General features: G+C 49.5%; 1 pseudogene across 1 annotated transcript; it reads left to right on the forward strand.

The window, feature by feature from the left end:
* Window positions 1-227: 227 nt before the first annotated feature.
* On the forward strand, window positions 228-35,346 carry LOC311530257 (annotated as a pseudogene). The gene is made up of 4 exons: window positions 228-1,179; window positions 10,011-10,192; window positions 33,225-34,066; window positions 35,278-35,346. The product of its transcript is annotated as an uncharacterized misc_RNA (transcript).
* The last annotated feature ends 36,238 nt before the right edge of the window (window positions 35,347-71,584 follow it).

Genomic DNA, 71,584 nt, shown 5'->3' on the forward strand with positions numbered 1-71,584 from the left:
TCCGTGTCGAACACCCTCTTCCCCATCAGAGCAATGTTCTGTCCTCGGACTCAGTTTCCTGGCACTTGGCTCTGAAATCTAAACTTAGCCTTAAAATTTCAGCCTGTAACCAGGAGAGGGAGGGATTTTCTGAATATTTATGGAATTAATTCACGAGATTTGATTAACTTTTAACTCTGTGTCCTTCCAATTCAGTCGCATAGATTTTTTGTTCCTAGACTCAACCAATGGCAGACTGCAGAAACCAAACAGCCGTCACTGAATTCTTCCTCCTGGGATTCGGGGATCTCCCTGACCTACAAATTCTTCTCTTCCTGATGTTCCTAGTGATCTACATGGCAACCGTGGTTGGGAACACCCTCATTGTGGTGCTCATTGTGGCTGACCAGCATCTTCACAGCCCCATGTACTTCTTCCTGGGGAATTTGTCCTGCGTAGAGACCTGCTACACCTCAGCCATCCTGCCCCGGATGCTGGCCAGTCTCCTGACTGGGGACAAAACCATCTCAGTCAGTGGCTGCATCACACAACTGTATTTCTTTGGGTCTCTGGCAGGTACAGAATGCTATCTCCTAGCAGCGATGTCCTATGATCGGTATTTAGCGATATGTAAACCCCTCCACTATTCAACTCTTATGAATATCAGGTTTTCCTTCCAGTTGGCTGCTGGCTCCTGGTTAAATGGTCTTTGGGCTATTACCGTCTTGGTCTTATTCCTATCACAATTAATATTCTGTGGCCCAAATGAAATTGACCATTTCTATTGTGATGCCATTCCACTGATAGAGCTCTCCTGCAGTGACACCCACCAGGTCATATTGATAGATTTCATACTAGCCTGTGTATTCACCCTGCCTCCATTCCTACTAACCCTGATATCCTACATGTGCATCATCGCTACCATCCTGAGAATCCCTTCCACCACCGGGAGGCAAAAGGCCTTTTCCACGTGCTCCTCTCACCTCATTGTGGTGACAATTTTCTTTGGAACCCTAATGATTGTCTACATGCTACCGAAACGTGATACACTGAGAGACCTAATCAAAGTGGTCTCTCTTTGCTACACGGTCCTGACTCCCCTGGTAAACCCCCTCATCTACAGCCTGAGAAACAGAGAGGTCAAGGAAGCTTTGAGGAAAGCAGTCAGCAAATGTGGCTTTCGCAAAAACGTGCAGAGACTCTGAGATAATAACTTAGCTTTGAAAACCTCAGGCTGTCTGGATGATTTCAGCAATCATCCCCCATTAAAATTAAGTTGAAAAGTCCTAGTGAAAATCTCAGCACTCAGTGTTGTCCTTCTCAGTGGAAGGACCAGGGAGGGAGGTGGCCATAACCGTGTTTCCATCATGGAGTTATGGGCACTATGCAAAATGGAGACAAAATTGTAACCCATTGTTTAGATCTTTAGAAAAGCCATTCTTGATCAAAATAAATGTTTGGACAATAAAAATAGTAACTCCTTGTGCAGCAGAATTGGGAACGTAAGGCTGGGAAATCTGCCACCCCTGAAATTGTGCATATTACCGTCATAACCCTCTGCAAACCAACCATCTTCACTGAACTCACAGAGGCCGGAGGCAAACAACCAGGCCCCAGCAGTAACCTCTGGACACTTCACCAGGAACAGTGTTATAGGTCTTATCTGGGCTACACCCGGCTGTGACCAGCTCTGGGAAAGCAACAGCTCCAGGCTCACTGGGCCCTTGGAGGCAGGGAGGTTGGGCAAACAAAGATGTAGACTCACACGTCAGGTCCACTGGGACTGTCCAGGCCCAGCTGGGGGTTTGCCAGGGCACCCGTAGAACTGAGGCCGTTCCGGGGGTCGGGTCTGTCAAACAGTCACTGACCAGGGACTCTGCTCATGGCCCTGCAGGGCACCAGCTGCTCTGCTTCCACCAGCTGCACAGAGCAGTTCAAAGGGAGGGGACCTGTTACAATGAGCATCCCCAAAACTAACTGCAACAAGCCCAATGTCCGAGAGGGCTAGTTCTGAGGGCACAGTGTCTAGTCAGCCCCAGGTACCCCAGGCAGCTCTGCTCCGCACAGGGCCCTTTCCTCAGGGGGTGAGGCAACTTATGGTGAGAGGAGGCAGCGACCACCTACCAACGGGCAGAACTCCTGTGATGCCAAACACGGCAGTGCTGGCTCAGTCACTGGGAGCACGTCGGGGCTTGGCCAGAGGCCGGGGAGCTGGGCACCAGTGAGAATTGTAGGGCTCCGACTCTGTGGAAGGGATTTCCCAAGGGACATAACAGAGTTAGTCACCCAAATCCCTTTGAAATGGGAGATGGATGCACATCACCTTACACGCCTCTGAGAATCTCAGCCTGGAGAGCCACTGGGAATCTGTCATGGTAGCTTCAGTCTGTGCATTTCCATTGGACTCAGAGCCCACATCAACAGAAAGGCGCTGGATGGATGGGAAACCCCTGCTAAGCCTTTGAGAGCTGCTGCCACAGTATGCGCTCTTGTAGCCACGAATGTTGCAATCATTTTTTGAACGATTTTGTTCCCAGTGGCTATAGTTTGAAACAGCACCCACCTAGCAGTAGGTAAGAAATGAGGAGAGATGCAGTTATGCTGTCTAGGGCCACAAGAGGGCAGAGAGGACAGGTGCAGCTGTGCTGCCCAGTGAACAGCAGCCAAAGTGGAGGGGCAAGAAAGGAGAAATTATGTTGCCAAAGGACCAATGGAAAGGGAGGTGAAGCTGTATAAGAGTGTGTAAGTGCTGAGTAGAGAGCACTGAAGAGAAGAGGACCTCTGTGCTGCATAGTGAAAGGTGGATAGTAGCAGATGTTATGGAGTGGGTTATGGGCTGTTATATTAAACAAAGGGCCACCAGGTGACATGAGAGTCAAGAACAGGAAAGAGGCAGCTATAGAGAGAAGAATCCACTAGAGGAGAGAAGAGCAACAGGCTGTCATGCTGGGAAATCGACACTAGATGGCAGCAGAGTAGAGGAAATGGGGCTGGTGGGAGTGTCAGAAATACTGACTAGTGACCAACAGAGTTCAGTAGCCAATACAATAATGGGGAAAAGAACAGGAGGACTTATAGAATCATAGAAGGTTAGGGTTGGAAGGGACCTCAGGAGGTCATCTAGTCCAACCCCCTGCTCAAAGCAGGACCAATCCCCAGTTTTTGCCCCAGACCCCTAAATGGTCCCCTCAAGGATTGAACTCACAACCCTGGGTTTAGCAGGCCAATGCTTAAACCACTGAGCTATCCCTCCCCCCTAACTTGTGGCACCTTAGAGACTAATGCATTTATTAGAGCATAAGCTTTTGTGGGCTACAGCTCACTTCATCAGATGCATAGAATGGAACATATAGTAAGAGATGTATATACATACAGATACATTGGAAGTTACCATACAAACTGTGAGAGGCTAATTAGTTAAGATGAGCTATTTCCAGCAGGAGAAAAAAAAACTTTTTTGGTGATAATCAAGATGGCTCATTTAGACAGTTGACAAGAAGGTGTGAGGATCCATAACTTAAAGAAATAGATTCAATATGTGTAATGACCCAGCCACTCCCAGTCTCTTTTCAAACCCAAGTGAATGGTATCTAGTTTGCATATGAATTCAAGCTCAGCAGTCTCTCCTTGGAGTCTGTTTTTGAAGCTTTTCTGTTGCAAAATTGCCACCCTTAGATCTTTTACTGAGTGGCCACAGAGGTTGAAGCGTTCTCCTACTGGTTTCTGAATAGGAGTACTTGTGGCACCTTAGAGATGAAGTGAGCGGTAGCTCACGAAAGCTCATGCTCAAATAAATTGGTTAGTCTCTAAGGTGCCACAAGTACTCCTTTTCTTTTTGCGAATACAGACTAACACGGCTGCTACTCTGAAACCTGGTTTCTGAATGTTATGATTCCTGATGTCAGGTTTGTGTCCATTTATTCTTTGGCGTAGAGACTGTCCGGTTTGACCAATGTATATGGCAAAGGGGCACTGCTGGAACATGATGGCATATATCACATTGGCAGATGTGCAGGTGAACGAGCCCCTGATGGCGTGGCTGATGGGATTAGGTCCTATGATGGTGTCACTTAAATAAGTATGTGGACAGAGTTGGCATTGGGCTTTGTTGCAAAGACACACACAGTTTGATTCACATCATCTCATATCTCTTCTCATGACAAAGTTTGTCCAAATGTGGGATACCATTACGGAGAAAGTCTTCAGCCAAATCAATCAATCAATAAATCTGATATGATGGCATATATCACATTGGTAGATGTGCAGGTGAACAAGACCTTGATGGCTCACCACACGATCCATTGTCTACAGCCAAGCTCTAAGATACAACTGCATTTGCTCCAATCCCTCAGACAGAGACAAACACCTACAAGATCTCCATCAAGCATTCTTAAAACTACAATACCCACCTGCTGAATTGAAAAAACAGATTGACAGAGCCAGAAGAGTACCCAGAAGTCCCCTACTACAGGACAGGCCCAAAAAGAAAATAACAGAACGCCACTAGCCATCACCTTCAGCCCCCAACTAAAACCTCTCCAGCGCATCATCAAAGATTTACAACCTGTCCTGAAAAATGATCCCTCACTCTCACAGATTTTGGGAGACAGACCAGTCCTCGCTTACAGACAGCCCCGCAACCTGAAGCCAACAACCACACACCAAAAACACTAACCCAGGAACCTATCTTTGCAACAAAGCCCGATGCCAACTCTGTCCACATATTTATTCAAGTGACACCATCATAGGACCTAATCCCATTAGCCACACCATCAGGGGCTCGTTCACCTGCACATCTACCAATGTGATGTATGTCATCATGTGCCAGCAGCTGAAGCAGAAAATGGGGCTCGGAGTCCAGAATAAGTGTTTCCACATGGGGAGTTTTGCCAGTATTGTGACAGTGGTGTATTTGTACTGGCATTATCCCCTGTGTAGGCGAGCCTGTAGGGTCCCCAGCTGAAGCTGGCTTATGGTGGAAGATCCTTGCTCCGTGCACCTCGTCTTGTCCCAGTAAATCGCTGGTGGACTAGATGACTGGGCTGCCCTGGGAGTGAATGCACCGGGAGGCCCAGGCTGCGATTACCGTTTGGGCTAGAAGACTCTCCCCGGGAGGAGAGAACTTTGGGCCAAGCAGGCTGATTTCATCAGCCCTGGTGTTTGTGCCGTCTGTATCACAAACCCAGCGGCAGCTCCCTGCACCCAGTGGCCGGGAAATGCCGCTCAAAAGTAGCATCAGGGGAGACACAACCTTCTCCCTTAGAGGGTTCAAATCTGAGGAGGCAAGTGCGGTCTGTCAATGGAGAGAGGAGAACATTCTCCAAGGGAGATCTCATCAACTGCTTGTCTCTTCAGGGCCACATGGGTCTCTTTACTGAGAGAACCCAATTTCTGGAGAGAAGTGAGAGAGAAGAACCTGACTCCTGGTCATCAGCACAGAGAGATCCAAGCTCATCTATTGGAGGCTGAACATCCTGGGGTCTCAGGTGAGCGCTATCCCTCATTCTGCTGCTGCTGCCAGGCACCGAGACTGAACCTGTCTGTCAGGGGATACCACTAAAGAGTTAATAGGGATACTGCCTGCCTGCTCAGCTGGGACTGATCAGTGGCCTCCCAACAGCTGCAGAGAGCTGCTCAGCCACTAGGTAAGTTAGCTGCTAGAGAGACTGAAGGACTGCTGAGAGGAGTCCCCTTTGCTTCAGCAACAGATTGGCAAGAAGCTACCTAGGCAATCAGGTTGCTCTTTCTCTCTCTCTGCTAAATGATCACTAGTATTGATTGGAAAATGGAAAACCAGTTTCATTAAAAATGTTGACATTTGAAAGTTACTTCCATTAATCAGGAAGAAGTCATCATTTTTTTTTAAACTTCTGGTGATTTTGTTTTTAAACTGTGGTGTGCTAGAAAATAAATAGTGTCACTTCCCCTTGCTCTTTTCCATCTTTTATTCCTTTTTTTCTTTTCGTCACTTGGTAACTTTCTGTCAAGGTTCCTCCCCCACTCTGAACTCTAGGGTACAGATGTGGGGACCTGCATGAAAGCCTCCTAAGCTTACTTTTACCAGCTTAGGTTAAAACTTCCCCAAGGTACAAACTATTTTACCCTTTGCCCTTGGACTTCCACGGCCACCACCAAACGTTTATCTGGGTTTATTTTACTAGGAAAGCATTGTTTGGAAACATCTTTCTCCCCAAAAGCCTCCCAACCTTTGCACCCCACTTCCTGGGGAAGGTTTGCTAAAAATCCTCACCAATTTGCATAGGTGACCACAGACCCAAACCCTTGGATCTTAGAACAATGAAAAAAAAAGCATTCAGTTTTTGAAAAGAAGAATTTTAATAGAAGTAACAATAAAAAGAATCACCTCTGTAAAATCAGGATGGTAGATACCTTACAGGGTAATTAGATTCAAAACATAGAGAATCCCTCTAGGCAAAACCTTAAGTTACAAAAAGACACACAGACAGGAATAGCCATTCTATTCAGCACAGCTATTTTCTCAGCCATTTAAAGAAATCATAATCTAACACATCCCTAGCTAGATTACTTACAAATTCTAAGACTCCATTCCTGTTCTGTCCCCAGCAAAAACATCATACAGACAGACACAGACCCTTTGTGTTTCTCCCTCCTCCCAGCTTTTGAAAGTATCTTGTCTCCTCATTGGTCATTTTGGTCAGGTGCCAGCGAGGTTACCTTTAGCTTCTTAACCCTTTACAGGTGAAAGGATTTTTCCTCTGGCTGGGAGGGATTTTAAAGGTGTTTACCCTTCCCTTTATATTTATGACACTTTCCGAAACTTCCTCAAACTTTGAAAAATTATCATGGGGCAAAGTAACAGGCTTTCATTTTTCCTTTTCTCTCTGTAAATCTTTCAAAATTATGGGAGGAAGAACAAGGAATTGTGAACAAACTTTAGACATGATAGTTAGCATGTTTTCTAAATCCTGTAAGCTTCTATCCCTTGTAAATGTATAAGTTTGCTAGTGGAGATTTTAATGGATATTTTTATCATGCCATTTCAGAATCTCACTAAGCAGTTTGAATCAACAATATCTATTGGTAGAGAATTTGAAAAGTTAATCCCTGATTGTGGCAACCAGGGTTCAGACACCTCAAGGGGAGAATAGAAAGTTTCAAACAAGCAGTTAAACCAACTGATTGTATATTGTGGTGTTGTACATAAAAATATGTTGAGTAAGGTTGTTGATAAAATCTTGTAATGCTCTAAACTTAATCACTGAGATATGTATACAGACTGTGGTTATGAGTATGCATATAGGTTCTGAGCACAGGTTATTACAATTTCAGCTCCACCTCTCAGTGGCCATTCTGGTAGAGAGGGGCTGCCCGCCCCTCCCCAGATGTGACTAGCTCAAAGCACCTGGCATTGTACAACCCAGAAAAAGACAAATGGTGGACCCTTACACTTAAGGGGAAAACACTGAGACATCCTGGTGATCAAGTACAGGGCATTTCCCCTGCTCTGACTAACCATGAGCCACCCTAGTCTGAGACCAAGCTATGGGGGGAACAATCTGAAAATCTTGTTGAAGGGGTTTCATGTGAAATCTCTCCAGTAACTGAGGGACAGCCACTTGGTGGGTGCTGTCTGTGACATGCTGAATCCCCCTACAGTTAGGGAATATGCTGGGAAAGGCTTTTATTAGAAAAGGGATTTTTATCTAATTTGAAATTTTAAAGGTTGATGTTGCATCTCTGTTTTTTCTGCATGGCTTGTATGGGTTTGTTTCCCTTGCTATTTCATCTATGTGTAATCAGAGTCAGGATGAGCTCCACCCTGACATCTGGTGGTGAGATGTGGCAAGTTGTGGAGAAGAACTTGAGAGACTGATCTCCTTTGCATAGGGACACCCACCCCTCCTAGAATGAGGCCATAGCTGCCCAAATGGTCACTTTGGTTGCTGTGGGATCCCCAGTTTCTCTGTTATTGGGGCAGGAAAAAAAATTGTTGTTACCCTGATTATGGGAATCAAGGACAGTGGAACTGTACGTGGCCTTTTGTTATGATGGGGGGACTCACCATCCACTAAGCAGCACTCGCTAGGCAAGGGTCATGGGTTCCAAAACCCAGTGAATAACAAGAGGTTGGGGACAGGTATTAATACTTAGTAGTGTGGTTCCCCTGGTGAAGGCCTTACATGCTAATTGTACTTCCTCCTCTCTCCACTGTGGAATATCAGAGCTAATTTTGATTCTATTAGGAGTCTAGTTACAAGCTGATGAGCTGAATTCACTTTGGGCTGACAGTGCACCAGCCCTGAGGCTCCCCTACTACAAGCTGAAATCACAAAAGAGCTGAACTGACTAAGAGCTGAAATCACTGAGCGTTGTGTTAAGTAGGGGGGGAGCCTGAAGATACATTGTGGAGCAGTTTGTGGGATGGCTGGAGCGGCTTGTGGACCGGCTGGTGGAGCAGTTCATGGGACGGCAGGAGCCGCTTGTGGGACGCGGAGCGGAGCAGTTCGTGGGGCGGCTGGTGGAGCGGAGGGGAGCAGCTCGTGGAGCGGAGCAGAGTTAAGCCATATGGAGCTGCAGGGCAGTCAGCTGCAGATCACGTAAGGTGCCCCCTACCTCTTCCCCACCCGCAACTCCACCCAGGTTGGGAGGTAAAATTCTGCAGATAAACTTTCGAACTCTGGGGCTGCCCTGACCAGGGACAGAGACTTCTGGGTCGTTGGACTTTTGGGACTTTGGGTGATTTGGGGTTGCTGGACTCAAGAACCAAAGGGAAAAGGACATGCCCCAATTTGCTTGGGGTGGGTTTTTTGCTCATGGGTTGTGTTATGAATCCTGTTGGTGGTGTTTCCCCAACATAATGCCACATTGTTTCTCTCTGTTATTAAAAGGCTTTTTGCTACACTCAGACTCTGTGCTTGCAAGAAGGGAAGTATTGCCTCTTGGAGGCGCCCAGCGGGGGTGGTATATATTTGTCCCAGGTCACTGGGTGGGGGCTAGAGCCGGTTTTGCATTGTGTTATTGGAATGGAACCCCTAGATACTGAACCCGGCCCTTGTTCCTGCCAACTCTGGCAGGCAGAAGGGTTACATATGAATCCACACTTTTTCTATGAAATAAATCTCCTGTTTATTTTTACCCCAGCAGGGGTCTCTGTTGTGCGAATTGAGGAAAGCTTAGCTGTTAAGAAGGGGGAAAGTTTCCCCTTAATCTCTGGGTTTGCGGGTGTCATTTGAGGGGGCTCACCCCACAAGGCTGATGGTAGCCAGGGCAAGAGCTTTATTCTTATGGGCTGGCTACTGGGGTCAGGGCTCTGCCAGAGCTGGCAAAGCATTAAGGCACCCAAGGTTGCAGGGCAGGCAGGGACAGAACCCCTGACTGGTCTGCATGATCCCCAAAGTGTCACCACGATGCTCACATTACAACATAAAAACTGATCTGCATGGTACAGCGCAAATGAAATCGAACAAATGCCTGCCTAAAAAGGCTTTGGCGTTCCAGTTTTGGACTGGAAAAAACAGTCAAAGAGGCTGGTTTCTGCTGGGGACGAGTCCAAAACAAACCAATATTCAGCTGTTTGTCCCTTCTGGCCTTGGAGTCTGACTTTAACTTGGCTCTCCCACATCCTAGGGAGGCTATAGAGTCACGTTCATACTCCATTCCTGGCCCAATGACTATCTGTTGCCATTCATAATGGCGATTCATAGTCAGTCATGATGACAATGAATACTCATCGGGCTAGGAAAACTGGGTGAGAATAACTCTACAGCCTCCTACTTCATCATTAGCCTACATTATAAGAATCCCACCACCTCAGCCTGGGTCCTCAATGCAGCATTTGGGCTGTGACCTCAAGGAGAGGAAGCATTTGAATCAATAGATTAAAGTTTAACAAACGTCATTCTCATTGTACTGTAGAGTTTATTGCTTCCCCCAGATACATCCTATGGCAGACACGGAACAGGGAAATCAAACGTCCATCACAGAATTCATCCTCATGGGATTTGGGAATATCCCCAAACTGCGGGTTTTTCTCTTCCTGCTGTTTCTAGCAATCTACTTTGTGATCATGGCCGGGAACATCCTCCTCATTGTGCTGGTTGTGGCTGACCAGCACCTTCACACCCCCATGTACTTCTTCCTGGGGAATCTGTCCTGCTTGGAGACCTGCTACAACTCCACCATCCTGCCCCGGATGCTGGCCCGTTTCCTGACTGGGGACAGAACCATTTCTGTCAGTGGTTGCCTCACAATATTATTTGTTTGGTTTCTTTGGAGCGACAGAATGTTCTCTCTTATGATCGGTATTTAGTAATATGCAAACCACTGCATTATGCAGCCCTTATGAATGGCAGTTTATGTCTCTAGCTAGCAGCTGGTTCTTGGATGTGTGGATTTTTGACTATTCCCATAATGGTATTTCTTGTGTTAGAATTTGCTTTCTGTGGTCCCAATGAAATTGATAACTTTTTCTGTGAATCTACACAAATAATAAATCCCTGCTGCAATGACACCTAGCAGAGGGAGCTTGTTGTTACCATCCTGGCAGCTTTATTCACTCTGCCCCCCTTTTGCATTAACCCTGACATCCTACATGTGCATCATCTCCACCACCCTACGAATCCCTTCCACCACCGGGAGGCAAAAGGCATTTTCTACCTGCTCCTCTCACCTCATCATGGTGACCATTTTCTATGGGACCCTAATCACTGTGTATCTGCTACCAAAAACCAACACACTGAGAGACCTGAACAAAGTGTTCTTTGTCTGCTACACAATTCTGACTCCTATGGCCAATCCCTTCATATACAGCCTGAGAAACCACGAGGTCAAGGAAGCCCTGAAAAAAACTGTCAGTAAGTGTCTAGATTTTATGAGAATTCAGAAACTTTAATCCCTTAAGGCAAGATGGTGTAATACTCATGCTATGTGGACCTTATTTCTCACTCCATTTTTGGTGATATGCGCTTATAACATTTTGAGGATGTGCAAAGTTTTGAAAGTATAAGAGGAATCAATACCAGGACTGTTGGAATAAAACTGAGCTGTATTTTACTTGCTGAATGTGGGTAGATATCTCGATTAATTCCATACACTAGAATGACTTAGGGCTAGATCTACGAAGGGACTTTGGTGTTGCAATGAGCAAGTTTTAGTGCCATGCCAGCCAGTGGGAACCTATACGGTGCATGGGGAGCCAGGCTCCCTATACGGTGCATGGGGAGAAGTAGGCAGCTAAGAAAGGGATCCCCAGAGATCAGCATGCGGAGCAAGGAGCTGCCTCACCTAGCCAAGAGGAAAAATCAGTTAGAGTGTTGCCTAAGCCCCATCTCTCCCATGGAGTTCGACACTGCCTCTGCTTGGGATTTTCAGCTGGGAACCCCAAGGGGGAGGGGTGAACTCACCAGGCTATGACTGTGGGTTCCCCCACCCCAGGCGAGTGTCCTAGCCACTGGACGGCAGAGTCCTCCTCTGGCCCAGTGCATGTTTAATTAGTTTTACACAGTGGAACAATGTCCTCAGGAGACCCTGAGGGAGCCCCAGACCTGATTGCCCTCCATGCCAGTGCACGGGGAACTCACCCGAGAAGAGGGAAACCCAAGTTTAAATGGCTCCTCTTCGGGGGGGGGAGGAGGGAATTGGACCTGTCTCCCCCACATCCTGGCTGAATGCCCTAGCCACTGGGATCAGGGTTATAATGGAGGCTTCATGCCCCTCAGCCACTTTGGCTGGGGATAGGCATGCTGGGAGCATGCCTACCAGATGGAGCCCTGCAGGTGAGACAGGCAGGGCCACGTCTAGCTTGAGGCTCCTGTGGGGGTGAGGTCTGAGATGAGTGCCTAGACTGAGGGGGCTGTGCATATGTTCACTGGCAGAGACTGGCTCCTACAGGCCTTTAGTGGCAGAGATTTAGCCACCTATGACATCAGGTGTCATCTGAGCTGGTGTTTTGAGGCTCTCAGTGGTGCCTAAATGCTGGCCCTAGGCACCTGAGTCCCTTTGTGGATCTAGCTCTGAAAACCCAACTTCCGAAGTGATGGATGCTCTTCGGCCCCTGGCCTCTTAATGAGATTTGTGTTCCTGTGTCACCAAGGTCGCTTGAGGCCAGATGTACTTAAAGGTATTGAGGTGCCTAGTGGGATTTTCAAAAGCATCCAGGTGCAGAACATGCCAAAATGGGTTTAAGCCCCAAGATGCTGCTGAAAGTCCTATTGGCGTCTAAATACATTTTAAAATGTATCAGTGAAATCCTTGCTGATCTTAAGCACAAAAAAGAAGCTTACAAGAAGTGGAAGATTGGACAAATGACCAGGAAAGATTATAAAAATATTGCTCGGGCATGTAGGAGTGAAATCAGGAAGGCGAAATGACACCTGGAGTTGCAGCTAGCAAGAAATGTTAAGAGTAACAAGAAGGGTTTCTTCAGGTATGTTAGCAAGAAGAAGAAAGTCAAGGAAAGTGTGGGCCCCTTACTGAATGAGGGAGGCAACCTAGTGACAGAGGATGTGGAAAAAGCTAATGTACTCAATGCTTTTTTTGCCTCTGTCTTCACGAACAAGGTCAGCTCCCAGACTACTGCACTAGGCAGCACAGTATGGGGAGGAGGTGACCAGCTCTCTGTGGAGAAAGAAGTGGTTTGGGACTATTTAGAAAAGCTGTACGTGCACAAGTCCATGGGGCAGGATGCGTTGCATTCGAGAGTGCCAAAGGAGTTGGCGGCTGTGATTGTAGAGCCATTGGCCATTATCTTTGAAATCTCATGGCGATTGGGGGAAGTCCCGGACGACTGGAAAAAGGCTAATGTAGTGCCCATCTTTAAAAGAGGGAAGAAGGAGGATCCTGGGAACTACAGGCCGGTCAGCCTCATCTCAGTCCCCGGAAAAATCATGGAGCAGGTCCTCAAGGAATCAATTGTGAAGCACTTTAGGGAGAGGAAAGTGATCAGGAACAGTCAGCATGGATTCACCAAGGGCAAGTCATGCCTGACAAATCTAATTGCCTTCTATGACGAGATAACTGGCTCTGTGGATGAAGGGAAAGCAGTGGACGTGTTGTTCCTTGACTTTAGCAAAGCTTTTGACACGGTCTCCCACAGTATTCTTGCCAGCAAGTTCAAGAAGTATGGGCTGGATGAATGGACTATAAGGTGGGTAGAAAGTTGGCTAGATTGTCAGGCTCAATGGGCAGTGATCAAAGGCTCCATGTCTAGTTGGCAGCCGGTATCAAGTGGAGTGCCCCAAGGGTTGGTCCTGGGGCCTTTTTTGTTCAATATCTTCATAAATGATCTGGAGGATGTGTGGATTGCACCCTCAGCAAGTTTGCAGATGACACTAAACTGGGAGGAGTGGTAGATACGCTGGAGGGTAGGGATAGGATACAGAGGGACCTAGACAAATTGGAGGATTGGGCCAAAAGAAATCTGATGAGGTTCAACAAGGACAAGTGCAGAGTCCTGCACTTAGGACGGAAGAATCCCATGCACCGCTACAGACTAGGGACCGAATGGCTCGGCAGCAGTTCTGCAGAAAAGGAGTTAGGGTTTACAGTGGACGAGAAGCTGGATATGAGTCAACAGTGTGCTCTTGTTGCCAAGAAGGCCAATGGCATTTTGGGATGTATAAGTAGGGGCATAGCGAGCAGATCGAGGGACGTGATCGTTCGCCTCTATTTGACATTGGTGAGGCCTCATCTGGAGTACTGTGTCCAGATTTGGGCCCCACACTACAAGAAGGATGTGGAAAAATTGGAAAGAGTCCAGCGGAGGGCAACAAAAATGATTAGGGGACTGGAACACATGAGTTATGAGGAGAGGCTGAGGGAACTGGGATTGTTTAGTCTATGGAAGAGAAGAATGAGGGGGGATTTGATAGCTGCTTTCAACTACCTGAAAGGGGGTTCCAAGGAGGATGGACCTAGACTGTTCTCAGTGGTAGCAGATGACAGAACAAGGAGTAATGGTCTCAAGTTGCAGTGGGGGAGGTTTAGGTTGGATATTAGGAAAAACTTTTTCACTAGGAGAGTGGTGAAACACTGGAATGCGTTACCTAGGGAGGTGGTGGAATCTCCTTCATTAGAAGTTTTTAAGGTCAGGCTTGACAAAGCCCTGATTGGGATGATTTGATTGGGGATTGGTCCTGCTTTGAGCAGGGGGTTGGACTAGATGACCTCCTAAAGTCCCTTCCAACCCTGATATTCTATGATTCTATGAAAATCTGGCTCTTGGGCACTTCTGAAAATTTTACTCCTGGTCTTTAACCTCTCCGATGAGAGCGGAGGGAATCATTACGTTTACAGCTTGGTGGCCCATATGAGACCGGGACCTCTGCCAACTGGCCAAGGGCACAGAGTGTGCATAGCATCCCCTGGGTTGGATATCTGCACAAGAGCTCACCAGAGGGTGGCATGTGAGCTCTGTACTGAGAGCCAATATCACACGGATTGTCATAACTCCTTAAGAATTATCGAGCCAAACATTTCACAAGGATTATGTATCTATACTGAAAATACCATCTTGGGGTTGAGCCAGGTCACCAGGAGGTGACACGCCTCCAGAAATACTTCCTAACTGTAAGAACAGTGGGACAACGGAACAGACGCCTAAGGAGGTTGTGGAAGCTCCTTTCCTGGAGGTTTTCAAAAGGAGGCTGGAGAGCCAGCTGTCTTGAATGGTTTAGACAAAACAAATCCTGCATCTTGGCAGGGGGTTAGACTAGATGACCCTTGTGGTCCCTTCTAACCCTATAGTTTTATACCTCCTGAGATAACAGGATGCTTTTCTCCCTGTCTGGCCATTTGTATATTGTAGGCCTCACCATGGAGGCCTCTTTACAGAATGAGCCTGGTTCAAGTTAAGAGATTGCAAAATCGGAGAGAAACAAAACAGCAGGGGGTGTTGAGAGTCCTTCACCTAGGAGACAAGTTAACCGTGTTTGTCTTATGAAAGGAGGGTCACCACTAGCCTGGCTATAAAGCACAGCAAGGATTTTGCGGGAGCAATACTCTACAAGACACATGTATCTTGTTAACTAAGTTTGGGCTCTAGAATACATGTTATGATTTTATTTTGTTATAGGTAACCATTTGTTTCCAGTACTTGCTACTACTGGAATCTCTAAGCTTTGCTAAATAAACTTCTATTTGTTTTCACTAGAAACATATGTAAGAGCTGTGTGTTAAGCAGAGCGGTGATCCGAGATGGAATGGTTAAGCTAAGGTTTTCTGGTTCTTTGGAAGCAGCAGATCTGTGAATATGGCAAGTGTCCAGTGGACCAGGGGCTGGTCACTCCAGGGGGATGCTCTGAGGCCTTGAGCATTGGTATATGCCCAACGTGAACTGTAAAGTAACAGCAGGGCCTGCAGAGGCCTGGAGAGGAGTGCTTGTTGCCCAGGGCTTGTGGAGTTGGGGAGCTGACCCCCTGGTAGGTACAAACAAGTCTTCCTCACACTGAGGGCAGGCGGTGGCAAGGTCCTTCACAGCACTGGGTATTACAGGCAGTGTTACAGCAAAACTGATCAAATTAGTAAGTTTTTTTTTTTGTTTTTAACCAAAATGAGTCTCTCACTGAAATGAACGGCTGAAAAAATTCTATTCAAGTTGAATGAAATTTTTTCAGTGCGAATTTAAAACATTTCAAGACATTCCCAATTTTTTCTCCCGAAAACTCTTCACCAAATTCAACCTGAATTCCTGAATAGTTTCACTGCCGTGAAAAATGCATTTTTTTTTTTTTTGGCAAATTTATCATTCACTGAAGAAATGTCTCCATGCTCTCCCTGTGGTCCATGAGTGACTCTATCTGGGTGATTGTCTACCTGAGCTCTCTGGGAGAGGGGATGCACAGAACATTTGCCCCCCACTCTCGTAGATTGTGTTGGATACAGGCTGAGTGTAATGCTGCACACTGGGATATTTGTGGGAACTCCCAGATTGTGAACTTGGGAACCACTTGTGAGATGAGGATCCTGGGTGGAGGAATGCGCAGAGGGGTAAGGATGCTGTGTGCTCCTTGTCCCAGGTGCTTTATAGCTCAGGCCCCAGGTTTCAATGGCATGGCACAGGCTGATGGGTGTTGGGAAAGCAGTGAAAATGTTGATATGTTGAATAATGACTCCCTGAGAGGGCTCCGGATTGACATCCCTTCGCTAAGTAGCTGCATTGTGTAACAGTCACTAGGTAGCAACATTGCAACTTTTATACTATTTATGCTGCTACAGCGTCTAATGGACCTAAGATGGCAAAGCAGTGTCCCAAAGGAGTGGGGCATCTCTGCTACTGGGACAAGGTGAGAGCTGAGAGTAATGCAAGAGAAAAGGGCACCTATCGCTAGGCTTGGCAGAAGTCGGTTTTTATTTGTTTCAATGGATAATATTGATTTAATCCATAAAAATAAAAAATACTTAAATACATTTTCAGTTGCAGAAAATTATGGGGGATCAGACCGTGGGTGGGTCAGTCAATAGTTATTTAATTACAGTACTTGTTGAGATTCAAAAAGTTAAAGCTTTAAACTGTTAAAATACAAATTTTTAACATCCCGTGTCAAAATATACCAAGTAAATATCCTTAAATCAAACTAAGTTCTCAAGCAGCATCTTTCGTTCTTTGCCGATCTGTAAATTTCAATGGTCATCAATGGAAATTTTTTTCATCAGTTTGTGTTGGGTGAAATCAACATTTACCAAGAAAAATCTAATTCTTCAAAGCTGAAGTATAGTTCATCTTTTCCTCCTGTTTATCCTCTACAGAATCCTCCTGGCTCTCAATAGACCCCCCCCCCCATGTGTATCCCTTACCCAGTGCCGCCACCTAGTGCACAGTATATTGTCTTTATCGTTGGTGCTGCCTGGCTATCTAGCAGCCACAGCACCTTGGCTGAGAACGCTTTTCTGTCGGTGTCCTTTTCTCTTGGCTCTCAGTGGGTGCCAGTAACACAACACGGCGGGGTCCTTATTCTCTGCTGCCACCCAGTGGTAGCAAATGTAGAGTGCAGCTGCCCCTTTCCATTGTCCTTATCTTCCACTCTCCTCTAGCAGTCATTACACAGTGTAACAGCCTGTTCCCTCTTCCTTATCTCCGGTCATCTAGGGGTATTCCCAGAGTAAAATGGTCCTTTCTCCTTTCATTATCCTCTGCTGCTACCCAGTAGCCCCACTGTATAATACAGTTGTGTCTCTGGCCAGGTCTAAACAGAAACGTTTCCAAGTACAGTAATGTTGGTTAGGTTTTTTAATGACACTTCTTCCCCAGAAAAATCCCTAGCGTAGACCTGGGTATAACAACCAAAAAATGTGCTCTTACTAATATAGCTTATTTCTTTCAGGGAACCCATCTGTGTAAGCTCTACAAGCAAAATCACTTTCTTGCTGGTAAAAGCCATGTCTGAGGTAGGAAGACTTTCAGGGAGAGCTCTGCCCACCAACCTTCTTCTAGTTTGTGCTAGATTTCATACCAGAATAACTTTGTCTATTAGGGGTGTGATTTTTTTTTAACCAATATAATTACACTGGCACAAGCCCTTATACCTGGCAGTTACAGCAATGCAAAGATTCCTTATACCAGGAGAGCTCTGGCTACAATTCACCAAAATATCATTATCCAATTTCAGCAGGTAAACTACAGTTCAAGTTGATTCTGACTGTAATGATCCCAGTATGGACTCCTCGTACCTGTTTAAATCTTTGCACATCCGCAAATGTTATAAGCGCACGTGACCAAAGACTGAGCGAGAAGAAAGGGCCACACAGCATCTGAGTATCAAAGAGCAAAGCAGCTGCGCTCGTCACCATTTCGTCTTTATTTTTTAAGGTGAGATTTCTGAATTCTCAGACAATCTGGACCAGGGTTTCTCAGCCTGTGGGCCGAGACCAGAAATTGTCACCAGAATGTTTCAAAGGTGGCATGGCAGCTCCTGTCCCACAGGGCTGGCTGGGCTCGTCCCCCTGCTCCAGGCACTGCAAGCTCTGGAGCAGAGGTGGTACCAGCCCATTGGGGGCCCTAAGCAGGAATATTTGGGGGACCCCCCACAGCACACATACTAGTAACTAATAGGGGGCCCCCTTGAGCTGCTCAGGGCCCTAAGCGATTGCTTAGTCTGCTAACGCCTAGTATCAGCTCTGCTCTGGGGTCCCAGCACCACTCAGGTTTGGCCCAGCCATCATGATGGCGGGAGTCCGGGTAGGCCAAATCCGAGTGAGTGGCACTGCACCCCCATGAGCCAGGTCACACCTCCACACACACAAATTTGGTCCAGTCGGGGGGGCAAACCTGAGCGGCGCTGCAACCCCGGAGGTGGCAATGCCGAGAGCGGAGAGCCCAGCCCAGCCCAGCCAGCCCTGCAGCGCAGGAGCTGCCAGTTTGGGCCCTGCCCAGTTCTCGCCCCAACTCCCCTGGGGGGCAGGACCCAGCCAAAACCACCCCAGGGCCTCCCCCGCAGCCTGTTTACTGGGTTGCGACAGGCCATAAACATTTACAAATGGGTCCGGAGCCCAAAGAGGTTGAGAACCACTGATCGGCACGCTTACTGACCATTTTTCTCAGGGTTTCCTTCATCTTCGTTTCTCAGGCTGTACATGAAGGGATTGGCCGTGGGAGTCTGAACTGTGTAGCAGACAGAGAATACTTTGCTCCGCTCTCTCAGCGTGTTGGGTTTTGGTAGCAGACACGGTGATTATGGTCTCACGCTGAGGTGAGCGGTGCAGGTTGGGCAGCCTTTTGCCTCCCGGTGGTGGAAGGGGTTCTCAGGATGGTGGAGATGATTCCCACGGAGGATGCCAGGGCGAATGCAAATGGGGGCAGAGTGAGTAAAGCAGCCAGGATGGTGGTTACAAGCTCTAGCTGGTAGGTGTCACTGCAGCAGAGATTTATTATTTTTGTAGATTCACAGGAAAAAATGTTTTTTATTGGGGCCACAAAGATAATTGTGATGTGAAGGACATTGGTGTGGTGCCAGCCAGAAGCCCACTTATCCAAGACCCACTTGCTAGCTGTTGGCATAAACTGCCATTCTTACGGGCTGCATAGTGCACTGGTTTGCATATTGCTAAATACCGATCGTAAGACATAGCAGCTAAGAGAACATTCTGTAGCCCCAAAGAAACTAACAAAATAAAATGGTCATACAGCCTCTGACAGAAATGGTTCTGTCCCCAGTCAGGAGACTGGCCAGCATCCTCGGCAGGAGGACAGAGGTGTAGCAGGTCTCCAAGCAGGACAAGTTCCCCAGGAAGAAGTACATGGGGGTGTGTGAAGATGCTGATCAGCCACAGCTAGCACAACAATGAGGATGTTCCCAGCCAGAGTCACTATGTAGATTGCTAGAAATAGCAGGAAGAGAAGGATCTGCAGCTCTGGGAGATTCCTGAGTCCCAGGAGGATGAATCCTGTGGTGGATGTTTGATTTCCCCCTTCTGTGTCTGCCATGGTCTGTATCTGGGGGAGATAAAACAAACTCTCCAAGATAATGAGAATACAGCATTTGTTAAACTTTAATAACAACTATGAATTTAAAAAGAAAAGGAGTACTTGTGGCACCTTAGAGACTAACCAATTTATTTGAGCATGAGCTGGAAATGGCCCAACTTGATGATCACTTTAGATAAGCTATTACCAGCAGGACAGTGGGGTGGGAGGAGGTATTGGTTCATGATCTCTGTGTGTATATAATGTCTGCTGCACTTTCCACAGTATGCATCCAATGAAGTGAGCTGTAGCTCACGAAAGCTCATGCTCAAATAAATTGGTTAGTCTCTAAGGTGCCACAAGTACTCCTTTTCTTTTTGCGAAGACAGACTAACGCGGCTGTTACTCTGAAACCTATGAATTTAAAAGAATTTATATTCAAATGCCCCCATCGCCTTCTGGCTACCAGCCCAGACACTGGCTCGAGAACACAAACTGGGGCAGTGGCTTTCATCCAGTGGAGGTTGATGCTGAACTACCAGGCTGCAGAATCATTCTAAGGCCACGTCTACACTGGAATTGCTCCGCTGTAGCTGTGCTGCTGTTGTGTAGACACTTACTACAGCGATGGAAGGGGTTCTTCTGTCCCCCGCCCCCACCACTGTTACTCACACCTTCTTGACAACTGTTCGAAATTGGTCACCCTGATTACCCTTACAAAAGTGATTTTTCCTCCTGCTGATAATAGCCCACTTAATTGAATTGTCCCATTAGAATTTGTAAGGCAACCCCCATCTTTTTATGTACTCTCTATATATTTCTTCCTACTGTATTTTCCACTCCATGCATCTGATGAAGTGGGTTTTAGCCCACAAAAGTTTATGTCCAAATAAATGTGTTAGTCTCTAAGGTGCCACAAGAACTCCTCACTGATTTTTCTCTTCCTCCTGCTTCTCATCATCTACATTGTGACCATGGCTGGGAACGTCCTCATCGTTCCGCTAGTTGTGGCTGATCAGCAACTTCACGTCCCCATGTACTTCTTCCTGGCAAATTGTCCTGCTTGGAGACGGCTACACCCTGGGCAGGAGGGTTGAGATGCTGGCCAGTCTCCTGACTGGGGACAGGACCATTTCTGTTAGCGGCTGCCTCACACAATATTATTTCTTTGGTTTCCTGGCAGTTGCAAAGTGTTCTCTTCTAGCAGTGATGTCCTATGATTGGCATTTAGCGATATGCAAACCACGGCATTATGAAGCCCTTATGAATGGCAGGTCCTGCCTCCAGCTAGCAGTTGGCACTTGGATAAGTCATTCTCTGGCTGCTGACATTAACTTTATGCGGCCCTAATGAAATTGACCATTTCTTCTGTGACTTCATCCCCGTAATAAAACTCTCCTGCAGTGACACACGTATGATGGAGCTTGTCACTACCATGCTGGCTGCTATATGCACTCTCTCGCCATTTCTATGAAGGCTGGCAACACACATCTGTATCCTCACCACCATTCTGTGAATGCCTTCCACCACTGGGTGGCAAAAGGCCTTTTCCACCTGCTCCTCTCATCTTATCGTGGTGTCAATTTTCTATGGGACCATAATGATTGTCTACATGCTACCAAAAACTGATACACTGAGAGACCTGAACAAAGTGTTCTCCTTTTCTACACAGTCCTGACTCCCATGGTCAACCCCCTCATATAGAGCCTGAGGAACAGAGAGGTCAAAGAGATCCTGGGAAAAGTTGTCACTAAATTCTCTTCTGTCAAAAGGGTTCAGATTGTCCTACCGTAGTTTGTTCAGTGCCCGTGAAAGGGAAATAAGCTGGTTTGCTGTAATGAGTCTGAGTCACTTCTCTCACTGGCCATCTGGCTTTTTAGGTGAGGTCAGCGGCTGCTATAGCTTGCACTCAATATTGGGACAGATACTTCTGCTGTTTTGGCTTAGGGATGCAGGTCTTTGTGGTTTGATTAGTCTGATATTTATCACCGCTGTTGTGGGTTGCTCTAAAACACCTCATCAATGAGACACCAAGGTAGAGAGATGCCATTCTCTGTGTCTCCATTACGATAGTCTGTAATTACGTGAGCACACGCTGTGTTTTGTACCAGGCCCCTTTATCGTGGATTGTACCAGATACTCAATATTTCTTTTCGTCTAACTCCTTCAATGTGCAATGGTAATGTAAGATGTGAATCAGGTCTCAGGGCCCCATAACTCTGTAAGAACGGGAGCCCTGAGGTGGGACAGTGAAGAAAGGTCAGTACTGTGATAGCGGCACAGAGACACCGGACTTCTATTCCCTGTTTTGTTTCTGGCCGACTTCACCTCTCTGGATCTGTTTCCTCATTTGTACAATGGCGTTTCTTGGGACCCCTGTGTGAATGGCTGCTTTGATCCCTTATTGCTTGGGGTACCCTTGTTTTGCAGATTTCCAAATACCAGCACTCTGAAGTCTGATTTCTCAATTATAGAAAGCAGAGAAAGCATATAGTGTCCACTCCTACAGGGTGCTGGGCGTTTCCTGTGAAATGCTGAGTGCCCAGTGGAACAGGTGCTGGACTCTCCATGGAGATGCTCGGAGGGCTCAAGGGTTGGAGTGTGCCTATTGCTAACCAGTAGATTGACAGCAGGGCCTGCATAGGCCTAGAAGGAGTGCTTATATTAACCATGGCCGGCGGAGTTGGGAAGCTGACTCCCAGTAGACAGACGAGACTTCCTCTCAAGGCAGGTGGTGACAGGGGTGCTGCACTGTCCTGGGTACCCCCGGGAAGCATCACTGCTATTGAGGGTTAAGTTAGGAACTCCAGGTCAGTGCAGCAGTAAAGCAGGCCCAAGAGAGTGAAATACGCATGGGCAGCAAGACGAAGGGTCTGTTGACAGCCAGACGTTTGTGGGCAGTCTGCTGTCCCAGGAAGTCGATGGCTGAAGGTGACACATGACGATCGTTGAATCGAAGTTACAGCCACACACTGAGTTTGAGAACTGCCAAGGACAACAGGGCTCAGAGAATGGGCACCTGCATTCTGAAGGGTTCCTTCAGGAAGTTCTGCCCTGAAACCAAAATTTCTGGTTTTACAGCATTATTTCAAAGAGCTCTAGAATCCACATGCAGCCTCTGATTTTACTTTAGCAGCACTGTCAAGTATGTTAGCCTTAATTTAAACAGATGGAAATTGAATAACTTTATTAACCAGTTAGTAATTCAACCATGCTGAGCAATGGAACCGAGTGTAAACTGACAAACCAGTTGCAGGGTCATTTGGTGAAGGGGTTTCTGACGTACCCTGCCTCTAAGGTGAGCTGCTCTTTGCATTTCAAGGTCCTTATTTTGGGTGCAGAGCTAGGAAATATGGGAGGGCGAAGAATGAGGGTGAATATGTGGTGGGAGGGGGAATAGGAGATGGGTTTGGGGCTGCGGCAAGGGAAGGGGGAATGAGGGAGATAATGTTGTGCCAATAGTCGAAAAAGGCAAGCAGGGTGATTGAATAACTATAGGCCGGTTGTCCTGACATCAATCCCGGGCAAAACACTAGAAAAGTTGTTACGGGGTTCAACTGCTAAAGAATGAAAGGATAGGAACATAATTAATGCCAGTCAACCTGGTTTTATGGAAAACAGATCCTGTCAAACTGAGCTGATTTCATTCCTTGAGATTACAAGTTTGGTTGGTAAAGGTAACTGCATAGACGTGATCTACTTAGACTTGTGCAAGGCGTTTGATTTTAGTACCGAGTGACATTCTGATTAAACCAAAAAGAACGCTATCGGTGAAGGCTGCTGAGAATGGCAGAACAAGAACCAATGGCTGGAAGTTGAAGCCAGAGAAATTCAAAGTAGAAATAAGGCCCACATGTTTTTAACAGTGGGGGGTAATTCACCATTAGAACAAAATCCCCAGGACAATGTGGGATTCTCCATCTCTTGGAGTCTTCAGACCCAGCCTGGCTGCCATTCTGGAAGCTGTATTAGCCAGACATGAGTGATTGGGTTCAAAACACAGGTAACCGGGTGAAATGTAAGGGCTATGCAGGAGTCAGACTGGAGGACCTGATGGTCTCCTCTGTCCTTAAACTCTATGAATTGCTGATAAATGGGGATGCGTGGTAGGGGAGAGGATTGAGGGTGGGGAGTGTCAGGCCACGGGGAGGGGAGAAACACTGAAAGGGGATCATGGGTATGGATGGAAGGGGGAGTGGGGGCTAAGGAGGCGGGGATTGTCAGCTCCACATTCCCCTATCTCGTTTGAAGCCACTACCCCTTTCCCCCCCTCCCCACTACCACGCAGGCTAGACAGGAGTACGGGAGGGGAAGGGAAAGAAAGATGCCTCTTATTCACAGCCCCATTGCTCAGGGCAATGGCTGGGAGACAGAGAGGGACACACCTCAGACAAAGGCGGGAAGGGGGTGTCAGCAGCCCCAGGCTCAGTCAGGATCTCAGGGACCCTGCTCCTCTGGGGGCTTTTCTGCCCCCCCCCGCCATGCATGAGCCTGGTCCGCACACTTCCACTGATACCACAGACAGGACTCGGTGCTGAAATGCGGTGTCCTTGATCTCTTAAAGTGCGGCTGCACCTATCCTTCTATCACAGCGACAGCTCTGATCAAACTGTTCCAGCTAATCACCTACCATAAACAGAGGTGGATCAGATTGCGAGTTTAGTAGTTTAAAAAAAAAAATCTGTAGGGTTATTATTTAAATTAGAAATGTAGAGAAAGCTGGCAGGGAGAGAAGTCAATCAATGACACGTTAGAAAGGGTGAAGATAGCTGATAAGTGGCTGAGCTGCTAACAAAATATATAGTCTATATTGCACTATATGACTGGAGAGGAGCAAACAGACAGCTGCTTGGGAATTTTCCATCAAAATGTTTTTTGACAGAAAATGCAGTTTTGTCAGAATCAAAATTTTTCACAGGTTTTCAGCCAAACATTTTAAATTTTTTTCCTGATGGAAAATTGGAATGAAATATTTTGTCCTGGATCAGGATGATTTGAAATGAAAATATCAGTTTGTCAAATCCAGTCAAAACATTCAATTTCAGGGCAGTTGGATGCAGCCATGATCCTTCGTGGGAGCTGTGGGCTGGACTACATCTCCCTTGATGCACTGAGGACTCCCTTCTATGAATTTTTGAATGGTTCAAGCAGATTTGAAGGCCAGAAGGGACCACTAATCCTCTAGTTTGACCTCCTGTATAACACAGGCCATAAAACTTCCCTGAAATAATTCCTCTTTGAATTAGAGGAGACTATTTATTTTTCATAAAAATACCAATCTTGATTTAAAAGTGTCAGTGATGGAGAATCCATCACGACGCTTGATTACTTGTTCCAATGGTTAATTACCCACACTGTTAAAAATGTATGCCTTATTTCCAGTCTGAATTTGTTCAGCTTCAGTTTTCAGCCATTGGATCTTGTTATACCTTTCTCTGCTAGATTGGGAACAAATATTTGATAATGGACTTGTCAATGTAGGTACTCAGACTGTAATCAAGTCACCCATTAACCTTCGTTGTTAAGCTAAATAGATTGAGCTCTTTGAGTCTATCATTATAAGGCGTGTTTTCTAATCCTTTGGGCATTCTTGTGTCTCTTCTCTGAGCCCTCTCCAATTTATCAACATTCTTCATGAATTGTTGTCACCAGAACTGGACACAGGATTCCGGCAGCGGATGCACCAGTTCCAAATATAGAGGTAAAATAAACTCTCTACGCCTAGTCGATATTCCCCTGTTTATGCCTCCATTGCAGTCCATCAGATGAGATGTAATCCAGCCAGGGAGTCCAGCTCAGAGAGGAAAACAGGACCATGAAGCACCCACACTGCAATGCCCATGGATCGCTGAAGCAGCTCAGGGGGAGAGAGTTTAATGTCTAACCTACCCCAAATGAAATGTTTCAGTTTGGTTAAAAGCAAAAAACAAAATGTATCAATCTGAGAATGTTTATCATTAGGGGAAAACAGGTAGGCACATGCCTGTGGAAGAGAACCTAGATCTTCTGTCTCCCACTCCTTTGCCTTAACACTAAGACCATCCATCATTCCCATGCATAGAATTTCACATAATGAAATTGCTTTTATTTAACCTCATGCAGAAGAGCTCCTCTTCAAGCAGAGAAATGGACAATGGAATGATGGTGATTGAATTCATCCTTACAGGACTTTCCAATTGCCCAGCCATTCGCTTATCCCTTTTTGTTGCCTTTCTGTTGGTCTACTTGATAACCCTCGCTGCCAATGGCCTCATCTTCACAGCCACAGGGACTGAGGCTAAGATGCACAACCCCATGTACTTCTCCCTCAGCAACCTCTCCTTGTTAGATATCTGCTGCCCCACTGCTACAATGCCCAAGATGCTGGAAAACCTCTTGTCAGAGAGCAACACAATTTCCTTCACTGGCTGCATGTTGCAGCTCTACTTCCTGGTGGCTCTAGCAGGGACAGAGGTTTTCCTCTTGGCAATGATGGGCTAGATGGTCATGGCCTAGATGGCCTGGAGGATGGTGTGGATTGCACCCTCAGCAAATTTTCAGATGACACTAAACTGAGAGGAGTGGTAGATACTCTGGAGGGTAGGGATAGGATACAGCAGGACCTAGACAAATTAGAGGGTTGAACCTCCTAAAGTTCAGGTTGGATATTGGGAAAAACTTTTTCACTGGAGGGTGGTGAAGCACTAGACTGGGTTACCTAGGGAGGTGGTGGAATCTCCATCCTCCGGGGTTTTTAAGGCCCGGCTTGACAAAGCTCTGGCTGGGATGACTTAGTGGGTGTTGGTGGTTGGGATGACTTAGTGGGTGTTGGTCCTGCTTTGAGCAGGGGATTGGACTAGAAGACCTCTTGAGGTCTCTTCCAACCCTAATATTCTATGGATCTGGTCAGAAAATGAGGGTGGGAAATCACTAAAATGTTCATGATTTCCACCCCACCCTGTTTTTAATCCAAACCTCATTTGACCAATATTGTCCAACCATCTCTGTTACACCTTAGTGTAATACAAAGATGTGACTATGAAGAACATTCTAGACATGGCTGAGTCAGACAAACCAGATTATTAGGGCTGGTCAAAAAATTGTCAACTTTTTCAGAGAATTGGGAGTGTGATTAAATGATTTTTTTTTTAATGGAAAGTATATGCTTCCCTTGCAAATTATTGATTTTTCATCAGAAAACTGAACCTGCTGCCAAAACCCCCGAAACTTTTGGAGGGTGGCAGTTTCGTCTGAAAATGTTTGTTTTTAGCAGTCTGGGGCCAAAAATTGTTCAGTTTGCAGCTGACATTTTTCAAAATTTGGTTGTTTGAAAACAAAATAATGGGTTTGGGAGGGGTATGTATTTTGTCCAAAAAGTCAAAATTTTCCCTGCGGGAAAAAACAAACATGTTCTGACCAGATGGATAGATGATTTGTTTGTCAAAACCCGTTGTGACATGGTGAGGAATGCAAGGTTGATAGTGGGTGATTGTTCTGTATTTCCAAAGTTTCATATATGATATTCCAAAAAAAATGTCTATTATCTGATCCTTTGTACCCAGAAGGCTGAGATTTTTCAGAGGTCCCTAGAAAATGTGGATGCCTCAATTCCCATCAGTTTTCAGAACTGGGCTTCCAAATTCCTTGGCAGCTTCAAGAATTTCCGTCATTGGCTTCTCCACATTTATCCCGGTATAACTGAGTCCACAGTTAAAGTGGTACATCTTCACGCATTGCGCTCAGGCTTAGGCATCCAGACACCTAGAATGAAGCAGCAGGGCGACCCTCAGAGACAAAAACATCGGTACACACGGAACGGTCACTTCCCAAATTTAGGTGCCAACTCCGAGTGACACCTACAGGGTTTGGCGGCAGCTGAGTGGGGGGAGGATTGTGAATTGCAGTGGGGCCTAGAACTGGTTCATGTTACCTCTTCTCTGGGGCAAGGGAAGAGCCAGGGACTCTCGGGGTCAAAATCCATCTCCTGGTCTGCTCCTGGGGCAGTGTTTGCACTACCCCTTATGCAGGGATCAGGATAAAGTCCTTCTTGTGAGTTCACTCCCATTTGTGTTTCTTTTTTGAGTGGCCCAGCAAATGGGCTTGCCACTAGCCATGTCTGGAAAACGGTGAACTTGAAGCAACTCGCACAGAGTTTCATGGAAAGAGACTCTGAATTCAGAGCATTGGGCATGCCCAGAAGACGTAGGACCTCACTGCCAGAAGAAATGGGGGTAGGGTGAATGTAAAGGCTAGGGTGAAAGTTATAAGGTCCAGTGTGTGGGTGTCACTGCAGGAAAGGTTTGTCATGATCACCAAGCGTAATTTAAATTGTCTACAGAAAACCAATTGTAACATCATACCCATTAATATGGAAGTAATCAGAAATCTGCTCATCCAAGACCAGCTGCTAGCTGGAGGCAGAATCTGCCATTCGTAAGGGCTGCATAATGCAAGGGATTACATATCACTAAATACCGATCATGAGACATTGTAGCTAGGAGATAGAATTCAGCACCTGCCAGAGAATCAAAAGTATAAATTGCATGATGCAGCTGCTAACAGAAATGGGTCTGTCCCCAGTCAGGAGACTGGCCAGCATTCTGGTCAAGATGGGCAAAGAGAAGCAGATCTCCAAGCAGAAAGAATGGAGGTGTGAAGGGGGGTGTGAAGGTTCTGATCACCCCCAAGTAGCGCAACAACGAGGATGTTCCTAGCCATGCTCACAGTGTAGATCACTAGAAGCTGCAAGAAGAGAAGAACCTTCAGTTTTTGGGTATTCCTGGATCCCAGGAGGATGAATTCTCTGACGGACCTTTGATATCCCTATTTTGCGTCTGCCATGGCTTGTATCGAATGGAACCAAACAAACTCTGCCGTGTAATGAGGAGAACGCAGAATTAAATGTTAATACATTGGCACCACTTAATTCTAGACTTGTTAAACCTGCCTCCTCCTTTTGGCCAGCAGTGTAAGGACTAGCTGGAGAATCCAGACCAGGGCTTCAAACTGGATTTGATATTTTGGAAAGTGGATTAGATTCTACTTCAGGTAAAATGATAATCATAGAACCATGCACTCCAGCCTAAACTCTAAGAAATATTGAAATCCTAGGCATGAAATAAAACCAGTATAAACCTCTCTTCTCCGCCATCTTTTCATGCACAGTTTGGGACATTACAATCCTAATCCGCATCCCCATCCTCCGCCACCCTAGATTGCCCTGCAAGTTAAGCATGTGCTCAAGTATTGTGGGGAATTGGGGTCTAAATTGCTAGCAGTCTCCTGGGGGCAGCTACCATTTTGTGCTCGCTTCTAAAACAAAATTACTGAGGCGATACACACACTGTGCTCTCTGTCATGGATACTTTATTTTTATTCCTTCTGTTGCTGTTTGCTTTTAATATAAAATAAAAAAAGTCATTGAGGCTGAGATTTTCAAAGCTGTCTAAGGAATTCAGTCATCCAATTCACAATAAAACTAGTGGGAACTGTGTGTTCAAATCCCCTAGACAGCTTTAAAAGGCTCAGCTGGAAAGTATATGCTTACTCTCTGTGTATGGGAAACAGAAAAGAAGTCAAAGTCCTAGATAGAACTTCAAGATCACAGGTCAAGGCAGGGGAATTAGGGGCAGGATTGCTGCTGCGGTTGGTGAGCTTTGGGAAATGTTTTTAATTATGATTTTAGTTTTGTCTTTTATATTTCTTTACAACAGACAGTAGCTTCATCGAGCAGTGGAACATGTTATGCTTTGTGGACAAGTAGTTGATAAATTGAAGAGGTTCAGAGAAGAGCCACAAGAATGATTAAAGGATTAGAAAACCTGCCTTATAGTGATAGACTCAAGGAGCTCAATCGATTTATCTTAACAAAGAGAAGGTGAAGGGGTGGCTTCCATACAGTCTGAGTACCTGTATGGGGAACCAATATTTAATAATGGGCTCTTCAATCTGGCAGAGAAAGGTACAACATGGTCCAATGGCTGGAAGTTGAAGCTAGACAAATTCAGACTGGAAATAAGGCATAAATTTGTAACAGTGAGGGTGATTACCCATAGAACAATTTACCAAGGGTCATGGTGGATTCTCCCTCACTGACAATTTATAAATCAAGATTCAATATTTTTCTAAAAGTTCTGCTCTAGGAATTATTTTGGGGGAAGTTCTCTGGCTTGTGTTATACAGGAGGTCAGACTAGATGATCACCATGGTCCCTTCCGACCTTGGAATCTATGAAACCTGAGAGGTGGCAGATCTCTGTTCAAATCCTTTCTCCCCCTGAGCCAGAAGGGGGACTTGAACCAGTGTTATCCTACACCCCAACTACATAGCCTAACCACTGGGTTAAAAGTTATGAGGGAGGTCCTCCTCTTGCCCCAACTCCAGCCATCATTGCTTTGCATAAGATTGCCTAAAAGGGCCCAATCTGGTAGGTGAGCTCTGACCATGTTTACCAAATTGGGCCCCACAGACAAATGAGGCAGAGGACTGGTTATCTCCTCCCAGCTCGTACATCGCTCTGGGGCTCAGGTGTCTGTGTGGTTGGCGTTGGGCTGCGGAGCACATGCCCAGAGGCACCTTGGGAACTTTTACTGCAAAAAGCCGGAGCCCAGGGAGTTTAGGGACCGACAGCGTTTGATGGCAGCTCAGCAACAGTTTTGTGAATCCCAGAGGGGGCCTGACTCTGGGATCTTCAGGGGCCTAAAGTGGTAGTTAGGTACCCAAGTTCCTTTGTGAATCTGGGCCTTTTGGATTTTGGCCCTTCCCTGTTTAGGCGATTTTGAAAATCCCACATGGGACCTCTCTGCATCTTTAGCCTGTGAAATACCTTTGAAAAGCTGCCCCCTGTCTCTGGGTGTGTCTGCTCCCTGTTTGCAATATGGGGATCACAGCGCTGCCTACACCACAGGGGAGTTGTGAGGCTAAAGAAATTGTGTGAGGCGCTTACTCCAATGTAGGCCATAGAAGTACCTCAGAGAAAGCGAAATAATGAGGTTCCTCATGGGTAATAAGTTCAAAATCAGCGATTTAAGGACTTTAGTCCCATTTTCAAAAAGTTTTGGGGATTCCTGTCTTCCAAAGCAGACACTTCTGTCTTCCATTGGAAACCCAGTTTTTTGGTGAAAAAAGTTTTGATGGAAAATTTTCCACCATCCCTTGTTCAAAACAGCTGTCCCTGGAAACTTTGACCCTGACTATCAAGCTGTATATTCTCCACCCCAAAGAGAGAAGAAAAAGTCTTTGTCTTATCTATGAGTCCCTTACGTTGCAAGGATTCAATGCATCAGGGAACCTGTCTCAATGGAGGCATAAATCCAGTGTCTCTGTTCAGTCCATGATTTTTAGTATCTAGTAAAGTTATGAATTTAAGCTCCCAGGATTGTCTTTTGAAAGTGTTGTGCAGGTTTCCTTTGAGGATGAGGACTGATAGCTTAGACACAGAGTGATCACTTTGTGAAAAGTGTTCTCCCACAGGGGATGGGGTGGTTTTGTCTTTGATCATTTTTGTCTTGACTTCATTAAATCACTAAATGCTCCATAGCGATCACTGTGCTCTCAAATGAACTCTCACAGGAAAATGATAGCAGGTGAGGCTGGAGCTCAGGATATGAAGTCTAGTGAGGCGGATGGGCTAAGTCTGCTGACCCGGGCTGGGAGACTCGCTCCTGCTTGCTCCAAAATGCTGTGTAGACACATCCAATGTGGTCTGGCTGGTATCGGAGCAAGGGATATCAACCTCTGTAACCTGATCTGGGGAACAGGAAATAAAGCCTGGTCTACTTGGTGAGACAGAGCAATCCTCTCCTCGTTTTACAGAGCAGGGAGATTCAGGCTGACGTTCTCAAAACGGGCCACTTGCTTTAGATGCCTCCTGTTTTGGATGTCCAAGTTGTGACACATTGAGCCTGGCTTTCCAACTGAAGTCAGTGGGAGCTGTGGGATCTTAGTGCCACTGTACATAAAGTGCCAGATGTCCTACACTGGGCATCCACAAATGAAAACACCACTCAAAAATTTGTTGTATCAGAGATTATGTATATAAATTTCTTATACGATTCACCAGTGTCACGGTGCGGGACTCACCCCTGCGTCGTTTCCTGCTGGTCGTCCTTGGGAATTAGCTCTTCCAGCCTTGGAGCGCCCTCTGCAGGCCGGTGTCCCGCTTGCCGCTGGCCCCCGTGTCCCTCCCAGACCACGGTGCCCCTTTACCCGGGCTGCTGCCCCCTGCAGTACCCCACAGATTTGGGTCTCCCCTCCCCAGGGAACCCCCACCCTCTATCCCCACCTCACCTCCCCAGCTCCTCTGGCCTTCCCCCAGCCCTGCTCCGCCTCAGGTACTATGGTATGCTCCCCAGAAGCCAGGCTTGTCTCCCTCTACAGCTAGAGGAGACTCTCTGCTCCTGGCCTACTGCCCTCTTATAAGGGCCAGCTGAGCCCTGATTGGGGTGTGGCCACAGCTGAGCCTGTTTCCCCCAATGAGCCTGGGAACTGCTTGCTCCCAGCCACAGTCCTGGGCTGTTTTAAGTCCTTTAAGGCTGGAGCAGGTGACCATCCTGCTACAACCCAACTTAACCAGTTAATGAACCAACCTGATAGCTTTCTTTGACAGGGTAACAAGCCTTGTGGATAGGGGGGAAGCGGTAGCTGTGGTATATCTTGGATTTTGTAAGGCTTTTGACACTGTCTCACGTGATCTTCTCATAAACAAACTAGGGAAATACCATCTAGATGGAGCTACTGTAAGGTGGGTGCATAACTGGTTGGAAAACCATTCCCAGAGAGCAATTATCCATGGTTCACAGTCATGCTGGAGGTGCATAATGAGTGGGGTCCCACAGGGATTGGTTCTGGGTTGGGTTCTGTTCAATATCTTCATCAGTGATTTAGATAACGGTATAAAGAGTACTCTTATAAAGTTTGCGGACCACACCAAGATGAGAATGGTTGCAAGTGCTTTGGAGGATAGGATTAAAATTCAAAATGATCTGGACAAACTGGAGAAATGATCTGAAGTAAATAGAATGAAATTCAATAATGACAAATGCAAAGTACTTCACTTAGGAAGGAACAATCAGTTGCACACGTACAAGATGGGAAATGACTGCCTAGGAAGGAGCACTACGGAAAGGGATCTGGGGGCTCATAGTGGATCACAAACTAGATATGAGTCAACAGTGTAACACTGTTCCAAAAAAGCCAAACCTCATTCTAGGATGTCTTAGCAGAAGTGTTGTAAGCAAGACATGAGAAGTAATTCTTCCACTCTACGCCTGGCTGATTAGACCTCAACTGGAGTATTCTGTTCAGTTCTGGGCGCCACATTTCAAGAAAGAAGTGGACAAATTGGAGAAAGTCCAGAGAAGAGCAAGAAAAATGATCAACGGCCTAGAAAATATGACCTATGAGGGAAGATTAAAAAAAATTGGGTTTGTTTAGTCTGGAGAAGAGAAGACTGAGAGGGGACATAAAAGGTTGTTACAAGGAGGAGGGAGGAAAACTGTTCTCCTTAACCTCTGAGGATAGGACAAGAAGCAATGAGCTTAAATTGCAGCAAGGGTGGTTTAGGCTGGACATTAGGAAAAACTTCCTAACTGTCACGGTGGTTAAGCATGGAATAAATTGCCTAGGGAGTTATGGAATCTCCATCATTGGAGATTTTTAAGAGCAGGTTAGACAAACACCTGTCAGGGATGGTCTAGATAATATTTAGTCCTGCCATGAGTGCAGGGGACTGGACTAGATGACCTCTCAAGGTCCCTTCCAGTCCTATGCCTCTGTGATTTTATTATCTCCACAGATAGAAAACAACTGTAGGACATGGCTAGCAGGAACCACACAGTTGTGATACAGTTCTTCTTGGTGGCTTTTTCCAACATCCTGGAGCTCCAAGTTTCACTTTTTCTTTCTGGTGCTGCTGTTGTACCTCATCACCATGGTGGGCAACATCCTCCTCATCACGATCACGGTGGTGGACCCTGCCCTTCAGTCCCCCATGTATTTCTTCCTTTGGAATTTGTCCTTTCTGGAAATGGGTTATACTTCGTCCACTACCCCCAAGATGCTGGTGAACTTATTCTCTGAGGACAAGAGTATTTCCTTCCTGGGCTGTGTCACACAGATGTATTTCTTCTCCTTCCTGGGGATCACTGAGTGTTGCCTGCTGGCTGTCATGGCATATGACTGTTACATGGCCATATGTCACCCACTGTGTTACACGACCATGATGATCAGAGGTGTGTGTCTCCAGCTCTCAAGTGTGTCCTAGCTCATCAGGGTGCTGGTGGGAGTCGGGCAGACAACTTTCATATTCCCTCTGCCCTACTGTGCGCCTATTAGCATCAACCACTTCTTCTGCAACCTGCCCCCGCTGCTGAAGTTGGCCTGCACAGATACCTACAGGAATGAAAAAGCTGTTTACACCATCTCTGTCACCTTCATCATGGTCCCCTTCCTGCTCATCCTTGTATCCTACATCCGTATCCTCCATGCTATCCTCAGTATTCCATCAGCCGCGGGCAGGAGCAAAACTTTCTCCACCTGCTCCTCCCACCTCATCATGGTGACCTTGTTTTTCGGGTCTGGCATCGTGAATATCTGAAGCCCAAATCCAGCTACTCACTCGGCAGCGACAAACTGCTTTCCCTGTTCTACTCAGTGGTGTCTCCAATGCTGAACCCTTTGATCTACAGCCTGAGGAACAAGGAGGTAAAGGAAGCCCTGAGAAGGGTGATGGTCAGAAAAATATTTATTTGAAAAGTGGGGGTAAAAATGTTATTTTAATAGTCTTGTGATGGATTTGGAGTTGCCTGTTGTAGCCTGATCTATGAATCGTATATTAATTATATTGATTACTTAAGAATTCCCAGTTATCACTCTGAGGTATTGAAAGTTCTTGTCCCAGTATCAGGTCCAGTGTTATTAAAGTTACTGTTCAGTTGGGAACCTTGATGTCCACGGTTGCAACACTCACACTTTAGGAACCCTTCTGTCTTTGTAATCGTTTATTAATACATTCAGCAAAGTCACCAACACTCTAACCCAGCAAGGTAGACTGAAATAATACATACTGTACATCCGAACATCCATATACTCCCACCATCCCTTGCAGAACAACCAGAAATGTTAGCCATTATCTTCCTCATCACCATCACTTTCTCATTAGCATCAGTGGCCATCATCCTGGCACCTCCCAAGGGCTACATCTCTCTCTCCCCCTGCACACAGGCTGGGATACAACTTTTATAATATGTTATGTCAGGGGTAGTCAATAGGTGGACTGCGGGCCAAATCCGGACTGCCAGATGTTTTTGAATGGACTTCAAAATCTTTTAAATTACTTGTTGTTGTTATTATTATTGATACTGTGGTGTGAAAAATGTTTCTCTGAAGTCTGGACCTTGACTAAGAAATTTGAACCTTGACAAAAAATAATTAACAACCCCAGTCTTACAGGATACAGGCCTGTAGGTTCCTTGCATTACTGCTGAATAAAATAAATGCTAAAGCGAGCTCTATGGGCTACCCTGTAGCAGTCTGTGAATACTGTATGATGCTTGTCTGAATATTGTACAGATGTTTTTGTATGCACCTATTGGGTTAATTCAACAGCCGGGTGTTCAGGAAAGGACCTAGGAAGATGGACAATAGCTCAGAGAAGAGCTCCTCTGCAAACACCAAGGACAATTAATGGTGACATGCTACCTCTGCCCACCCATGGTGGGCCTGCTAGCCCAGCTTTCCCAGGACTGCATCCCTCCTGAATAGAGGAGAGCCTGGTTTGTTGAGATGGTTTAGAGGGTGCAATTGCCTCCTGACCTCCAGAGGCTGGGAGGTTCTTCGAGGAAGCATAGCCTGCCTTGTCTCTTGCTGTGCTGTTTTCCTACGGTTAAGATTAAACAACACTGTTTTAAGAAGGCTGTTTTGGGTCACTGTTATCACCGCAGGTCACGGGTCCCCAAGTGGACATGCACTTGTACCGAGTCCAGTCAGACCTGCTGAGTAATGCTGGATGATTTTAAATTTGGTTTAGAAAGAGCTCAGCAGACCCTGGCTTGCCAGACCTCTCCCACTGATTGTCAAATTTCTCAGATTTACTGTAAAAGAAAAATAATAATGCAGCCAGCTCTTGGGGGGGGGGGCGCGGAGGGGGGGGGGAGAGCAGCTTTGGGGGATGCCACAAAATGAGAGAATGATTTTGCAAGGTTTTGAGAAAGACGTGGCTGAACAGAGATCAGCTTTCAGAAGAGCAAGGGAACCTGCCAAGCAGCAAGGGCTCAAATATTTGATAAAGTTTCCAGCTCAGTTTCATGTCAGGGCTTGTGAGGAAGTGCATCAGTTCCAAAAGCCACAAGGCTCGGAACATTTTATAACTAGCCTAAAATGAATCAAGTCCCTGTTCTGTTCTAAACCACGTTTACTTGGCCTCCGTTGATGATATTGCAATCTTCAGAAATGCATGGGCAGGGCACAAGGCTCACAGAGAAATTGTGCTGAAGAGACTCAAAGGGTTTGTCCCCTGCAAAGAAAAACCCACGGCTGGCCCATGCCAGCTGACTCAGGCTCGCAGGGCTCGGCTTGTGGGGCTGTTTCATTGCAGTGTAGACTTCTGGGCTCGGGCTGGAGTCCAAGCTCTGGGACCCTCCAATCTTGCCGGGTCCTAGAGCCTGTGTTCTAGCCTGAGCCTGGAAGTCTACACTGCAATGAAACAGCCTCACAAGCCCGAGTCGGCTGGCATGGGCCAGCTGCGGGTGTCTAATTGCTGTATAGACATACCCAAAGGTGCCGGTCTCACAGTAAAAGTGTCAAAATGCAAGATGGGGTGAAAGTCCCTTATCCAGGCCATTGGCAGGACAGGGCCAGATTTGCCAGAAACCCTTACAAGTGGACTCCATTGTTAACTGGCCAGTACCCTGAACCAAAAAGCAAATTCAGTCTTTTAGAGGCTTGCCGAATTATTACCAAAGACTCGTGGAAGGTTTCAGCAACATTGCGACTGTGATGACAGACGTCTGCAAAAAGACACAGCCTGCCAAGGTGGTTTTGACTACAGCCTGTCAGGAGGGCTTTGCTCAAGTGAAAAGACTTCTGTCAGCGACACTGGCTCTAGCCGGTCTAAATTTCGATAAAATGTTTGAACTCTGCACAGATTCATCAAGTACAGGCCTGGGAGCCGCACTGATGCAAGCAGGCAAGGGCGATAAGAAGCGTCCTATTGCTTTCTTTAAGTAAACAACTGACCCATCACTGAACAAAATTACTCAGTCATCAAAAGGAAATATGCAGTTGTGGGGCAACTAAGGCTATAGCTACTGCCCAGGAAGTTCAGAGTCCTAACAGACCATTCTCCACTGGCAGGGCTTCACGGAAGAGAAGGTACCAGCTCCAGACTGCAACGCTGGAGTCCAGACATTCATGAGTACGGTATGGAAACTGCACACGTGAAGGGCAAGGAAAATGTGTGACAGAAGCACTGTCCAGGCACGAGGGTTCTGAGGCAACGCATGTGGATTAGCCAGTGGCTAACCCTACTGCCTCAGTGAGAGTGGGGGAGGTGTGAGCCAGGAATCCCGTGGTGCCAAGCGGCAGAGGGGTTGCCTAGAGTTTTAAGGGAAGCCCCTGAGTTGGATATCTGCATAACTCTTCACTCAATGGTGGCATGTGAGGTCTCTACCAAGAGCCGGCAGCCCACTAGGCATCCTAATCGGTGTGAAATGTGGGTGTGGATAATATTGAAGGAGTCGTGTGTCCATACTCAAAACAATGTCTTTAAGGTCTTGGCCTTAAGGCAGGTCATGTGGGTTGGAGGTGTTCCTACCAGGCAGGGGGTAACTGTGACCTTAAGAGCCCCTGAGTCAGCAAAGGGCCCTCTAGACTGTAACTCGCAACAGGCCTGACACACTCACTACACCCAACACACTGTTGACGTCATGTGTATCTAAGCGGTGTCACGTTAGGTATCGTATGCAAAACGGTGACGCTGCTCCCGAAAATCCTTGTGTTCTGTGTGTATGGGTTGTGTATAGCAAGTTATGTATATGTGCGGGAAATATGTTCTTAAAATGGCATTTGGAGGCCGTACATAATCCAGGTCTGCCCTAGACAAAGGAATATGGATTTACCTGTCTGATCAGCTTAATTACAGGGAGAGGACAATAAAAGGACATTTCCATATAAGGTAAACAAAGCAATCAAGCTAATAAGTGATGGAGGAAACAATGTAGTGAGCACACTGGGGGTCCGAATCTGCACCTCAAGGAAATCTTTCTAACTCGTGAGACAGACAATGGACTTTGGAAAATACAAGCAGGAGCAAAAAGCCATTCTAGTTATCCCTCAATTTGGGGACAAAGATAACAGCACCCTCTGATTCTGTGGAAGTTGGATCCCTGGCCTGGAGGGCTAAAGATGCTGGTAACTTGATGTGAGTGAGAAAACTGCTTAGGCAAAGATTGTAACTTATTAAGATTTAAGTTTTAGTCACTAGAAAGCATGGTTTGGTTTGGTTTGTTTGTAACCAGACCTGTATCTTTTTTCTCTTGCTTAGTATCATTTACATTTCTGTTCTTTGTTAATAAACTTATCCTTAGTTTTACTATAAACCATTTCAGTGCTGTGATCTTGAAGTGAAGTGTGAGTCTTCAGCTAAACTAACAGTCTGGTGTGTGCGCTGCCTCTTTGGAATGAGTGAACTCCATAATTTCTGAGTGTGCAGTGACAGGGACTAGACACTGCAGGGATATGTCTTTGGGGAACTCAGGAACTGGAGGTCAGTGATGGCTACCTGCAAGGCAAGGTTAAGATTGGCAGAATCTCGAGGAGTTTACTATGAAGCAGTCAGATGGGTGTGGGAGGGAGCAACACACAGTCTAACCTCCAGCAAAGCTCACTCTTGCTAAAGCGGAGGGGTGACACAGTGGTTTATGGTTCTGAGTTCCCTGAGCAGACCCTTATCTCCCTGTCTGGACAGGCAGGGATTGTGTATTGTAAGCCTCTTGGTGTAGGCCTATTGGCGTACTGAGCCAGATGCAAATTGAGAGAGTGCAAAATCTACAAAGTAAAGCTGCAGGGTGAAACAAAGAGTGGAGGGGGTGTCCTGTTTGTGAATAGGATCAAAGGATTGGGCTGGTGTATCAGGGAGTGCAAAGAAACTCACTGAGTCCTTCCCCTGGGAGAAAAAGTGACCACGCATTTATTTCATGAAAGCAGGGTCCCAGCCAGCCTGACTGTAAGCGCTGCAAGGATCCAGGGTGAGAAATACTCTACAAGACACAAGAGTATCTTGGGAATTAAGTCTAGGCTCTAGAATGTATGTTATGTATATAACCCTTTGTTTCCATTACTTCTACTTTCTGCTATTTGGATCTCTGTGCTTTGTTCAATTAACATCTACTTGTTTAAACTATAAACGTATCTAAGTGCTGTGTGTTAAGCGGAGCGGTGCTCTGAGGTAGAACTGATAACCTGGGCTGCACTGATCCTTTAGGAGCAGCCAATCTGTGACTACCGCAAGTGTCCAGTGGACAAGGGGCTGGATGCTCCAGGGAGATGCTCGGGGGTTGGAGAGTGTCTATCACTAACCTGCAGAGTGACCGTGGGGCCTGCATAGGCCTAGGGGGAGTGCATGTGTTGCCCTTGGTCGGTGGAGATGGGGCGTTGACCCCCGGCAGGCACAGTCAGGGTCAAGAGGTTGTGTCAGTTTTATTACGGTAGCACCTTGAAACTCTATTCACCCAAAATGACTTGCCCAAATTGTGGGAGTTGTGAAAAGAACTCAGTGCTCTACAGTGCAAGGTACCATCAGCAAGGATACTGGACGGTAGCACACTTTTTTTCTCCCCAACATTCTTCTCAAGGCCGCCAGCACCCCTTTGTTCCTCAGGCTGTAGATAACGGGGTTCAGCCTGGGCGTGAGGACAATGTACACCAGGCCGAATGGCCTGTCTCTGCCCCCTCCGTAACTTGACTTGGGTCAGAAATTGATAACACTCACGGATCCATAGAATACAGTCACCACCACGAGGTGTGAGGAGCAGGTGGAGAAGGCTTTGCGCCTTCCCTCAGCAGAAGACATCTTGAGGATGATGTGGGCATAAGACACAAGGATCAGCAGGCCAGGGGCCATGACCGCCAACACGACCACCACAAATATCTCCACCTTGTTCAGGTAGATGTCAGTGCAGGCCAGCTTCAGAAGAGGGGGGATGCACCACAAGAAGTGGTGAATCTCAAATCACTAACATCTGGGTCAGAGGAGCAATGGGTCAGAGGAGACTTAAGTGTATAAAATAATGAATGGTGTAGAGGCGGTAGATTAGGCTCTTCTCTTCTCCCTGTCTCATAACACAAGAACAAGGGGACTGTGACCCAGGAACCCCTTTGGTGCCAAGTGGCAGAGGGCATAGGTTTTTACAGCGATCCATTGGGTTGGATATCTGCATAATACCAAAGGGTGACATGTGAGATTACGAAGAGCCAGCTGCCCACTGGTCATCATAATCACTGCAAAATGTATGTACGGATAATATTTAAGGAGTTATGGTATCTATACTAGGCAAAGAAAAACACTAAATCCTTCACTTGGGAGGCAACTGACAGTGTATTTGCTTCAGGAAACCTGGGTCATGGCCAAGGCTAGTTGTAATGCTCTGCAAGCATTTTGGGGTGAGCAATATTCTGCAAGACGTGAGAGTCTCCTGTTAATCAAGTCTGGGCTCCAGAACGCAGGGTATGATTTTGTTTTATATGTAACCATTTGTTCCCAATACTTTTACTTGCTGCTACTTGACTCTCTGTGGTTCGGTAAATAACGTCAGACTTCTTTTGACTGTAACCATTTCTTAGTGCTGTGTGTCAAGCAGAGCCATGATCTGAGGTGGACCTGGCTCGGGTGTTGGAGCGAGCCTGTCACTAACCTGTACAGTAACAGCGGGGCCTGCATAGGCCTAGAAGGGAGTGCTTGTGTCACCCATGACCAGTGGATTTGGGGAGCTGACCCCCGGCAGGCACAGACTTGGCTTCCCCACGCTAAGGGCAGGTGGCAGTGGGTACCGCACAACCCCAGGCACCCACAAGAAACATCACAGGGACATACAATAAAATTAAAAGATGGCAAATTCTGAGCCAATAAATACCTTTTCTTACGATGTGTGATTAGACTGTAATCATGAAAGCGGGACTGGACATTTGTATGGCTAACAAGAATAGCCAGAGTTATCATATGTAATGATGATAATACCTATTACTCTAAGCAGCAGGTTGTTTTTCTCTAGGGACCAGACAGAGACTCTCAGTTCTTCTGCTGCAAAAACAAGACAACCCTGAGTAGAGGCTGAGGACATTAGGTTTGAAACCGCCCCACACACAATGTGTATCCCCATGTCGGGTAAAGACTGTGTATCATTACCCCTTTTTGACCAGAGTGGCAAGGCAAAGTTTGGAGCCATGGGGATGTCCCCATTGGAAGTAGAAATTGATGGAGTCTGGTATTTTCTTTGATCTCATTTATTCACAAGGAATGTACAAAGTCCAACTTCTCTGAATGCATGAGGAACCAAGAATAAAAGGAGCAGCTTCTTTGCTTACTGCCCCAAGTCTCGTTAGCCACCTTATTAGATCCAAACACTCACTTTTTCCAGGCTCGCACTGGGCTACTGCTTGGCTTTTTTCCCCTCTAGCGCGCTCTCTCTCTCTCAGCAAAGCCCTTCTGCTCACTCAGTCCAAATTCCTGGGCAAGTTCACACACCTCTTTATCTTAGGCGGGGGAAGGGGCTTCTGCTTAACTCATCCTGACAGGTATGTGACTAGAAGGGTGTGTTCACACATCAGTTAGAATACGTGTTTTAACTCAACCATAACAAGGTTTCGTCCAGCTCATTACAACATCCCCCACCTCAGCGGAGGCTCGGGCTAGTCACCCAGGCTTGGCCCCACCCTACAATGTTCACCCAGCTATTTTTAGCACGCTAGCACAAGCCCTGCTAGGAGGAGTCTGCCTGCCTAGGCTGGGAGGCTCACCTTCAGCTGCCGTGTAGACGTACCCTCAATGGTTCAACTACTGTCATGCCTTCAATTAGTTCCTGTGTATTAATTTGAATCGGAGTCCTAAGAATTCAAGTACTACTCAATGGGTAGAATTTTCAAAAGCGCCCAAGTGACCTCAGAGCCTGCGTTCCCCTTTCAGAAGGCCCTAAGGACTGGGGAATCTCTGTCACATTGAAAGTCAATGTGATTATGCTTCTAAGTCAGCGAGGCACTTTTGGAAATTTTACCCCATGTGCTTCAGGATGAAAGATGCTGGCACTTGTCAAATATGTCATGACTAGCATTTCCTCCATGCCTAACTGCTGTTTTTTTTTACTTGACATTGGTTTTGTTGTTTGTTGCTGCTGCTGTAGCAAAGAGGTTGTGTCAACAAAAATCATTCACATCATTTATTTTACTTTGTTAGCCATTAATCTGTTTAGGGTCTGATGCACTGGGTCTTAGGGAATGTCTACACTGCAAAGTAAGCCCAAACTCCGACTCAGGCTCGAGGATTTCAGTCTGACAAACGCACATTCAACCGCCATTCTACACCTACTGAGAATGTAATTAAACCTCCTTTTGCCAAGGCCTCTGTGATCAGGATCCTGTTTCATAAGCCCAGGAAAAAGGGGGTACATGGGATCCCCTAGAATAACCGTGGGAACAATGACTCCATTTATGACATTGTCATTTGGAATAGTGTTTCGGCCTGTCCATTAAGGTAGACGCCTGGCTGGCGGAAAACCCTGGCATCATGAACTTTTCCCGTGCAGCCCACGTTGGCGTCCATAAATTGCCCTCTGTGGTCCCCAAGGGCCTGCATGCCCATGGAGTAGTACCCTTTGCAGTGTAGGTACTCCTGCTCCTTGAGGAGGGCAAGCAATGGGCTCATGAGTCCCATCAGTGGCCCCAGTGCAGTGGGGAAACCCCATTCTCTCCAAGCCAGCAGTTACTTCGGGGATATTGTTTATGCCCCCACCTTTGGATAAACCACACACCTGATCGCCTCAGAAACCTCGGCCACCACTTTACCGTCCAGTCAACTTTCCAACCCCAAACTGGTTAGCAACGGACCTGTAGGACTCTGGGGTGTAGAAACCCACTTTTGAACAGGAATGGCTTCCTTCGCGTATATGTCATGGTGCTGAAGGGTCTGGGCAAGCTGCTCACAAGGCTCCAGAAATCTAGCTTTCTTCATGAGCAAGTTCTAGTCATCCCAGATCTGCATGACTATGGGGTCCCACTGGTCTGTGCTCGTGGCCCTGCTCCAGAAGCGCCGGTCTACACAGGGGGCATCAGCAGCTCTCCCGAGAGCCGTGAGAACCATCAGCCAGTTTGAGTCTGACAGGTCTGTTTCACCCCCCGCCCCCCGCCAGGTGCCTTCTTCAGCAGGTCAGAAAATGCCCCCGAAACGTCCACCAGCACTTCATGGACTCTCTGCCCATTGCCTGAAACAGGAGCGAAAGCACAAGCAAGACAAGTGCTTCAAACGCTGACTCCTCCCTGTTGCTGGCTCCAGCCGTCGGGCACGTGTAGACTCAAAAGACAGCTCGGCCGGATGCCTTGGCAGGATGCAACAGCTTCCGGTAAAGTGCCACGGGATGGACAGTCAAGTTTTCCCACAGGGCATCACAAAGGGCTAGAACGGCTACCGCTGGGGAGGGTGCTAGGAAACCTGGCACAGGCTGGTTTGACTTAGGTTTGCGTAGTGCAGCACAGATGCCTGAGCACTGGTGTGAGGCCCGGGTCCAGAAATTCTAAATCTTAGCTTAATATGCAGTGTGACAAAGTGGGACTGTTCTTAATGTTTCCTCTGAATAGTGTGGGGGTGCCTCAGTTTCCCCTATGCAGTTCTTAAGTATCTAGATGGTGGGATAAGGGTGTATGATCATTGCAGAGCCCTAGAGGGCAGGTGTGTGCAGGGGTCTGGACACAGAGAATGGCCGACACCCTGTTTCCTGGTAACTGATGGCTGGGCCCTTCCCCCCTGTAAAGGGAGAGCTAAAGGGGTTGGAGAACAAAGGAATCAGGTGACCTCCTGGCCCAGGAAAGGAACAAAGCCCAGAGGAGGAGGGGCTGGAGGGAGTTTCAGTTTGGGGCTGCTGGGGAGTGGAGTGAAGTACAGAGGTGGTTGTCTGGCTCACTGCCTCCCAGAATGGACCCAGCTGAGGGGTCCTGGTCTCTGCACCTACAAGCTCTGTTTTAGACCATGTTCCTGTCGTCTAATAAACCTCTGTTTTCCTGGCTGGCTGAGCGTCACGTCTGACTGTGAAGTTGGGGTACAGGACCCTCTGGCTTCCCCAGGACCCCGCCTGGGCAGACTCGCTGTGGGAAGCGCACGGAGGGGCAGAGGATGCTGAATGCTCCGAGGTCAGACCCAGGAAGGTGGAAGCTGTGTGAGCTGCGTGTCCTGCAGACATTCTGCTCCCAGAGAGGAGACTGCCCCAGAGTCCTGACTGGCTTCGTAGGGAGCAGTTCCAGAGCATAGCCCGGGGACTCCGTGAAGACTGGCGGCAGCGGTGGGATGTACTGCACCCCGTGGATGGCGCTTCCTGCAGTAAGTGACTGGGGAGCAGTAAAACAAAGGGGGATTGACGAGGACCAGGCCTGCTGAAGGCTCAGAGAGGAGCGGTTTCAGGGGGCGGTTAACCCCTGGGAGTGTGACCAGAGAGAAGGACTGTGCAGTAATGGGGTCCCCCTGGGGACTGCGGTGAGCAGTCTCAGGGGCGGAGGAGCCTGCGGCTTGGCCCTTGGAGAAAGAAGGACTTTTACAGTAACAGGGTTCCCCTGGGGATTGCAGCGAGCAGTCCAAGGGGCGGAGGAGTCTGCAGCTCGACCCTGGCAAAGAGGTGGTGACCTGGAGAAGGGCTGGCACACTAGGGGTTCTCCCTGGAAACCATGGGGAGCTGAGAGCACACAGGCCTGTGAGTCCGCAACAACTTGGGAAGAGCGGAGTGATGGCCTGTCACTATCTCCTTAAGAAGGACATAGTAACCCTGTGCAGAAAGAGAAGATTGAGCATTGGAAAGTTCACCAAAGCACAAAGAAAAGGAGGACTTGTGGCACCTTAGAGACTCACCAATTTATTTGATCATGAGCTTTCGTGAGCTACAGCTCACTTCATCGGATGTATACAGTATGCGTCCGATGAAGTGAGCTGTAGCTCACGAAAGCTTATGCTCAAATAAATTGGTGAGTCTCTAAGGTGCCACAAGTCCTCCTTTTCTTTTTGCGAATACAGACTAACACGGCTGTTGCTCTGAAACCCACCAAAGCACAGTTAATCGTGCAGCTGGAGGAGGAGGATCACTCTAAGGGACAGATTCCTGACCCCAACTGGGGCTATAGCAGGATCTGGGAGCAGCTGGAGTAGTAGCCAGGCATCCTCAAGACTCCAGTCCCCAACCAGATGAGGGTCTTCACGATCGGGTTCCCCATCCGGGGATCGGAGACGGACGGGATTGGAGCTGAGTCCGAGAGAGCAAGAGGACTGTGAGAGACAGCGAGAGTCCAAGAAAGAGCTGCAGAAGCAGCAGCAGCATGAACTGGCGATGGTGGAGCAGAGAGGCAGAAGGGACCTCCCAGGGGTGGGTGGGGATAGACCCCGGGGTGCCAGTTCCACAGGGAACCTTGAGAATCATTTGCTGCCCCTGGTTAAGGAGGGGGGGGATGTGGATGCCCACCTCACTGCCTTTGAGCAGGCTGGTGATTTGAACCAGGGGAACCCTGTGGAAAAGCCCCGGTGTCTAGCTCCCTTGCTGGGCCCCAAGGCCATAGGCTCCGTCAGCCAGATGAGTGGGGTGGTGGACAGGCTCCCACTTCTCACCCCAACCTATATGTCTGTGTGGAGTTTCCTGGGGCCAGGCCCCTCGGACCTCCAGTGGGAACGGAAGGTGATGGTCAGTGGGGAGACATTCCTGGGGTGGAGAGATCCTGGGGCAGAGAGAACTGTTGTCAGGCCCGTGGTGGTGCAGCCTCAGATGCTGAGGGGCTGTGTGAGGGTCCCAGGGATGAAGCCCCTCTCCCTCCCTATGGCCCAGATTCCTGTGCAGACCTAGGAGGGGTGGGGCTGGCTGGTCGTTGGGGTTCCCCAGGATACCAGCTGCGAGACCCTGTTGTGGGGTGACTGTGTCTCTTTGAGACAGGATCCAGGCCCTGCTCCTGTAACTGCCAAGGGTTTGAATTTGAATCCAGGGAACCAATTGGTGGAGAGGGAAATGGTCAGTGAAAATGCAGATGACCTGGCTGGCAGCAGGGAGGAGCTGCTAGGCTCAGGCTACCTGCATGCCTGTAACCAGCCACTGGGGCTGGGTGGGACCGAGAGATGCTCCCCGCCCCCTTGCACACCAGAGAGGGGGCTCACGCTGGCTCTGATGCAGTGAGGAAAGCAGCGAGCTTGCTGCCTACTCCACTGGGACGGCAAGGGCAGAGCTGAGCACAGTGGGAGCTGAGACCCCAGCTGAGTGGGGGGAGACACAGGCAGGGCAGGGTATCTGTTGGGAGTGGCAAGGTGCTTGGTAAGAAAAGTCTGGATGAGCCAAGGCAGCCTTGTGAGCTGATGGCTTTGTCTAGTCAGAAGTGTGGAAGCCGAGGAGAGTGGAAGATGAGTGTCCCTGGACCTTACCTGTTAGCTGGGTGGAGAAGTGTGACAGTGAAGGAAACGTGCCTGTGTCTGTCAGGGGTATTGACTTGCCTATGGAGGGAGCTATCCTGATCTCCAAGCAGTTGTCTGTGACCAGCCTTGTGTGCTGGGACCAGGGGAATGAGATCCCAAGCTGTGTGTCTGGTAAAGGAGAAAGTGTGTCCGGCTCTTCTTTGTCTGTGGAGCAGACAGAAGGGGCCTTTCGGCCTGTGATGGTTGAGAATACTGCAGTTGTCTCAGAGTTGGTTCTGGATTCAGCTAATGCCCAGGAAGGGAATGGTCCTAAGTTTCTGTCTGCTAGGGAGAATGGCCCTGTAACTAGGTCGCATCCAGTCCGTGTCTACGTAAAATGCCAGAACCCAGACAATTCTGATGCTTGTATTTTGCCTGTTGCTAGTGGGTGGCAAAGGGAAGGAGAATGCTTCTCACCTTTCATCTAGGAAGTCTGTAAGTTTGCCTGAAAGGGGATTGTGTTGGAATCCGCCTGATGGGCCAGGGGTAATTCTGGATGTAAGTGAGACCCAGAAAGAGTCTGTTGTTGCTCAGGAAAGTGTTCCTCTAGAGCAAGCCCTAGGTAAAGAGGGTAAGAGCAAAAAGAAAAGGAGTACTTGTGGCACCTTAGAGACTAACCAATTTATTTGAGCATGAGCTTTCGTGAGCTACAGCTCACTTCATCGGAATTTCTGTGAAGGGTGAATTGTTGCATAGAAAAGCCCCTAGGGAAAGGAGTCCTTATGGAGTCTTTGCAAGCAGTTTACTGCAGCTGAAGAGTGTGAAAGTGATTTAATCAAGAAAGTTTCAGTTCCTAACAGCCAGAAGTTTTCTGTTGTGAATGAAGCCCCTGACTTTCCTGTTGAAAGATCCAGTGTGGATAGCTTTGAGAAGGTCTCAGATGAAGTGAAAGCCGTTAAGAAAGTTAAACAGTCCTATCACCAAGTGGCTGTGTTTGGCCAGATTGTTGGGGGAGACAAGGTTGTTGAGAAAGGAATGTCTCCATGCTAGTTCTGTAAGTGAACAATATGTGGCCCAGGTCAATATGGGGGCTCTTAACCAAGAGAGCCTGAATGGCAGTCCTCCAGACTGGAGCGCTGGGAGAAGACCCGATCCCAGTTTGACCCCCAGGGGTTTTGGGGTGGCCAAAGGGCACAGGCCGCATAAACTTTCCCACATGCGGCCTGCGAGTGCTATCGTCCACCCCCGACCTAAGGGAGGGCGTGAAACTGGAAGGGCCTGGTGTAACTCCCACCAAGGAATGGGAGAGATGCTGGGGCATCTATGGGAATGTTGGTGGCTTCGAACTTCCCCAGGTCACCGGCTAAAGTGACCCCGCTCAGTTCGATCTCGAAGGGGGGAGAGATGTGACGAAGTGGGACTGTTCTTAATGGTTCCTCTTGAATAGTGTGGGGGTGCCTCAGTTTCCCCTATGCAGTTCTTAAGTATCTAGGTGGTGGGATAAGGGTGTATGATCAGTGCAGAGCCCTAGAGGGCAGGTGTGTGCAGGGGTCTGGACACAGAGAATGTCTGACACCCTGTTTCCTGGCAACTGTTGGCCTGGGCCTTTCCCCCCTGCAAGGTGAGAACTAAAGGGTTGGAGAACAAAGGAATCAGGTGACCTCCTGGCCCGGGAAAGGAACAAAGCCCGGAGGAGGAGGGTCTGGAGGGAGTTTTCAGTTTTGATGCTGGCTGGGGACTTGGAGTGAAGTGCAGACGTGGTTGTCTGGCTCACTGACCCCCAAAATGGACCCAGCTGAGGGGTCCTGGTCTCTGCACCTACAAGCTCTGTTTTGGACCATGTTCCTGTCATCTAATAAACCTTCTGTTTTACTGGCTGGCTGAGAGTCACGTCTGACTGCGGAGTTGGGGTGCAGGACCCTCTGGCTTCCCCAGGACAACGCCTGGGCGGACTGGCTGTCAGAAGCGCATGGAGAGGCAGGGGATGCTGAATACTCCAAGGTCAGACCCAGGAAGGTGGAAGCTATGTGAGCTGCGTGTCCTGCAGACAGTCTGCTCCCAGAAAGGAGACTTCCCCAGAGTCCTGACTGGCTTCATAGGGAGCAGTTCCAGAGCATCGCCCGGGGACTCCGTGACACCCTGTCCAAGGGATGGACCCCTTTCTCCAAGACCAGGGAGGTGGCAGAGCACAGACTGTTTTATGACATATACGAAACCTTTGCTGGTCAGCCCTGAACTCTGAATTCCATGATTCATCTTCTTCTGACACTTAATAGCTTTTCTATTTTAGCTGTAGCGATTCTTCAGACGCTCGGGCAAAAGGCAATCCCACTTCTACGTGGCACCTCAATTTCTCACTCTCTAAAGTGGGGATAATCCTGACCCACATTCAGAAAGTGGTTGATCTTCTCTCTTTCTTCCCAAGTCCCTGCCCTCCTTGCCCAGCCCCGGCCTCTGTCCTGTTCCCCAAACTTCCATGCCCATGTGAGTGCCTGTCTCACCCCCCCCCCCCCCCACCTGCAAGGTCTCCTGCCAGCAAAGAAAAGCTGCTACCGGATCTGGAGCTGCATTCACATGTCCTGAGGGCTGTCCTGCACCACGGTCACCACGGGCAGGTAGGTCATCAACCTCCATCTGTGCCCCAGGTGCAGGCTGGCCTCTGGTTCCTGCTCCCTCAGGCACCTGGAGATGCTGAAATAGGGCTGGGGTTGGCGGAGCAGGAGAACACCCCATGAGGTTAAGAAAAGGCAGTGAGAGCCTTTTCCCTCCCTGGGAGATTAAGGTGTCCCTCTGTGGGGACTCCCTTCCTGGCAGATACTGTGCTTTCGTTCCTGGACACTGCCAGGAGGCTCAGCTCCCAACCCTAGCAGCTTGGCTGTTCCATTCCCTACTGTGTACCGAAACTGCCTTGAAAGGACTATCCGAGCCCCTCCCAGGCCTGCTCCCATTGCGGGTCTCTCTCCTGGCTGAGCACAGGCTGTCCTTATATCACCCACCAGGCATGGATCCTAGTCACATGCTGCTCCTTCTCATGTGACCCCTGCACTTATTCCCTTCACCTGGGGATAGGTTCAGTTGAGCTACTACCCCTTTCATGGCCATCTCACCCTGGGAAAGCCTGAAACTGGAAACCTGTGCTCCAACAGTAACTGTTTGATGGGAAAGGTGCTGAAGACACAATGAAAGAGGAAATCCTTTGGACTGGATTGAAATTATATCAAAGGAAAGTGAATGAGAGAAAATGACCAGCATTATCCTCCGAGCGAAAGAAATAATTGAAGGTAAGAAAGGACCATTCTGTCCATCTTCTGTGTAACACAGGCCTTAGAACGGCACCGAGTGCTTCCTCCAGAAAACCCATGACATGGGACTGAGCCAGAGCACATCTTCTGGAAAGACATCGACATGCATTAGAACCAGCTGGTCAGAAACAATCTTTCTTCTGCAGCGATGTGAAGTTAAAGGGCAGGGAGAAGAAGAAAACCTCGACTCGGGTTGTTACTGGAGCTGAAGCAGAGAGGCCAGGACAAACACGGCTAGGGCCCAGGACTGACTATCAGAAGATCTGCCGTTTTCTCTTCCTGGCTTTTTGACCATGAGCAAATCTCTTTGCTTCTGTGTGCCTCAGTTTCCACAACTATAAATAAAGCTACTCAAGGTTATGGTTTTTTCTCTCCTGTTTTGCAAGCTGGGGCACTTTGATACATTTGGGGCCTGCTCTGGTGCCAGTCTAGAGTGTATCTGTAAGCTGATGACCCCCACATATAGATCAGACCCAATGGATAACACAAGCTCCTAAGGACAGGCTTCAGAGTAGCAGCCATGTTAGTCTGTATTCGCAAAAAGAAAAGGAGTACTTGTGGCACCTTAGAGACTAACCAATTTATTTGAGCATAAGCTTTCGTGAGCTACAGATCACTTCATCGGATGCATAATGTGAGCTGTAGCTCATGAAAGCTTATGCTCAAATAAATTGGTTAGTCTCTAAGGTACCAAAAGTACTACTTTTATTTTTACAAGCTCCTAAGTTTGTTCTGTGCTTAGCCCCAGGGGAGCAGTTGGGCTGGGTGGCCTTTTCTTGCTGTGCTGTGTAGAGCAGGTTCTGGGCACTAGGGATATAAAGAGACTCTCAAGGACTAATTCTTGAAAATAAATATCAATGAACTGCACCCCAGTATAAAATCACTGCTGCTAACACTGGTGGGTGATAAAATAGTAGCAGAGTGGAATTAATGATGAGGAGAGGGCAGTGACACAGAGCAATCGGATCTCTTGAGAAGCTGGAGCCATTCAAAGAAAACAAGTTGGAAAAGAACCAATTGAAGGGTCCTATACCTACCAACAAAGCATGCAGGCCACACCTACAGAAGGGGGAAGTGTATTCAGGAAAGCACTGACTGTGAAGAGGATTTAGGGGCCATGCTGGGCAAGCCATTCAACATGAGCACCCAGGGGGATACTGTGGTGGACAGGGCTAAAGCCATCATTAGATGTATGAAAAGAGCAGTGAGGAGCATAGGGAGGTGACACACTATGAGGAAGACTGATCATGGAATACTGTATCCAGTCTTGGCATCCACCTTTGAAAAAAGATTTGGAAATATTGGAGTTGGGGCAGCAAAAAGCAATGAAACATTTTGAGGGCTGGAGAAAAATGCCTGCCAGTGAGCTATTGAAAGAGCTCAGCCTGTTTAGATGATAAAAAAGAACGGGAGGTGACGTCATTGAAGTGTTGAAGTGACTTCATGGAGAGAAAATATCGGGTATTAAAGGGCTCATTAATCTAGCAGAGAAAAGCATAACAAGACCCAGTGGCTGGAAACTTAAAAGAGACCAATTTGTATTCGAAAGAGGGCACACATATTCAACGGTGAGGATGAATCACCAAAGGAACAAACTAGAAAGGGATGTGGTGGGAATTCCCCACCTCTTGATGTCTTCTAATGAAGATGAGATGCCTTTCTGGAACGTCTGCAGTCAAAATCTAGCTACTATGCTCTCCAGAAAGCATGTGATATGCAGGGGGTGAGATGACATGCTCTAATTGTCTCTTCTGTTCATAAAGTCTCCTCATTTATGAAAAACTGAGCGTAGCATGGGGAGAAGCCTCTGATGTTTTACTGTGTTCGGCTTGAGCCCCGAACAATGAACGCTCATTGCGTGGGGTGATCCAGGGGAAGTGGCTGAAACATCCAGTGTGGCTGGACAGGGGCAGGACATCAGCACTGCAAGGGAGGGGTGGGTGTGGCAGTGACATCACAAGGGCCTTTGGCAGGACCTCAGCCTATTGGACAAAGGTGGTGGGGAGGCGATGACCTCACAGAGAGATCTTGACATCAGCCAGGCAGGACAGGGGTGCAGGACAGGGGCAACCTCGGAGATCCCTGTGGCTTTGCTTCAGCACGTCTCCTTCTCGAGGTCTCTCCTGGAGGACTGAGAGAGCATTCACTTGCACGTTCGTGAGCGCAAGGAGGACCCTCTTCGGAGTTTTCTCCTTTTCTTTTAGTGGTTTTGCTCAAAAACAGACGTCCCTGTATAAAAGGTAAGAGCCTCGGAGAGGTTTGGAACCTGTTCAGTCTGATCCATCAGGAGCCGGCTGACTTTTAGGAAAGGAAAACACTAGATTGTGGGGGCAGCATTTTATTTGCGACCTAGGACTTTGTCCCTTCCAATTACTGGGACCATTGGGGTTTCTCCTTTTTGTTTTCTCTTTTCCTCTGTCCCTCCTACCTTTCTCTTCTTGCTTCCTTTGTGCTTTCCCTCTGCTCTCCTCCCACCACCAGGAGCTCTGTGTGTGGAGCTGGGGCTGGACGGGGGGGTGGGGGCGGGCGGGTTGTAGGAGGCCCACACAGAGAGGTGAGACTGGAATAGTGCTCCGAGAGTGATCCCCTCGGTGGTAACCAGGGCCATTCTTTGGGCTATTTGATGAGAACCCTGAGCCTCCCACCCCTCAAAGTCTCAACCTTGTTTGGCTGAGGAGGGGGCTATTGACAGGGAGGAAACTCTAGTCTTTTTTGTTCTCTTTTATGACCAAGCAAATAAGTCACAACCAGTTAAATGTTTGACCAATGTGGATGCTGCTCTCCATTCATTGTCTCGGAGCAGTTCATGATCCTCTCGAACATTCCAATTCTTCTCAAATACTTGCTGAATAATTACTATGAACAATTGCTGGTCTGTAGCTCATTTGAGAGCAACTCTGCTACTGACTGGCTGCGTCAGCTAAGACAAGTCCCTGCTCCTTTCTCAGCCTTCGTTTCTCCTTCTGTCAAGAACGAATAACAATCCTCTCCCACCTACCTCGCCATGGGTGGATGCTGGGGATCCACTGAAGAGTGTCACTCGGAGCAGTGCAGACTAGGGGTGTCCTATCACACTGAGCCATATCCGATTATGACCTAATATTCTATTGGTTTTGTATTTTATTCTTTTGAAATTGTGAAGAGCAGCAACTACTTAGCTCAGACTGAAGCATCTCATCTAATTTTCTAGATCATAGTTGGTTTCAGAGTAGCAGCTGTGTTAGTCTGTATTCGCAAAAAGAACAGGAGGACTTGTGGCACCTTAGAGATTAACCAATTTATTTGAGCAGAAGCTTTCGTGAGCTCCAGCTGTCGTGAGCTACAGATGCATCCGATGAAGTGAGCTGGAGCTCACGAAAGCTTATGCTCAAATAAATTCGTTAGTCTCTAAGGTGCCACAAGTTCTCCTTTTTCTTTTTGCTCGATCATAGTGTCTCCCCTTTGTGTACGACGAGACAGTTTAATGCACTGTGACAAACAGGAGATGCTCTTGTTTTGCAAGCAAATATTTTTGCAAAGAATTTTCATCCTAATTCTTATGATTTCAAGAAACAAAGTGGTTTCGTCTGAATGGATTTTCTGACAGAAAACGGTTTCCATGAAAATGTTCAAACCTGATTTCCTGGGCTTTATCCCTGCCTCCGGGGGGTTGTTGTCTGTTAGTTCGAACAGGAGTCAGGACTGTTGTCATCTCTTTCTGGCTCCGTCACCGCTTTGCTGTGTGACACCTTGGGTAGGTCCAATGGGAACAGGGTCAATTCTCTAACTCCAGGCAGCAGGGAGCCTGGGTGAGATAAGGGATGTTAAGGCCGTCTGCGAAGGAGAAAGGGATGTTTCCAGGTGATGAATGTCAAGAATTCTAAACTTTGCTAAAATGGCTAGTCTCGAGAAACAAGAACTAGTTGGGGCCAAACTTTAACCATTGTCTTTTTTAAAGCCCATTCAGGGATGTGAGTCCCAGAGAGCCATAGAGAGGGGGAGCAACTTGCCCAAAGTCCCACAGATCAATAGGCAGCAATGGAAGCAGGAGTGACACTCTCTGTCAAAGGCAGGGGGACCAGACATTAGGGCCTGGTTGCAATTGCCAGCTGTGGGAGGGAATGTGCGGCAGTGGTTAGTGAAGGGGTCCATCCATGGCTCTGACACTCAGTGTGACCCTGAGCTAGTAGCTGAGGTCCGTTTGCCATCAGTAGGGTTGGGGTCCCATCGCTACAGCCCAGTGGGCTTGGGAGGCTCCAGGAAGGTGAGTAAAGTGCTGGGATGTCAGGATCTCGGAGGCGCTGTCACCTCCACCCTCGGGCCGTGTTCTGCACCCCCCTGCTGCTGGCTGAGTTTCTCCGACCCTTGGCAATCAGACAGACTCTTGTTTTCACAGCCAGTCGATCGCCCGCGTGTCATCACCCTCCTTGCTGTCTGGGCAGGGTAACTCCTGAGGTCACCACCCTCTCCAGCCTGCCTTGGGCTTGGAGCGCAAGGAGGAGGGCGAGGGACGTCTGCTGACCCTGAACATCTGCCATCCATCATCCCATCACTGAGAGCAAGTGAGTGGCATTCGGGTTCCTCGGTGGCTTCCCCTCTCTGTCTGGGGAGAGGCAGAAACGGGGAGAGACTATCTCCAAAGGGGGATTTCCTTTGCAAACAGCCCCCAAGAGCCCCTCACTCTTAGGCCAGGCAGGGGCTTCTCCAGAGCCATCTCCAGTGTGTTTGGAAAAGTTCCAGCAATGGGGCTCCCAGCCCTTCCCTTGTGGGACACTGTTCCCCAGGCTGAGAGTCTCCCTGTGAGCTGCTGAGCCTGGAAATCAATGGGGAACGAGGAGGGCCCTGGTCTTCCTGTGCCTAGGCTCTTTGTGACTTTGATGTGGGGAATGGTTTCCCAGGAGAAATCCAGACTCCTGGGTTTCTTCCTTCTCTAGCCTGGGTGGGAGAGTGGCCTAGGACGACAGGAGCGGGCTGCTTGTCCAGAGGAACCGGTGGTGTTTGGGACTGACCCCACTGCTCAAAAAGGATGAGACTTCCTGGATATTGCAGCAGCAGGGATTATGAGGGGGAACGTTGGGAGCAGATCATGGAATGAACTCCTGCTAGTGTGTGTAGAAGGCACTCCCTGCACTCCTGTAGGGGCAGAGGGGGCTGCTGTGGTTGGAGCACGGGGGAGGAGGGACAGAAAAGGCCCATGAGTGAAAGGCTGCCTTGAGCCCAGACTCACACCTGCTTCCCACTCGGTTCCAGGATGGCCAGGCTCCTGCGGATGTTGCGGAGGAAGGCTCTGCAGGTGGCCCCAGAGCCTGAGGGAAGCAGCTGCCATCTTCCCAAGGGGCAGAACAAGCCCTGCGTCCCCGCTGGCGGGGAAGCAGGTCCCGTCCAGGCCAGACGGCGGAAGTGCCCGGCCTTCTGGAAAAGGACCCCGGCTCCCGGCGCAGGCGCCGAGCTGGGAGAGGCCCCGACCAGGCCCCAGTGGAGCTGGCCCAGGCTGCGGTTTGGCAGACAGGACCCAGCCCAGGAGGGGCGCCGGGCAGGGTGGCTCTGGGGCTTGTTGTGTGGGCAGCAGCGGCCCCAGGAGCCCAGCCCTCCTTCCCATCAGGAGGCCTCGCCCTGCCCGCTCTCTGAGGCCCTTCCAGCCCCCGCCGGCCAGGAGGTGGAAGGTCCCTGGCCCAGCACCGGCAGCTCAGCAGGGGACAGCGGCAGCACCTGGGCCTCTGGCAGCAGCCAGGCCGATGGAGGCCACTGCTTTGTTCCAGGTGAGGAGCCGGGCTGGGCTGAGGACGGGATGTGAACACCCTGGGCCCAGACGCTCTCCCAGTATATCGGGGGGGGGTCCCCAGCCCAGGTGTCTGGCCTGAGCCCCGCGAACCCCATGGACAGCAGCAGCCGTCACACAGCTGCCCCTTCCGCACGGGGACCTGGGGGTGGGGGCGTGAAGAGCTGCTGCCAGTTGGTCCTTGCTGCTCCGGGCGGGGGGAACAGGCACCTCCCCTGGAGTCCTGGGCAGGGGAGGGGGGCTCTGCTCTGGGCTTCGGCAGCTGTTGGGGGCTGAAGGCATCCCTGAGAGGGAGGTTTGGGGCCCGATCTGCCCTGGGTGCCTGAGGTGGGAAGGGGGGTCTTGAATCCTGCTCTGCCCACCACGCCCCTGTCCTTCCCTCCCTGGTGCAGGGAGCCCCCTGGATTCGGAGCAGGAGGAAGGGGTGGACGTGGCCAAAGATGAAGCTGCTCTCAAGCTCATCCGAGAGCAGCTCCAGTGCAGAGATAAGGTACAAATGTTCCCCACCTGGGCTGGAAGCAAGATTGCCCTGTCCCTTCCCAGCATCCCCCCGACCCCCGGCCAAGGGTTTTGTCCCTCCTGATCCACCACCCCTAATGGGACCCTTTTACATCCATGATGTGGGACCCCCAAGATGGGGGTGTTTGTCCCACAACAGCCCAGGTCATCTCCCCCCACAGGCACTGTCCCAGTTCCTGATCCTGCTTGTGTAGGAGTGGTGGGGGATTTGGACAATAGGCGGGTCCCCACAATCCCCCATTGAAGCCTGAGCCCTGGAGCTGGTTTGGGTGGGGCAGGAAGGTCCCTAGCTAACAGGTTCTCTCTCGCTATACCCCACTCCCGGTGGGTCCAGGACGAGGGGCAGCAGCTCCTGTTCCTTCAGGCCATCTACCCCGCATGTCTGGCTGCACAGGAGAGAGGGGAGGACACGCTGGAGCCGCGCTGCTGCAAGGCGGCCATGGTGAAGAGGATCGTGGTGAGTGAGACACGCCATACGGCAGCTGGAGGGAGGAGAGAGACATGGGATTGGCAGGGGTATGGCCGGGCTAATGGGTGGGGGCCGGGTGGTGTTGGAGGGGGCAGCAGAGAACAAGGATTGCTGGGGTGAAGACTTGGGAGAAGAGAAGGGAGAAATTGTGAGATTGGTCAGTAGTGGGCAGGGGGGGGATTGTGGGGCTGGAGGGCAGCTGAGAGTTGGGAACAAGGAATCACATGGTTCCAGCTCGGTCATCGGGATGGGGCTGAATGGGGGCAGTTTTGACAGGGAGGAGGAGAGAAGGGGATTGGGAGTGAGCTGGGCAGGAATCCGGGAAGGGGGACAAGTCTGATGGGTAGGAAAGAATCGGGGAAGCGGGAGGTGGTGGGGGATCCTGCTGGCCATGTGGGGCACTGGCTGTGTCATCTCCTCACTGGGAGGTGTCAGTCGGGCCTGAATCTCACACGCTCCTTTGTCTCCTTTGCGTCTCACAGGAGCTCATCGAGGAGCTTCCCGATGACTCATCACCCAGCGCCGTCCTCGCCCACTCCCTGGCTGCAGTGGGCTACCTCTGGTACTGAGACAGCCGCACTCCCCCACCCCGCCGGCTCCCCTCACCCCAGTGCTGCTCAGGCCCAAGGCTGGGAGTCACCGTCACTGTCCCTCCTGGGTCACCTCCCAAGAGTGGCGCCTCTGGCAGAGATGGTGGGGTGGGAAGGTTCACTCTCTCCATGACAGGGACCTTGGGGAGGGTCTCACTCCTGGGCTCAGATACAGGAGAGGCAGCAGGCTCCAGGGAACAAGAGCTATTCCGTCCTGCCACTGTCTGTCTGGGACGCCTTGGCCTTGTCATTCCCTAGCTAAGTGCCTCAGTTTCCATTCTCGCCAGCCTGTGTCTCTATCCCTGTGGCTTGGTGTCCGTGTTGGCGACAGTCCCACCCCTGTACTGCACAGTCTAATACCAGCTCCTCTCTCTTGCCAGCACCATGAAACCTGCCCTGGAGCCAGCCCTAGAGACCCACCTCTTGCGAGCTGCCCTTTACTCCGTCTTCACCCTGGGCACGGAGAAGGACGCCACCGGCATCCAGGTACCTCCTCCTCCACCATCCTCCTCCTCTTCCAGAGCAGTCCTTGGTCCCTGCTCCCTTGATTCGCTGGAGCTCCAGCTTTAGGGGTGGGGTAGTGGATATGGAACAAGCTGCAGGGTTAGATCCTTCCCTCCAGCAGGGAAGAGATTACCCCTCCCTGGGGGATTTCTTTCTTTCTTTCTTTCTTTCTTTCTTTCTTTCTTTCTTTCTTTCTTTCATAAGCCGTGTTTTGCCCAGAAGCCCAGCTTCCATCCATAGCAACTTGGCTGTTTCATACTCTTCTGCCTACAAGGCCCTCTGCAGAGACCTGCTAAGCTCATGGATCAAAGGTCCAGAGGTCATCAATTCTTGCAAATTGCCTGCAGTGCGATGTGAAGGAGAGAGGCCAGGAAATGTGTTTGGGAGTCTCCCCAGTGCTTCCCAGAGAGCCGTCTTCCCATCCTGTGGCAGGTGTAGGCCCAGGTTCCCTAACTCTGACCCATGCTTTGCAGGCTCTCCACAAAGTCATCCCAGAGGTCCTGGATGCCATGCTGGGGAACCTGCTGGCAGAGTCCCCAGACACAGATAGGCTCCACTTCATCTTGGAGGTGAGCCCCATTTTACTGTAACTCTTTGGGGGACTGGTAAGGAGAGACTGGAAGATGCATTTTCTACTCTGTCTTCCTAGCTGGGTCCCCAGTTGGCCGTCCTTGGTTGGGGATGTCAGTGCAATGTAGTGTCAGGTCCTTCCTTCTTGAGGGACAGAGGAAGGAGCTGGGACTTGGAGCCAGAGCTCTGCCTGGTTCTGCTGAGCACTAAGCACAGGGCTCCTGGCTGTCTTGGGGAGTGAGAGTCTGAAAACCCACCCTTCCCCCACCCCTCCAACACACAGAGCCCATGAGATTCGGGAGATGGTTCTCAGAGCAGAGGCACATGCTCCTTCCTAGAGAAACAGGAGGAGCCCAGGGAATCAGCCCTTTCCTCTGATCTGCTCTGAAATTCCTGGGGGGATTGTGCTCTCAATCACTCCCTACATCCCCCCAAGGATTTGCGTAGCAGGGAAGGGCCGAGGGTTCAGTCTCCTTTCTGGTGAACTGTTCAGGAATCAGGAGTTCTGGGAGGATGGGACCAGCCCTGACCCCGAACATTGTCCCAATCTAGAAAGACGCTGAGAAGTTGTGACCTGAAGGGTACAAGCTGCGTCCTGGGGGAAAGAATCCCCTTCTAAAGCTCTGCCATCAATGACTCAGCTATTCCCTCCTGCGCAGAATGTCTCAGGCCCCTGGGGCTGGGGGCATGGGGCTCATTTGCAAAGCAGGTGCATCTGGCCACTGAGTCTGACCTGCCTCCTTTCCCCACAGCATGTCAACCTCTGGGTCGTGTCCAGGGTGTCCCAGGAGCGAGCCAGGGCTATCAGGAGCAGCACAGCCCTGCTGAGATACACAGTCACCCTTCCTGAGTTTGACGTAAGTGAGCTCCGAGCCCAACTTGCTGGCTCCAGGGGGAGGCGAGCTGGCTCCAGTGGGCTGCAGGATCTGCTGCTGCTGCTGCCGGGGCTGTGGCTTAGGAGGGTTCTTCATGGGGAGGCAGAGTCAGAGCAGGACTGAGCTAGGCTTGAGTCAAGTTCTTCTTGTCCTGGTTCAGTGTTGTCCCTGGGCCTTTAAGGGGACCATGTTCCAGCCCCTGCTTGGCATCCCAAAGCAGGTGCGGGCTCCCTTGGCAGCAGAGCAAATGAAGGGTCGATCTCAAGCTCCTTTCCCCCAGCATCTCCTGCAGAGGGGCTAAGAGGAAGTAGCCCTCTGGCCCAGGGGGGACAGGGAGCTGAGAGGAAAATGCTGATGGAGTTCCCTCTGCTCTCCCTTCCATTAGATCTCAGCCGAGTTCCCTCGGATGGGACACCATGTGGCCCAGCTGGCTCTGTTTGTCAGCGAGCCAGACAAGGACATCAGCCGGCAGGCCAGGGAGGGGACTTACCGGCTCTACCAGCTGCTGCTCCAACAGAGGGGTAAGGAACCCAGCTGGGACACGGAACCCAATAGGGGACTGAGAGTGACCACAGGTGGATAATGGGACCCCAGACCATTTCTCTCAGACTGACCCCAGCTGGAGGACAAGTCTCTCTCTGCCTCTGTTCTTCTCCACTCCACTGTGCAGCCACCAATGGGATTGGAAGGACACAGAAACTGCAACCAGAATGAGGAGAAAAGTCTCTCTCTCTCTCTCTTCCAGGCCTGACCATACATGAGGCGGAAGATCTCTGGTGCTATGACTGGCACCAGGACAGCAGGCTGTTGGGCTACAAGAACACAGCCAGAGTGGGGGAGGTAAGGGCACTGTGCCAGGGCATGACACAGCTCAGGGAGTGGGGCTGGCTGGGTTCCCTGTAGTGGATGCCTCCTGGAGACAGGAAAAGAGCCCACTCCTTATTTCCAGCTCAGAGTTCCTCATCCAGCAACCAGTGGGACAGGCTGGTGCTAAAGGTCCCACATTGGAACCTCGCTAGTTGCCGTGATTTGAGGAGAATCCCCCGTGGGTGAGTTAAGATAGGATTATGGCTCTGGGTGTCTCTCTGCTCCTTGTCCCCCTGGCTGATCCCCAAGTGTCTGAGAGGAGAGCACTGGCTCAGCCAGTCACGATTGCTTGATCAGACCCTTGTTGAATTCCCTGCACCCTGTAGAAGCAGAGAAAGGAGGTGGGCTTTGCCCAATTCCATTGCCGGTCAGGAAGCAGAATGCCCCAACCTGGGAACTGGGTAGGGGACATAGTGCGCTCCAGAGCCAATATGGACCACACGGGCCCCCCTCATGGCTTCAGACCCGGCCAGGGAATGGCAGAGTATCTGGACCTCAGCCACTGTACCAAAGAAGCACATTGTCACTGAGACAAGTTGCGGCTACTTGCTGCACAAGTAGAAAATCAAAGACACCCCCCACCCCCGTCTCACAACTGTGGTGAGAATATCCAAACCTTCAAACACACTGTAACACAGTGCCCCCAGCCGGGAGTCAAAGGTGAAATGGGTGATTTCCACAACATCACAGAGGAGGCCTTGGAATGGCTCCTGGATCGACAAGGGCATCTACAGAACGCTCCTCCACAGACGCCCTGTGAGAGAGACTGTGTGAGCTTGTCCCGCCTCCCACAAGCTGAATTGCTGCAGCGGAAGAAAAGTCTCCGAGGAGCGTCTGGGACGGGGACTGGGCCATGAGTCTCCTTGTCCTTGTCAGGCTGCAGGTTGGATTCCCCTTGAAGAAACCAAGGAGCTGCAGAGGCCATAGCCAGCAACTAGGGAAATTACTTAGCTGGGGGAAGAGACCTCTGGTCTGTCAGCTCCAACCCCCTCCCCCCCACAACAGCACACACAAACTCCTCTAGCTGCTGAGGTGCAGGAGATGTCTCTGCTGGAAGCAACACAGGGTCCCCTGTCGTCTCTGTGCCCTGCACAGCAGAGTGGGCCTGCTCACACACATTAGAGATCCATTTCCAGCCCATCCTGGCCCCTGCCATAAATTGCCTTCCCGAAAGAGCCACTGGAGGCTTTGGTCCCTCAGCATCTGTGACCTTTTAATAAAGGTGCTTCCCTGAGCCCTGGGACCCTGAAAGCCTCCTGAGGAATGAAGTGCCTTGGCCACAGCAGCTCTCTTCCCCGCCCTTTGGGGCACTAGACACCATTATACTGCCAGGACTTGGAGGCTGGCTCTGGGCAATCTGCTTGATCCTCGTGTCCTCTTGGTTTTAGGTCTTTGGTAAATTTTTCTCCGTCGAGCAGAGAAGATCCTTCCTGCGGACAGCAGTGCTGGCCATCCACGATCCCCTGCTGCGTGTCAGCCAGGCTGGGCTGGTGCTTGTCTACTCCCTCCTGGGGGAAGCCCAGCAACTGATGGGGGACACGGTAAGCAGCTGCAATCGACTGAGGAGCTTGGGGTGGGGCCCAGGGCCCCATTCCCATCCTATCGGCATTCGCTGGCCTGATAGCAAGGAGCCTAGTGGGGACTTCTGGACTTCATGGACTTCTGTTCTTAGGATGTGGTGCTCTGCTATCACTCCTGGGAAAAACAGGAGAGTCCCCTAAGTGCCCTCTGGGAACCTTTCCTGCCCCACAGAGCTGCACCCATTTCCCCATGGCCTAGTGTCCATGTCACCCGAGCCACCATCGAGAGTTGCTCCCTTCCCTGGCATCCTGGGAGGTCAAGGACTGACTGGTGATGGCGACTGAGCAGGAAGGGCTGAGGCACATAGGCGTGGGAAGCTGGTCTTGCTGCTGGTAGGGCTGGACCCGCTCTCAAGAGTTTGGGAGGATTCAGTCAGCAGGGGTTGCTGACCTGCCCCGTTCACCAGGGCTGCCATCAGCTTTTGTCACTGGGGTGACTTGGGGAAAGGTCTCAACCTCTCCCCATCCCACTTCACTGCTGCCAGAATCCCTCCTGCCCCCCGCCACCCTTCTAGAGCCCCCTCTCTGCCCTACCTGGGTGGGGATGGAGTTGGAGGTGGAGGAGAGGGTTCTCCGAACTTGAGCGGTGTCCCCAGGTGGGTTGGAGGTGGAACAGCTGTCAGGGGCAGTGATGGGGAGGTGGCAGGAGCTCACCCGACAAGGAGGGGGGTTGGCACTGGAGGTCACTAGAGAGGACAGCAAGCCTCCAACCTGGGGGTCAGGAGGGTGAATCCACCACTCAGACATGAGCAGATTCTGGGTGGAAATGATGGCTCTGGTTCCAGGTGCCCTTCATCCTCCCTGATTCCTGGGGAGTGTCTCAGTCTCTGACATGTTCTCGTTCCCCTGCAGCACGAGGATGTCACAGCCAAGGTCATGGGCCAGCTTCACATCATCCGGCACTTGCACCAGATGCCCAAGGCGCTGCAAGGGCTGTGGCTCATCTGATGCTCTTAAAGGTTCCTCTCCCTGTTCAGCAAGTCCCGCTCCCTGCTGCAGGTACTGCTCTGTCTCACTGTAAATGTGGGGCTAGTGGAAGTGGAAATGGAGGCCCCGGCACTCACAGAAACTCTCTCCTCTCTGTGGAGCTGGGTCCTTCCCTCAGCCCCCAAAATTCCTTCATCTGGGGCAGGAGCTCTTTCCCTCACACCCACATCCCTCCCCTCTTTCCTTGATCTCACCCCCATCCCATTCCCTGTGCTCCCAGGCAGAGATCTTCCTGCCCCATATGGCGCAGAAGGACCTTTGTGTCAGGGCGACAGACTGTCTGCCCAACTGAAGCTCAGGAAGCTCCACATTTGAGGAGGTGAGGATGGGACAGAGGCTCAGGGCTAGCTTCATTTCCTGCACCTTATTCTTCCTTTGGCCCTTCTCTGGGCTCTCAGAGTCTGACATGAAGAGGAGCCTCCTCCCCCCGTGTCTTCCAGGCCCTGGGGTGTGTGACACCCTCCCAGATGGGTGCAGTCAGAAGCTTAACCACCTCAGGGAGCAGTGGGGACAGATCCCTTGTCCTAGGAAACCAAGCAGTGGTAGTTCTCAAAGAGGCTGAGAGGGAAGAGCCCGCTCCCTCATGGAGGTAAGAGCCATTGACTTCTTTGGGCATATGGGTTTCTTGGGGGAGAAATGGGATCCCTGCTGCATAGCCTGGCTGGGAGCTTCCCCCATCCCTGGGGACAGAGACATCTCCATCAGTGTGCCACCCTTGTTTTTTTCCTAGCAAGAGGCTCTTCATAGAACTCCTCAAACCTGTTCTCCTGGGAGCGTTTCTGAGAGGAGGCTCTCATCCCTCAGTCTCCAACTCCATCATGCAGTCTCTTTCACCTAACATCTCCGCTCTCCAGCTCCACTTCCCGCAGCAGGACAAACGGACCTTCAGCTCCTAGAGAACAGACTCTGACCTCCTTCTGATCAGCAATGGGGTTTCACCATCCCTTCAGCCAACCTGTCAGCTGGGCTGGACCGGATTGGAAGGAGGAGGGTATCTAACAGGGTGGCTTGGCCTATGGCTGCCTAGCCTTGGGCTAGGCCAAATTGATGACCAAGTGAGCCCCACCTGAGGGGACACAAGCGAAAACAGCAGCAAAAGTACAGAAGCAGAGTGAGCTGTTCAGTAGACGGCCTTGGGCCAAACCCTGGAGTCCAGGGTAGGACTGGCTTCTCTCACCATCCCTAAGGAAGGGGACATAGAAGACCCTAGAAACCCAGAAGGGCAGGCCGAAGCAAAATCAGGCTGAGGAAGAACTCCCCACGAGGGTGGAAGGCCTTGTTTCTGTTCAAGACATTTTTGGACTTTGTTTGCAAGGAGCACGACCCAGGAAGGAGTGGAGTAAAGGACAGTCACCTGGTTGGAGGGCTGAGTTCCCAGCCAACAAAGTGCAAGAGTGAGTATCAGCGGGGTTGCTAGCCCAGCTAGAAAGCGGTGACACGAGGCCTGGCCAGCATCTAGCCGTGAGTGAACTCTGGTAGACACCCACGGTGGCTATGTCTGGAGCCCTGGTAGCCTCTTCTGTGGGAAGTTCCCATGGGTCAGTGGGGCCAGAATCTCTCCTGCTCCTTTGGTCTCTTTGGGCTTCACACGAGATGTCTGGTGAACTGCCCTTCAACTCTGGGCCCAGCACCGCTCAGAAATTATTCGATACCTTCAGAGAGACAGGGCACAGCTCAGCCTGTTGGGTAGGCTGGAGACTCACAGTTCACTTGAACACATAACACTGAGGTGGTTTGGGAAGTATAGTGACAAAGAAGAGATTTTAGTGATACCAAGCAAGAGAAAGAGACAAATTTCAAAGAGAGAAACAAAACACAACACACTTTGTAATGACTAAAACTGAATCTTAACAAGTCACAACCTTTGCCTTAGCAGTTTCCAGATTAACATCTCAGCTTTCCTAAGAGACCTTCTTTGATGTCCCTGTAGGGTAGAAAACTTCTCTGTCGAATCCGCTGATTTGATTGCTTCGTCTTCTGGTTTCAGAGCCTCTGTTCTCCTTCTGGGGTGCCTGGACCCTGATTGTAACATCTCTCTGGCCCAGCCTCTTACACAGATGTGTTCTGCAGCCAGCCCAGCACAGGGAGCAGTGGGGACAGATGATCTCCTCCTGTCAGACCAAGCAACATGGGTCCCATTGAGGCTTAGATGGAAGATCCCAGGCATCTCCTGGAGGTAAGAACTGTACACTCTTCTGGGCACTTGGTGCTGTTGCAAGAAAGAGGGGGCTCCTGTTCCATAGCCTATTTGTCCTCATGACTGTGTTTTTTTATTCTCAGAGGATGCGTCCGGGACCCTGGAGACTGTTTCGTGCAGGAGGTTTGAGCGGGGAGAGATCACTCACTGTCATGATCCATGGGTCATTAACCCGGGTCTGCAGGGTTCCTGGGAGCAGCCACCCTCCAGCACGCCACCTGGAAGCCTACGAAAAACTGCTTAGCTCGGACTGATGAAGTCCAGACCCAGTTTCAGGCTCCTATTGGCAGAGTCCCAGGGCAGCTAAATGGCCCCCGGGACCTCCTTAAACCAGCAGCAGGAACAAGAAGCTGTCTGAACAGCCGTGCTCCTCCCCGGCTCTGAACCGTGTGTTGGCTGTTCCTGCTCCCACTCCCCAGGCTTGATTTCCTGGCATCCGGACTCGGGTTGACTCATCTGATTTGAGGTTCTGAACACAATTTGGTTTTTTGCTTCTGCTCTTCCCATGTCCTGACCCAGCTGACTCTCGATTCCTGTCTTGTGAGTGTGGACTCTGCCTCTGACCACTAGGTCTGGGTGCCCATGACCCAGCCATGACACTGACTTTTCTTCAATTCCTCCAATGCCCTTTTCTGCTCTCCAGCTCTGCTCTCCCAGCAAGACACACCGATCCCTTGGCTCCCAGAGTCCTGCTTGCCTGCTAGTCAAGGGCTCAGGGGGAGTGTTTGTCTTGCCTCCTCCCCCACCACAGCTGCTTTTCCTCGGGGACTCTCCCTAGCGCAGAGGAGAATCCGTCCTGGCAGCAATTCAGGAAGTCACAGAAGGGACGGTCTGCTCAGCTCCCTCTGCAATGCCACTGCCCGAGACCATTACGAGTGGGTGCCCAGTGACTGAGCCGGCAGCTCCTTGAGAGACTCCTGGGGGCAGCGTAGTCGTGTTTCACGGTGACGGCGTGGCATTGAAGAGACTCTCCTGCTGTCCCAAAGGGTTTCTGTTCTCCTGCACGGTCAGAGCGTGGGGCCAGGTTGCAGAATGGGGAAGGCTGGTTGGTGATGAGTCGGAGGATTCACCATACAGGTGGCTGCAGCTGCCGAACCTGGAGTCCCTGTGGTAGGGTTACCATGCATCCAGATTTTCCCGGACATGTCCAGGCTTTTGGGGTTTTAAATTGCCCTCCGGGAGGAATTTGTCAAACTCTCCAAAGGTCCAGGATTTCCCTCCCAATGCAGCACTCTGGAGGCCGGGGGGGGAGCTGCACGCTCTGCGGGGGAGCGCTGAACTGTGTCTGGCTCTGCACCCTAGACACAGTGCTCTGAGCCGCAGGGTACGGGGGCTGGGGGGGCTGGAGAAGGGGCATGGGGTCCCAAGGGACAGCCAGGGAGCAGGGAGGGGTTGGATGGGTCAGGGGTTCTGGGGGGAGCCTGTCAGGGGGTGGGCATATGGAGAGGGTATGGGGGAGTCAAGGGACAGGGAGCAGGGGGGGTTGGATGGGGCGGAGGTTTGGGGGGAAGTCAGGGGCAGGGAGCATGGGGGATTAGATGGGTCAGGGGTTCTGCGGGGGCAGTCGGGGGACAGGAGTGGTTGGATAGGTGTGGGAGAGCCGGGGGTCTGTCAGGGGGCGGGGGTGCGGATAGGGGGCAGGGCAGTCAGGGGACACGTAGGGGGTGGAGTTCTAGGGGGGCAGTTAGGGTGGAGGGGTCTCAGGAGGGGGCAGTTGGAGACAGGGAGAAGGAAGGCTTAGATAGAGGGCAAGGTCCTGGAAGGGGGCGATCAGGGGACAAGGAGCAGGCGGGGTTGGATGGGTTGGCGGCCCTGTGGTGGGCATTCAGGGGGCAGGAAGTGGTAGGGAGGAGATAGGGGGCAGGGCTACCACTCCCCCCTCCCCCCCCCCCGCCACCGGAGTGTCCTCTGTTTTGAAAGTTCAAATATGGTAACCCTACCCTATGGGCCCAGCCTCCACTCCTGAGAGTTCAGGCGAACCTCCCCCTGTTCTCAGGGAGTCTTTGGCTTTGGCGGCTGGGCCTGCCTGCTGAGACAGAGGACTCAGTGTTTCCATCAGGCTGCTCAGTTGCAAATGCAGCCATCCAAAGACGTGAAGAATGGAAGCGAAAGAGCAAAGCTGGACCCTCCGCTGAGCTCCTGCAATCAAGTGAGCCCAGCCTGGGACAGACCAGGGAAAGCTCCATGGTGGCTGATGGGTGCAGGAATCCAGGGGAGGAGAAATAAATAGTTCATGATGAATCGTACGGGCTTTTTCTTGTGTGGTGAAGGGTTTAAAAAGGGTCTAGTTACGATCACATTCAACTTTGCAATCGCTGTGTCTGATTGAAGGGCAGGCCTAGAAAGGTCAGAGGTCACTCGAGGAGCTTCAAGTCTCAGATTCTGTCCCTATTGCCTGCTTTGACCAGCTGATCTCAACCCAACACATCCCTCAGGTGGTCGCAGTGGTGAGCTCTTTCCCCCTTTTTCTGGATTAGCCACCAGCATGGGGACAGGATACATGTGGCTAAGGAAATGGAGAGGCGTGGGGGTCACGTGCAGAGGCATGCAGAGAACTTGCAGAGTTGCCTGTTAATGCAGCTCCCATGGGGGAAGAACGGTAGGGTACCGTGCACTCCGGGGCACCATTTCCAATTTTGGTGGTGGCGGGGAGGATAATTTCACCATGATTCCAGGGGCTACTTAGGCACCTGAAAACTCTAGTGTTTTGGCAGATAACTTAGCAATGAGCTGACAGGAACACTTGCCAGACTCTTTTCCGGGGAAGACAGCTATAAGAATGGATCCAGGGAATGGTTCTGTATCTCTGAGCTGTTTGGACACTTTCAGGGAACATTCCTGATGCAAGACAGAGATTCCCAAAGTTATCCTGGGGAACCCTGAGAGACTTATGGAAATCTAGCAGATCCCACATCTCTGCTGTCACTTTGCACGGACAAACTTGGACTGTCCCAACCTGTTCATGTATTTTACCTACTTTAACCTCTCAAGGACTTTCACATATGAAAGAAAGAAAATTAAATAAATGACGTAGTTACACTGATATAGGGCTGTAGCGTAAACCCGGCCTCAGAGTTGTCCCGTTGAACAGTATTCACAGCAGTAATTAAAGTGAAACATGCACGTAAGTGTTTCCAGGGCCAAGATTAAGGCCACAGTTTATGAGAGGTGCAGACGCAAGAAGAGAAGAGCTGTGCAAAAACTGAAATGCCACTCGGAACTTGGCCCAAACAATGCATCACAAAAAATAAACTCATCCTGTTATACAGTAATAGAGCTGGTTCAGAAGGGTTTTACACGGACAATGCAACCTTTGAATTAAAAATGCCACTTTGGATTACATTGACAATTTGAACAAAGTTCCCTTTTTAAAAAAAACATTTTGGATTTCTCTGCCCACTTGAGAGAGAACGTGGAGTTTTTCCCACCAAAACTAAACAAAACTTTGATAATTAAAAACATTTGCAAATAAGTTTGAAGACTATGCGGGGGGGAGGCCGGCAGGGGGGCGAGTGGTTTCTTCTTCAATTTTCATGAACCTCTCCACCCTTGCTATTTTTGACCAGTTCTAATTATGAATAAATGTCTGTATGTACATGAATAATAAATATGTCTGCTACTGAAACATTTACAAACAACAGCTCTCATCAGGAGCACTGAGGTCACATTATGCAGAGAAACACCCAGGCCTGCAGGGTTCACATTCTCAAAGACATAAACCGCCCCAGGACGGGAATGTCACACACAACACAGCCTGACTGGCACGGGTTGGTTAGGTGCATGTTTTGCTGTTGCTGGCAAATTGTGCTTTTTTGAGGTGGGGGGGAGTTATATTTGAAAGGAGTTCTTCATCCTCTCCCACTCTCATCCAGGGGTGCCCCTCTCATCCAAAGGGGAGACCAGGGCCCACCACTTTTTACTGGCCATAAGTGTGAGCGACTGGATGAGTGGGGAAAGAAGGGAACGGGGGGGCGGGGGGTTGTTTGGGGGCAAGGGGAGGTGTGAAGTGGGAGCTCAGAGAGAAAGGCTGCGTGGGGGGGGGCCCAAGGAAAGGGGCAGTTTGAGGAGGCAGGACCTCGAGGAGAAGGGGTGGCAGAGGGGCTGGGCCACAGTTTGGGTGCCAGCAGCCCCCCCACACTTTTGGGAAGCTTTTGCCCATCCTGCCCTCATCCCAAATTAATTTATTACAGTAAGAAAACTTTGAGCAACAAGGAGTCTCAGAGACCCACAATATAACTGCCAAAATCCTCACCCGCCCCTGGAGCTGGGCAAAAAGAATTTTTTGGTCGTTGGCAATTCCAAAAAAAGAGATGGAAAAAAACTGGTTTCAGGCTGAACAAAACGAACATTTTTCCAAATTTTTGATGAACCAAAAAGCTTAAAAAAAAAAAAAAAAACACCCAGGAACATTTCAAGGGTTGTAACTTTTTGAATTTTTAAAATAAAACTGAAAGACATTTTTAAACAAAAAATTATTTCAAGCTGAAAAATCAAAATGGTTTGTTTGGAAAGTGTCTAAACGAAATGCTTTGACGTGTGAAGAACGGGGTGGGAGGGTCTGGATGTGAACAATTCAGCAGACCGGATACGAATTCGCAAACTGCTGAATCTGCATTTTTCACCTCAAATAGGTTTAGATGAAAAGTTTCACCCAGTCTAGTCCCCACCATTGAGGGGCATCGTAGGAGGGATCAGCTCTTCTCGCTGGTTCCCGAGCCCAAGTCTGTCTCCATTTAATGGGTCCCTCCCCCCACTCCGGTTTAGGGTTGCCAATTTTAATTGGACGTATTCCTGAAGATTTTATCACATGACAATTAATCTTTAATTACTGCAGACTCCCGGTCACCCTGGAGGATTGGCAACGCTGCTCCAGTTTCCTGGGCCACACCTGTGTCCCCACCTAATGGATCCCTTCCTCTGGGTTCCTGGGGGAAGCGTCTGTCCTCTATTAGCAGGTCTCCTTCCCCATTCTCCAGGGCTGGGTCCTGATTCCTGTTTCTGGTTCCCTGGGTCTGGTCCCCGTCCCTGTCACACACTGCGGGGAGCTCAGATTCCTGGGAATCCTGCCGACTTCCAGGCTGCAGGGAGGGATGAGTCAGCAGCTTCCTGAAGACGAGTTGCGAGTAGGCAAACACTTTTCCTCTTCCTTTCCAAAACCCACATAGGTAGAGTGAGACCAGCACCCCCACCACTCCACGCACCAGGAGACGATTCCAGGACGCTGGCTCTGAAACTAAAGAGAGAGAAAGGCCCCATGACTAAGGGACTCCGATAAATCATCCCACTGCTGCCATGAGGATCCCAGAAGATGAAGACGTTCCTGGGATACAGGAAGAGCTGAGCTGGGTCGTGTGCACATGGGCAGCACTCAGAGCAGTGGGAATGAGATCTCCAGGCTCATTATCCCCATCGGCCAACCTGACGGAGGGAGAAAGGTGAGCTCGGCAAAGCAGCCATTACCATCTACCAATGTGATATATGCCATCATGTGCCAGCAATGCCCCTCTGCCATGTACATTGGTCAAACTGGACAGTCTCTACGTAAAAGAAAAAATGGACACAAATCAGATGTCAAGAGTTATAACATTCATAAACCAGTCGGAGAACACTTCAATCTCTCTGGTCACTTGATCTCAGACCTAAAGGTTGCAATATTCAAACAAAAAGGCTTCAAAAACAGACTCCAACGAGAGACTGCTGAATTGGAATTAATTTGCAAACTGGATACAATTAACTGAGGCTTGAATGGAGACTGGGAATGGATGGGTCATTGCACAAAATAAAACTATTTCCCCATGTTTATTTCCTCCCCTCCACCCCCCACTGCTCCTTGGACGTTTCTGTTAACTGCTGGAAATGGCTCACCTTGATTATCATTTCAAAAGGTTTTCTCCTCCCCCGCCCCGACTCCCGCTCTCCTGCTGGTATTAGCTCATCTTAAGTGATCACTCTCCTTACAGTAAAAAGAAAAGGAGGACTTGTGGCACCGAAAAGAAACACAAGTAAGGTGCTTTGCATGTTCTTGTCTTTGTTTAATTGTTTCTTTTGCTTTTTTGGTTGCTTTTTTTTTTGCTCGCGAGTAAGTCTGCTGCTGTGAAAAGTGATGTTTGTACGTTTGTTAATATCACGTCTCACAGCAGGAGACTTGCTAGCAAGCTGGGAGGCAGCGAAAAGTGATTCACAAACATACAGATATCACTTTGCACAGCAGCCTTCCTCAGACCCAGCAAGCTGGGGGACAAATTAAGGCCTGGATGGGAGGTGGGCAGGGTCCAGGGCTGGCCTGACCATGAGGCGAACTGAGGCGGCCGCCTCAGGTGCCAGTCTGTGGGGAGGCACCACTAGGACCCAGAGCGTAGAAAACTGTGTCTGCTGCTGGGGCATCTGTATTCTCTGCTCGAGATGCCCAGAGATGGGGGAGTACTGGGCTGGAGGAAGGACGGCACAAGAGACCTAACAGGCAGGCAGGAGAAAAGGTGAGGGGAACAGCAGAAAGCAGCAGGAGCTGCAGGGAGAGAGACGAGGAGGAGCCTCTTATGTCCCTCTCTAGCACCCCCAGGAGCCTGGCCTGATTAACCCCAGCTTCTCAGGCAGCTTCCTGTTTCCTGCTGCTTCCCTGAACCCACCTGGGGAGAACAGGCAGTCAACTGAAACAGTAGGAGCCAGTTAGGCCCTTAAGACGCTGATATCTTCCCTCACTCAGGCCCTGTTACCAGCCTGCTTATTTCTCCCCTTCCACTGAGTGTTGAAGGCCACTATAGCTGGCACAGAACAGCAGTCATGAGTGAAAGAAGAAAACGCCCCTCTGGGGCAGCACTCAGAAAAAGAAAGAAAGTGAAGGAAGCTTTTCTATCTAAGCAGGAAGGAGCTCTCCAGAGATACACAGACACAAATGTTCATGGTGAGCCTTCTGGCCCCAGTGAGGATGTGAGTGGTGAGGAGATGTCTGATCTTCCAGTTAGTCGGAGTGCAGGTGACCTGGCAGCTACTGCAGCATCCCTATCTCCATCTCAAATGGATGTAACCATGCACATTCCTGAAGAAAAGTGTAGATCAGAGAAGAGTGTGGTGGAGGCACAAGAAACAGCTGCTCCTGAGTTTAGTTCCTTAAGTCTAGATGATCCAGGATTGTGGACCCACTTGAGCAGTAACCCGAGGGACTTCCTTGTACTGCATTGGCCTCAACAAGTGAAAAACTTCATGTTCCCCAAAGACAATGAAAAGAGAAGTTTCCATCCAACACTTTACTGGTGTGAAATCCCCAATGGTGACAAAGTGGAGAGGCCATGGCTTATGTACTCAAAAACCCAGTATGCTGCATACTGGTTTTGTTGCAAACTCTTCCCGTCTAATGTTCCAGCCCCATTGGGTTCTGCAGAAACAAAGGACTGGAAAAATCTGGCTAGAAATCTGGCA

This window comes from Lepidochelys olivacea (genome assembly GCF_965140295.1).
Source record: "Lepidochelys olivacea isolate rLepOli2 genome assembly, chromosome: 14".
Lineage (NCBI taxonomy): Eukaryota > Metazoa > Chordata > Testudines > Cheloniidae > Lepidochelys > Lepidochelys olivacea.